Source organism: Nycticebus coucang, chromosome 19 (assembly GCF_027406575.1).
Source record: "Nycticebus coucang isolate mNycCou1 chromosome 19, mNycCou1.pri, whole genome shotgun sequence".
NCBI lineage: Eukaryota > Metazoa > Chordata > Mammalia > Primates > Lorisidae > Nycticebus > Nycticebus coucang.
In genome coordinates this window covers 5,582,143-5,654,231 of record NC_069798.1, presented here as the reverse complement: position 1 = coordinate 5,654,231, position 72,089 = coordinate 5,582,143, and the positions used below count along the sequence as shown (strand labels likewise).

At 43.1% G+C, this 72,089-nt stretch overlaps 1 protein-coding gene and 1 long non-coding RNA gene across 2 annotated transcripts; both read left to right on the top strand.

Annotated features, from left to right (window-relative positions):
* The first annotated feature begins 18,083 nt into the window (after positions 1 to 18,083).
* On the top strand, positions 18,084 to 20,139 carry LRRC30 (leucine rich repeat containing 30). Its single transcript, XM_053571744.1, has one exon. It carries the CDS (start codon positions 18,575 to 18,577, stop codon positions 19,478 to 19,480), a length of 906 nt encoding a protein of 301 aa, XP_053427719.1. The 5' UTR covers positions 18,084 to 18,574; the 3' UTR covers positions 19,481 to 20,139.
* Positions 20,140 to 20,507: 368 nt separating this feature from the next.
* Positions 20,508 to 54,775, top strand: LOC128572081 (uncharacterized). Its single transcript, XR_008376040.1, has 3 exons — positions 20,508 to 21,007; positions 48,468 to 48,565; positions 54,645 to 54,775. It is a non-coding gene; the product is annotated as an uncharacterized LOC128572081 (long non-coding RNA).
* Positions 54,776 to 72,089: the final 17,314 nt, after the last annotated feature.

Here is a 72,089-nt window from a genome sequence, read left to right as displayed (position 1 = left end):
CAATGTCTTATAGACTTTCAGTAAACATAAGAGTTTTATTGTGTTATTGGGGCTAATCTAGCTAGTTGATAAAACTGCTGAAGGTATTAAATCTGCGAAATGTCATTCTTGAGATTATGCTAAGCCTTGCAATTAGTCCATAAAACCCACCACACTGCAAAAAGTCTCAGCCCCCCAATTTTCCACCTACCTCCCCCTCTCCCACTCCTCCTCCTGGCTGCTGCTTCGGAAAGGGTATAGATCTTATCCCTTGTGTGTCTTATACACAGCAGTAACGCCAGACTGAGTACGCGAGGACTAGAGTGGAAACGCCAGGTGTTTAGTGTAATAAATGCGCACAAGCTGGAAAGGGGAGAGGGAGAGGAAGCAAAGCAGCGGCAGTCCCTTGCTGCTGGCTGGCTAAGTTTCCTCATGTGCATAGTACTTCCTGGTTTCCGTTACTCCTGCCTTGATTTCATTTAATTAGAGAAAAAAGAAGTGATAAGTCACCTGTGTATTTCTCTATGGGAAGGGAGAGTAGCCAATGGAATGACAGCTGCTTTCACTTACTGAGCACATCCCACATGCCAGTCATGATGCTAAAGGCACATGGGACTCGCACAGAGATTCCCCAATTTGCAGAGAGAAAACCGAGGCTGAAGGAGTCCATGGCCAACCCTTCCAGCAACGCTGCGTCTCTGTCATCCTGATTCTCTGAATCAGGAATCAATATAAAGGAAAATAATCCTCAAAGGCAAGGGTAGAAAATACAACCGCTTATTTGCTTATCAAAAGAATCATGGCCAGTAAGTAAGTAAGTAAATAAAAACAGGGTAAAAGAAGCAGAAATGTGATGTCCAAGATACTTCTCTTTAAAAAGAAAACTTTTTCCTTTTATACGTGAAGTGCGCTCTCTCACTGGTCAGCCTGAATGCTCCCATTTCCACCGCTCCTACAGCCTTTTTACTAAAAGTCAATACAATTCCTCTGCAGACAAACAGGGTCAGAGGAAGGAGGACTCACACTGCCTGGGAGCCACCGTTAGCAAAAGAGGCTTCTGGAGTCTCCTTGTTGATGTGAGGATGTGTGGAAGTCATCTAGGACCTGAGTGATAAAACAGGGCCAGTTGTCTCAGGAAACAAAATCCCCACAGGGTCTGAAGGGCAGCCCTCCCCTGTGGCCAGTCTTGGGCCCTGTGTCTGCTGCCAAACTTGCTGGCTTTCCTGAGATTTTACCAGTTAGCTTTTCTGCCTCACAATTCAGTTCCCCAACTAAGCAAATCCACTCTTCCAAATCGCAGAGGAAAAGGGGTGGCCCAGATTTTGAAGCTAACAGGAAACCTCTTCCTCCTGGGCTCTATTGAGTTGCTTCAAAATCTTTTCTCTGAAGCTATATCCCAGTTACAACCTAAGAATAGGGGGAAGGAGGAAAGGGAGGGGAGAGAGGGGAGAGGTGAGTAGAGGGAAGGGGATTGGTGGGATTACACCAGCGGTGCATCTTACAAGGGTGAAACTTGGTAAACGGTCTGTGAAGCTAGTGAATGATGCCCCGTGATTATATCAATGCACACAGCTATGATTTAATAAAAAAAAAAAAAAAAAAAATCTTTTCTCTGGGTTTTCTTATCTGTTCTCTTCCACCTTTGTTTTTTCTTTTAAAAATCCTACATTTCGGGTGGCGCCTGTGGCTTAAGGAGTAGGGCGCTGGTCCCATATGCCAGAGGTGGTGGGTTCAAACCCAGCCCCGGCCAAAAACCACAAAAAAAAAAAAAAAAAAATCCTACATTTCAAGGCAAAAATGCTATATTGCTTACAGAGAATGGTCAAATAAAACAGAGAAAACAAATTTATAAAAGCCCCTTTTTTTTGAGACAGAGTCTCACTGTGTCACCCCCTTGGTAGAGTGCTGTGGTGTCATAGCTCATGGCAACCTCAAGCTCTTGAGCTCAAGTGATCCTCTTGCCTCAGTTTTTCATTTTTAGTAGAGTTGGGGTCTCGAATCTTGCTCAGGCTGATCTCAAACTCGTGAGCTAAAGAGATCCACCCACCTTGGCCTCCCAGAGTGCTAGGATTACAGGCATGAGCCACTGCCACCAGCCTATAAAAGTCCCTTTTCACTTGAGTGTTTGTCTTGAATTACAGCTGTAAAGGAGTGGTGTGCAGGGTGCGGCCTGGTGACACAGCACTGAGGGGCTATTGCCTTTGGAAACAGGTTCTGCCTCGCAGTCCCCTGCCCGCCCCTCAGAGGCTGTCTTCTGAGCCTCCCCCACCCAGGGGAAAGACAGAACTTCTGAGAGCTTGAAGGTCAGTGTGCTCAGGAGCAAAATGCGCAAGATGAGGAGTCGGGAGACCTGGCCTAGCTGTACCTCCAATGGCCAGGTTGACCTTGAGCAATTCACTGAATTCCTCCAATCCCAGGTTCCCTTGGCTATAAACTGGAGAGTTGAAATGACCTTGTCTTCAGGGTTCTGCCAGCACAAAAATCCTCCTCTCATGGAGTCGCTGATCCAACCCTGGTGAGTATAAGCAAACTGGGGTTTTCTTGCCCAAGACTCATAGACTTTATTTTCTCCAGCGGCTTCCTCCACTACACTTCCCCTTTCCTACTGCTTAAATACTCCTGGGGTAAATTCCTCAGCTCTTGTATTAATCTTAAGTATTAAAAAAAAATGCCCACCCCGATTTAAAACTTCAATTTCCTATCCTCTTGTTTCCCCACCACTGTGTGAGTCTGAAAACTCTTTTCTCACTGACCGAATTATTTCAACTTATTTAATTGTTCATCTTTATCACTTTTGTTTCACATTCCACTGCTTAAAATTTTTTTTTAATTTCAGTTTGAAATAATTTTAGACTCTAAAGAAGAGCTACGGAATGTAGAGTCCATATACCCTTAATCCAAATGATAACATTTCACCTCGTTTACTATATCATTCTGTTATATAGAGAGAAGGTATATACCAAATATATATTTATGTGCTGGAAAGACAGACATAATTATCACTTTTCCCTTAAATATTTCAATGTGCTTTTCTTTTTGAAAAGACGACATACTTTTATATAACCATAATACAATTTTCAAAGTGTACAATTAACAGTGATGCAATACTATTGCTAATCTACAGACATGATTCAAATTTCAGAATTATTTCACTGATGTCCTTGTAGTAAAATAAGAAAATATATTTTTTTGCAGTCAAAGATTCAATCAAGGATCACACATTGTACTTAACTGTAATTTCTCTCTTTAGGCTCCTTTTATCTGGAACAATTCCTTAGCCATCCTTAAACTTTAATAATCTTGACATTTTTGTAGAGCACAGACCATCTACAATGTACAACAGTGCTCAATTGGGGTTTGCTATTCCATTAATTTTTAATCTAAATTTTCTTCATGTTCCTTAGTAAATAAAGTTAAGGGTGACACAAGATGGTACTCTTTATATACATTTGAATCAGGAGAATACAATTTATTATTTATTATACTGAAACTTGCCAAAACATCTTTCCAAATGGATTTGAAAACACTCAAGTTTTATCAGATCAGTCTTTCCTATGGGGGGAAAAAAAGAGATAAGGAAGGAAGAAAACAAAGGAAAATGTTTGATCCGTTTATAACTCAATACATTGCATTACTGAGTACATTCCTAACAAAAAAGAACTTCTGACTAGGCATGGATGGATACTTAATTCACTGCTTATAATTTTACATGTCTATATGTATAAGTTATCTATCGCTGCATAAAAAGTACTCCGTATTTAGTGGCTCTAAACAACAATGGTTTTACTTTCGTTTTATTTTTGAGACAGAGTCTCCTTTTGTTGCCTTCAGTAGAGTGATGTGGCATCACAGCTCACAGCAACCTCCAACTGTTGGGCTTAGGCAATTCTTTTGCCTCTGCCTCCCAAGTAGCTGGGACTACAGGTGCCTGCCAGAATGCCCAGTTATTATTTTGTTGCAGTTGTCACTGCTGTTTTAGCTGGCTGAGGCTGGCTTTGAACCTGCCACCCTGGGTATATGGGGTCAGCGCCCTACTGACTGAGCCACAGGCACTGCCCAATGGTTTTTACTTTGATTCTATGGATTAGTGAGATGGGCTGGGCTCAGCTGAGTGGTTCTTCTGTTCTCACCTGCAATCATTTATGCAGCTGTAGCACCTGGTGGCTCAACTGGGCTGGATGGGCTCACTCACATATCTGGCAGTTGGTGCTGGTTGTCAGCTGGGCATCTCTTTCGCAGTTTTTTTTTTTTTTTTTTTTTTTTTTTTTTGAGCCAGGGCTGGGTTTGAACCCACCACCTCCATTATATTGGACTGGCGCCCTACTCCTTTGAGCCACAGGCGCCACCCTGGGCATCTCTTTTCTGTGGACTCTCATCCTTAAGGGACAGAGCCCAGGCTTCTTCACATAGCAGAAATAGGGTAAAAGTAAAATCTGTCTGGCCTCCTAAGCCCTAGAAAAATCACTCCACTGGAGAAAACTGAATCTATTTGAAAGAATCACAAGAATCACAAGATCCATTGGCCAAACACAAGATTCTTTTGGCCAACCTAAGCCCCAGGTCTGGCCCAGCATAGTGAACATAGATTCCCCCTCTTGGTGGGAGGTTCAGCAAAGACATTGCTGGATGAATGTGTAGTGTGGGAATAGTTCTTGCTGCCAGTTTGCAAACAGTGTGCCACAACGTCTGACAACTAGAAGAGTTTTCCACAAATTAGGTTCTCATACTGAGAGCTATGAGATTCATTTGTGTCTCAACATGACCTCTGGCTTTGCACTTCATGTCATGACACTAATGGAAATGTACAGTGAGTGGTAAGAGTTACCCTGGAATATATCTTCTTTTTTTTTGAGAGAGAGATTGAAAGTCTCTGTGTCCTGGGTAGAGTGCTCAAACTCTTGGGCTCAAGCCGTCCTCTTTCTTCAGTCACCTGAGTAACTGGGACTACAGGTACTGACCACAACACCTGAGCCAGGGCTGGGTTTGAACCCACCACCTCCATTATATGGGACTGGCGCCCTACTCCTTTGAGCCACAGGCGCCACCCTGGGCATCTCTTTTCTGTGGACTCTCATCCTTAAGGGACAGAGCCCGGGCTTCTTCACATAGCAGAAATAGGGTAAAAGTAAAATCTGTCTGTAAAAAGTACGGACAGGGTCTCAACTCTTGCTCAGGCTGGTCTTGAACTCCTGAGCTCAAGTAATCCACCCACCTCAGCCTCCCAGAGAGCTAGGATTACAGGCATGGGCTGCGGCTGCTGGGCTTCTGGAAGCTATGCTAACACCAGAATGGGTAGGAATGACTTAATGAACCATGGAAGTTACAGAAAATCTTGTAAATACATTTCACTGACCCCAAACAAGATGTATTTCTTATCCAAACTCCCCTTATCTAGATTTCAGAAATGCCTGGCCCGTCTGATGGCACCTAAACCAAGGGAAAAGGTGACAAAGAAGAAATCCAGATGAATAACTAGATTGTAGCCTTATTTGTAAACATTTTTTTTTCTTTTCTTTCTTTCTTTCTTTTTTTTTTGAGCCGGAGTCTTCGCCCTGGATAGAATGCTGTGGTGTTAGCACACTGCTGAGCTGCACCAGGTGCTCACAGCAATCTCCAACTCTTGGGCTCAGGTGATCCTCCTGCCTCAGTTTTTCTATTTTTAATAGAGACAGGGCCTCACTTTTGCTCAGGCTCATCTCAAACTTGTGATCTTAAGCAATCCACCCACCCCAGACTCCCAGAGTGCTAGGATTACAGGCATGAGCCACTGGGCCCGGCCTATAAACATTTTATTTTCAAAAATTCACCAATGCAAACACATCACCAAAATCTCACCTAGTGCCTTGGAATGAAAATTACACCTCTGCCTGAAATGAAAATTCTTCAGAATGCCTCTGGTTGAGAAACGAAGTTTGAGCTCTTCGTGATGCAAGTCCCTGCCTGCAGAAACAACTTCTGAGAGGAAATTTAACTCTGTGCCTGGGTATTTTATATGCTTATGAACTGATAGAAACATTTTGGGGGGCATGAGGTAACTTTCCAGACTTCTGGGAGGGCATATTTGCTTCTTGAAGGGCAAATGCATTTAACCTAGGGATGTGAAATAAACCAACGCCAGTACAAACTGCTCCAATTTACTGAACTGCAAAACAAATTGAAACACATTTTTATGGAGCCACAAACCATGGCAAAGGTTGATTTTCTTTCCTTCTCAAAAAAACATGTTTTGCTTCCTTCCCATAATGTTTTCATTAATTTTGCTTTTGTCTTTTAAAAAGCTTTGTAGATGTAGAATGCTTGGTTTTCAGTCAAACTGAGCTATGCAAAAAATAAGTGTCTTGGGGTGGCGCCTGTGGCTTAAAGGAGTAGGGCGCCAGCCCCATGTTCCAGAGGTGGTGGGTTCAAACCCAGCCCTGGCCAAAAACTGCAAAAAAAAAAAAAAAAGAAAAGAAAAAAAGTGTCTTGTTTTCTTACAATTAACTTAAATCTATTTCAAGCTCTTAGCTGCCTGATAATTAAAAACTTACACAAAAACATCCTTGAAAGTAGAGTTAAATTCAGTAATTTTGCAGTAATTTTTGGTTTAAATTCAAACTGAAAAATTTCTCCCTCCCACCCCTTGGCTGTCTCTGAACTCTCTACTATTGGACTTATACTTCACCGGGTAACCAGGCAGGAAGTTGGGCAAACCACCCCTGTACTTTCAGCCCCCAAACTAGGTGGTTGAGATCTCCTCAATTCCCAGCCTTCCATGCAAGTCCCACCCTCAGGAACATAGTTGGCAGGCAGTAGTACCCAGGGCCCTTTCTCTGAGACTTTCAAAGATGAGAACTCCAAGCAGCAAAATACGGCCCTGAGATAGGAACCAGTCTGATGTGCTACAAAAATGTGTTAAGGTGGAAATAGAGTTTACATAATTAGACCTAATACCTAACTGCAAAGATTTTAAAGCATTTTCCTCACTTAATCGTGACTTCTTTCTATTCCCTTTTAATTATTTTTTAGGGAGATATTTAAAAAGCATTACACTATTAAATCATTAAATCTTGCACATGCCTCAATACATAGTCATTGTACCCCAGGGACCTCTAAAAGTATGGAACCAGTTTGCCTCCCAACCTCCAGGCTCCCAGGGCTTCTTGCTGTCCCCTATACACAATTCTCTCTCCAGTATTGTGTCCCCTATACACAATTCTCTCTCTCTCTGCTCCTGCCAGCCACTCTCCTCTCCAGGCTCAGCCCCCAGCTTCTGCTTGGGCTTCTGATCCTAGCTCATGCCACCTCCTGTCCTGTCCCATCCCCAGCAGAGCTTCTTCCTCCTTATTTCTGTTCTGGACATCTGTTCTTGGACATCATTCTGTTAGAGCATGTACAACTTAGTACTAAAATAATGCGCTTAGATTTAATGTTCATTCAGAACATGGACTTGGTCTTCATTTTACTACATTTCCCCAGTTACTTTCTCATTTTTGCTTTCCTACGACCTCACACCTGGCCTGCAACACAGCAAGGACTTCGTAAATGCTCGTTGAATGAATTAACAGATTGATAGGGCATGAAAACAACCAGGCTGGCTTCTGATTACTTTGAGCCAGCTGGAAGTTTCCAGTTAAGCCAGATCTCCCCTCGTTCGCCACCCCCACCCCTTTTTGAGATAGAATCTCTCCCTATGGCCCTGGGTAGAGTGCTGTGGTGTCAGGCCAGCTCTCAGCAACCTCAAACTCCTGGGCTCAAGTGATCCACCTGCCTTAGCCTCCCGAGAAGCTGGGGCTACAGGTGCATGACCCCATGCCCGAGTAATTTTCTATTTTTAGTAGATATCAAGTCTTTGTTTTTACTTAGGCTGGTCTTGAACTCCTGAGCTCAAGCAAGCCTCCCACCTTGGCCTCCCTAAGTACTAGGATTATAGGCCTGAGCCTCAGTGCAGTGGAGCCAGATCCTTTTATAATGTTTCCCATTCTTCATCTGCTTATTCCAGTCAATTTTATAGCCTTGTTTCTTTATGAACATTACTATAATCATCAGCAGTGCTGACTTGAATTTTCTTTTATGATTATTTTCTATAAAAAAATGTCATCTACATGCTGAACATTCAAACATATCCGTTTCTCTTTTTCCCTGTTTTCTGTCAGTCCTTGCCTATGTGTGTATGCAGATGTTTTTAAGCATAGAGAAATCTTAACTTCCTTTCTTACAGCTAAGGTGTAATAGTCAATAACCTCCAGACAATGATGTCCATGATAATGATGGAGTTCCAACTCTGGGCCAGTGTAGTATATAGTCCATTTATAACCCCAGAACAAACTGAGTCTCATCAAGGCTGAAAACTTGCCTGAAGTTGCAAAACTAGTAGGATAGTAACATTGCTGTTAATACTTACAAATTACTTTACTATGTACCAGGACCCATGCTAAGCACACTACCTGCTTCACCTCACTTACTACAAAGCAATTATTATGCCCATCTCCCAGAGGAGAAAACTGAAGTTTAGAGAGGAGAAATAACTGGTATATGGTCACACAGCTTGGCCACACTAAGAATTGGCAAAGCCTAACTTTTTTTAAAATGACACATGATTGTACACGCTCATGGGGAATGGTGTGGTGTTTGATACATGTATATGTTGGGTAAGGGTCAAATCCGGATCATTAGCATATCCATCACCTCAAACATGTATCAAGTCATTGGGATGAGGACATTTAAAATCCTTCTAACTACTTTGAAATACACAATACATTGGTAACCATGGTTACCCGATTGTGCAATCAACACCAGCCAGCACTTACTCCTCCCATCTAACTGTAACTTTGAACCCATTCAACAACATCTCCCCATCCAGCCTTCCCTGTTACCCTCTCATTCCACTTTTTCTGGCTTGTAGCCTGATGTAAGTACAGCTACTTCTGCTCTCTCTTGGTTCCCATTTGCATAAAATGTCTTTTTCCATCCCTTCACTTCACATGTGTGTCCTTACCGGTGAGGTGCATTTCTCTAGGGAGCATTTAATTTGGTCTTTTTTTTTTTTTTTTGAGGTAGAGTCTCACTTTGTCACCCTTGGTAGAGTGCTGTGGCGTCACAGCTCACAGCAACCTCAAACTCTTGGGCTTAAGCATCATCCTGCCTCAGCCTCCCAAGGAGCTGGGACTACAGGTGTCCACCACCAGACCAAGACAGCAATTTTTAATTTTTTTTCTAACAGATCATGCATCTCCATCTCTTTAGGGTCTATGACTGGGTACCTTGTTTTGTCTGTTAGATGACGTTATAATTTCCTGATTGTTCTTGATGCTGTTGATCTGCATAGATGTCTGTGCATTTACTAGTTAAGTATTTATTCCCGTCTTCCCAGTCTTGCTTTGTTTGTGTCCATCCTACTTTAGGGACCAGTCCAGAAATCCAAGCAGAGTGACTATTAACAGATCCTATGACGCTGCAGCTCTTTCAGCACTAGAGGGAGCCCTACACCCAGGTTTACCATGTGTTTCATGAGGGCTCCAAGGTTAGTTTGTGCCCCTGGTAGAAAAGGGCTGAGGAAGACCTATGGATGGTACCTGGGCTGTGCAGGAAAGCAGGACCGAGATCCAAGTTCAGAAGCTTTTCCTGCTGGCTCAGATATGTGCACATTTCTTGGTGGATCCCTGCAAAGGAGGAGCGATTCCCCAACTGCAGCAAGAGGGACTGGAGTCAAGACAGGACCCCCTCAAATTTGCTGCTGTTTGATGGTGGATAAGCCCCAGTGATGCACATATGTGCACTTCCCGACAGTTTTTTGCATAGACAGGGGAGTTCCCCGACTACAGAAAGAGGGACTGGAGGCCACACGGAGCCTCCTCAGAATCCAATGGGGAGTGGAAGCCAGGGAACTTGCCCCAGGGGTCCAGATGTGTGCAGGCAAAAGCCCAGCCCTGAACTAAGGATTTGAATCTGGATTTGGAAGCTGTCGAACTCCACGGCCTCAGCTCCTTTCCACTCTTCCTCACCATCCTTTTTTGAACTAACCTAGTCCAGAGCAAATCTGAAACTAAAACAGTTAATAAGTAATTTGGGGAGTTTTTAAATGAGATTCCAAGTTATAATGTATCAGACACATAAATTAAATACACATTCTGCATATTTTGAACTTCCTGCCCAAGAGCCCTAGATCTGAGATGGGAACTGTAAAGTTTACTTGGCTAAACTTTGTCTCTCTGCTTTTTTTCTCCCAGCCTTTTATCAATGTATTACCCCAAAATATCACAGTAATTTGAAATTTCTTTAAAGGAGACCTGATGTTAAATATACTTTACTAATTTGGTCTGAGGATATTATATAGAATCTCATGTCTCTCAAATTCATGACCTTGTTTTCTGATATAAACTTAATATGCAGAATGATATTTTGGTGGTTTCTTTTTTTTTTTTGAGACAAAATCTCACTATGTCGCCCTCAGTAGAATGCTGTGGTGTCACAGCTCACAGCAACCTCTAACTCTTGGGCTTAAGCGATTCTCTTGCCTCAGCCTCCCAAGTAGCTGAGACTACAGGTGCCTACCACAATGCCTGACTATTTTTTTTTTTTTTTTTTGGTTGTAGTTGTCATTGTTGTTTGGCAGGCCCGGTTGGGTTCAAACCCGCCAGCTCCCATGTATGTGGCTGGCGCCCTAGCTGCTGAGCTACAGGCGCTGAGCCACTCTTGACTTTTAATCAAAGCATCTTTTTATTTCACTTTTTTTTCAGTGCTGTTAAGCATGAAGTGTGGATCAGGACCAAGTGAATAGGACTATAAGAGTCTTTACTTGTTACTCAGCTCCATTGGAGACAAATAGGAAGATACAGGGAAAACTGATTCCTGGAGGACTAGGGTTAGCCCAACGGGTGGATTTCCTGACAGGAACATGTACAGAATAACAAAATGAATCCCTTTCTACAAGCAACCTTTTTACTTATTTATTAGCAGGCTGGGGCTGGGTTCGAACCCACCAGCCCTGGTGCATGTGGCTGGCGCTCTACCCACTGAGCTACAGGCGCTGCCCATAGAAGCGACTGTTTTAAATGCTAAATTTGAATTTGCTGAAATGATTTAATGAGATGCAGCAAAAGGCAGACTCAATGATTTCTTAGAGTTGTAACAGTCCTATGATTTCTGTGTCTAGTTCAATGACAGGCTAGAGCTATTGATGTTCAGACTTGAAGAGATGAAATGGCCTTTCTTATAGGTTCTCTTGACTTGAATGAATAATACCAGCGGTGCAATTCTGAGTAAATAGAAGCTTGATACCGATGGACCAGCAAGGCGAGTTTTATTTATGTTTCTGCTCATATGGGTCACATGCGGTACATATGTGTGTATGTGTGAGACCGAGGCAGTAACCATCTCAAAATAGAGTGGCCTCGATTCACAAATAAGAGGATATAGTAGGGAAAGAACCAGGACTCACTCAGTAGCCTAAGCTTGGGGGAAAGAAACAAAGACAAATAGAATCTAGCTCCAGCCCTAAGAAACGCATTTATAGTCTGATGGAGGAGACGGAACGGAAAGACGTGACTCACATATGGCAGAGTTTCTCAACCCCTGCAGTACTGAGATTCTGGGCTGGATAATTCTTTGTCATGGAGGCTTTCCTGAGCATATAGGATGTCAGCAGCACCCCTGCCCTCTACCTACCGGACACCAGTCGCACCACCCTCACAGCTGTTGATCAAACATATCTCCAGATGTCGCCAAATGTCTTATGAGGGGCCCAGTTAGCCCAGTTGAGATATGGGGTGGTAATTGCTAGGACAAAGCTAAGTACAGGATGCTCTGGGAAGTGAGGGAAGACACCAGATGGCTCTGGAGGAAGGCAGGTAGTCAGGGAAGGCTTCCTGCAAGAGGTGGCACTGTGTCTTGTGTGAGGCATGAGCAGTGCAAGCCATGTGGACAGGGGGTCAGCACGAAGAAAGGACAGCATGGTGAGACCCCACAGTATAGGGGAGTCAGCTGCTACCTCAATGTTGCTGGGACATCATATGTGTAACCTCAGCCTGCATGGACGGTCTGTGGGTTGACGGGGAACAGACTTCTAGAACATTCTGGTCACAATGGAGGGAGGGATTGCAGTGTGCAGCTGGCCAGGCAGCAGGACCTGTGTGTGAGGTGCCGGGCTACTTTCTCTACTTTGGTCATTCCTTACGACGGGCCTGGATGGAGGAAGCACACTCACCCCTGTTTACAGAGGAGGATGCTGCGGGCTGAGCAGCGCTGTCTGATCAGAAGCTGGGGAGGTGCCCAGGCCTCCTTGTAAGGTGACACTGACTTGGCTTGTCTGACAGAGCCACTGTGAAGGAGGTTAAATCAGGGGGTCTGTGCTCAGCCTATGCACAAGATGTGGGTAAAGTCCCCCTGAGGGAAGTTGTAAGCAGACAAATGTCAAAACGTAGTAACGGGGAAGCAACTAAAAGCAAACAGGATGTTCACGTGCCTTCTGCATTGTTTTTTTTTTTTTCTCATATCAAACTTACAGCAGGGCCTAAAAGTTCATTCATTTTAATGAACACTTATTAATCACCTACTGTGTCCTCACAATTGCTCCAGGGCTTTGGGGGAGACAAGAGCTTGCAATCTAATTGAGCCAGCAGCACATGTGAGCTGAAGGAACGGTGAGATAGTAAAGCAGCCCGAGGATAAACGATTTCAGAAGGGAATCTTGACTTACAGAGAAAAGCAGTTCAAGTCTTCCTGAGAACCTGATCTGAATTTCTTGTCTTCTAGAGAAGCGTGTTTGCCCCTGGGAAGCCATGATTGGGGCGTAGTGTGGATAAAAGGAAGGTATCGGAGAGGAAAGGAAGGAGGATCGCCCTGGGCTGGCAAAGGTGCTCAGCCCTCGAGCCCCCAGCGGTGGCCGTGGTTGGCATCTTTCTTGGGTCTGCCAGGTCTCCTCACTATATGTGACGTCACGCTTCATAAGCTCGAGTCACTGAATTCCCAGCAGCTTATATGATAGGGAATGCTGTTATCTCTGTTTTACATATGACGAAGCAAAGCATGGACAAGCTCAGCAGCTTGCCCAAGATCACAGGAGCTTTAGGTAATAAATCCACAACTGAAATCCCAGGCAGTCAGGGAACCAGAGCTGCGCTGCCTCTTGCTGCAGTGGCCGTGTGTGGACGGCTGTGGCACGCTCCGGTTGAAATAATAGTAGGCCACCTTACTGGAAGTATGCTGTGCAGAGATAAGCTGGTATCTACACAGTCGAAAGAAAACTGGGGTCAGAATCAGAACACTGGATTTGATGCTGGTACTAACCAGTTTTGTAATTTTTTTTTTTTTTTTTTTGGAGATAGAGCCTCAAGCTGTCACCCTGGGTAGAGTGCTATGACATCACAGCTCACAGCAACCTCCAACTCCTGGGCTCAAGTGATTCTCCTGCCTCCGACTCCCAAGTAGCTGGGATTACAGGAGCCTGCCACAACACCTGGCTATTTTTTGTTTGCAGCCATGATTGTTGTTTGGCGGGCCCAGGCTGGATTCGAACCCGCCAGCTCAGGTGTATGTGACTGGCACCTTAGCTGCTTGAGCCACAGGCGCCAAGCCCAGTTTTGTAATTTGAACCATCATTTAACTTCAATGAAGCTGATGTTCTCATATTTACAACCTCACAAGCCTTATGAGCAACAGATACAACAAAGTGTCTGAAAAGCTCCTGACACTAACTAAATACTCCCTAAATTTAGGATAGTTCGAAGATGAAGGAGGCATGCCTGATAGTTACAGGTTTGATTAGCCTTGAAGAAAGAGTAAAGTTCATCAACCAGGACAAATAAAAGCCAGAGGCATGAAGAATATTCAGGGACCCACTCCAGGAGCGTGTGTGTCAGGGGGGTTGTGTCACCGCTCCCTATATGGTTTGGATGTTTGGCTCCATTCGAATCTCAGGTTGAAACATGACCCCAGCGTTGAGCGTGGGGCCTGGAGGGAGGTGTTTGGGGCAGAGCCCTCATGAAGGGCCTGTGTTGTTTGAAGGAGCCTGGCACCCCCCTTTCTCTCACCTGCTCCCCCTTGGTTAGAAGCTCCCTGGAACCCTCACCGGAAGCAGATGCTGGTGCCATGCTTCTGGGACAGTCTGCACAACCCTGAGCCAAATAAACCTCTTTTCTCTATATTTTACTCAACCTCAAATATTCCTTTCTAGCAACACAAAAGAGATGGACACACTACCATTTCCAGAACAACTATCATTTGTTGACTTGCTACCATGTGCCGTCACTGTGCTGTGGAATAGACCACTGACAGCCCTAAGTTTGGAAATTTTGTTATGTACTTTGGGTTTTCCCTTTGCCATGCATTTTATACTCTGTGCTCAACTGTGTGACAGGCTGTGACGGAAGCAGACATGTGGCTGCTCGGAAGCCGTCCCTGCATGTGCTCTCCCTCCTCGCACCCTCCCCATGGTCCCGTCACTTCTGCTCACCTAGAACTGTGCTCCTCAGCGTTTGCCTCAAGATCTGCTTTTGAGGAAACCTCAGCTAAAGCAGATTATTTTGAAAAAAAAATTTTTTTTTTTAATAGATCCTTATAGGAAAAAAGGATCTAGCTTTAAATATGCAAAATGTTAGCTGGATTGCCTCTCTTCATATTTTTTTCTATTAAAAAATTTTTAATCAGTAAGATATTTATTTTAATCATCTGCTTGAATATGCACATGTATTTCTTTCTTCTAAAATTAACAGACATGAATGTGTAGTCATGTGTTGAAAGTAATGAGAATAAAACAAATTATTTTTAATAGATATTCCATTAGTGTGAATTCAGGAGTAGCTTCAGAATTTTTCATAAACTGCTATTTTATAGTCTCATTGTTTCAGTATTTTATTACTTAGGATCAAGGGAATAATGTTATTTTTACATGTTAAAACAACTAATTGGGATATGTAGAAATGCAGTAAACACATCGTGCATATTAAATACATTTTAGTTAGTCAATAGGTTCCTTAGGTTTTACAGATCATCACATTACTTACAACGCCCTGGAATTTCAAGTACTTGTCCAGCAATGCTTCAATCTAAGACTTATTCAAGTTGAAATCCATTCAGAGAGCCCGTTAAAATCTCCTGGCAAAAGTCAAGTGTGTGGTCTACATAGTCCAGAGAATTCTAAAGCCAAAGCACCCCCTCTTACTCTTTATTCCCAAGGACAAATGTTAAAGTTACCAAAGTCAAGGCTGTCTTGGATTTTTCATGTTTTCCTCAGAAAAGACATTAAAGGTGAGTGACGCTGTCTTCCCCCCAGTGGGGTCATCTGTGGTGAGAATCAGACTGGGAGAGCGGGAAGGGGCGCCGGGCCTTTCTCCCTCCAAACAATCCATTCTGAAGACGAGGAAACTGAGACCCAGAGACGAGGCAAGTTCTCTCTGTGGACTACCTGCTGACTGATGGCCATGATCCACTAAGCGGGCAGTACTGGTATTTCAAAAAATGTAAAGAAACCAAGTCAGCCAGTCACACAGAGCACGGATTTGGTACCATGCATATGAAAACCCTGCTGGAGAGGACCTCAATTGGTTTTTGCTTCTGGAATGGTCTTTCAGCTTTCACTCTTCCTGGGGTTTCTGGGGTGGAGTGCACAGGGCTAAGGCCTGACCGTGGGGGTCTTTCCATGCATGCAGCTGCGCAGTCATCCCCTGTGCTCCCTCCAGCCACCACCTTGCACTTGGAGACAGGTAGTCCTGTCCTGTCTCTCTGCAGGGTGTCTTTTTTTTTTTTTGTAGAGACAGAGTCTCACTTTATGGCCCTTGGTAGAGTGCTGTGACCTCACACAGCTCACAGCAACCTCCAACTCCTGGGGCTTAAGCGATTCTCTTGCCTCAGCCTCCCGAGTAGCTGGGACTACAGGCGCCCGCCACAATGCCCAGCTATTTGTTGGTTGCAGTTTGGCCGGGGCCTGGTTTGAACCGGCCACCCTCGGTATATGGGGCCGGCGCCTTACCGACTGAGCCACAGGCGCCGCCCTGTAGGGTGTCTTTTTATGGTCCCAGCCTCAGCTGTGCAGCTGGAATAACTGGGATCGAATCCTGTTCCGCCATTGACTAGTTATTTGACCTTGGGCAAGTGAGTTGATTTTGGAAATAACTTGACCTTTCCTCACATGTAAAATGGAGATAATTTTGATGCCCATCCTGCATATAAAGCACATAGTTACGTGACTTTCACATAGTGAACATTTGATGAATGTTGGTTGCGATAAGTGCTCAAGAAGTCTTTACTGTAGAAAAATGTATTAAAGGGGAAGAGAGATAATTGTCACAAAAAGGAAAGCTGTCGCTTTCTTTCTCCAGCCATCCCAGCTTCTGCTACTCGTCACATTTCAGGTACTCTACCGTAATTTCTCATGCTCAGGGAAAAACAGTAAGCAGAACTAGCTTTTTTTTTTTTTTTTAAGACAAGGTCTTGCTCTGTTGCCCTGACTAGAGCGCAGCGGCCCCTCCCTGCAGCCTCCAGCTCCTGGGCTCAAGTGGTCCTCCTGCCTCAGCCTCCCAAGTAGCTGGACGCCACGTATATGCCACCAACCCCAGGTAATTTTTGTATTTCTTTAAATGTAAAGATGGGGTTGTGCTATGTTTTCCAGGCTGGTCTTAAACTCTCAGACTCAAGTGATGCTTCTTCCTTAGGCTCCCAAAGTGCTGGGATTACAGGCGTGAGCCACTGCACCTGGCCTGACTTTATTTATTTAAGATCAGAACCACATTGTCATTTGAAATTTACATAGATAAGGCATGGGTTGCTCTAAAAACTTTTTTTTTTTAATTAAGTCATGAACACATAGATCATATATACATTAATGCCTTTATGGGATACAATGTGTTGAATTTATATACAATTTGGAATGCTTACATCTAACCAGTTAATATAGCCTTCAAAATTAGGGTACAAATTTACCCACATTACTTTTCTTTTCCTCCTCCAATTAATAGCTAGAAAACTTAAGTGCTCCATGCAAAGAATGTTCAAAGTCTGACCTCAGGCCAGGCATGGGGGTGGGGATACTTGGTGGAAAGAGATCTCTTTCTAATGCCACGTGGAAGGAGAAGTGGCCCCTCATTGTCTTATCCTCCTGCTGTTCCTCCTGCCTAGACCCTGGCCTCTCAGTGGGCCCAGCAGGGCTCTGGGGTTGGTGACACCAGCCCCATGTGGTCAGGGCCACAGGAGCAGCTCTCTAGGATGTGCAGCTGTCATGCTGGGGTTGTGCCGCAGCAAGGCCACTGCCAGCAAAAGCCACACGCTCCTGGGCCAAACCAGCCCTCACCATGGACCATGAGACCTTTTTTCAGAACCTGGGGCATCACCCTGACACTCCTCCTCCCCTTCATCTCCCTATCTGAAATACTTTTCCTCAGAGCAAACGTGTTTGCCTCCCACTATATTGGTTGGCAGGCCTGCAACAACAGAAATGTATTTTTCTCTCAACTCTAGAGGCCTGACGTCTGAGATCAAGGTGTTGGCTTCACAGGGAGGCTGTCTCCTCCCTGTGTCTTCACCCAGTCCTCTCTCCACACTGTCACATGGGGGGTGAGGACTTCAACATGCATAGGAAACCTGGTGTGGCGGGGGGGGGGGCACAAAGCTCAGCCCATGACACCAACAGTTAACTCCTCATACTTAGGGTGCAAGTTAAGTTTTGTAATTCAAGAAACAGAGGTTGCAGGGAGAAAGGAAAGATGTGTGGCCAGGGAGGGACAGTGGGTGCCCCGTGCTTACCTTCCTGGGGTGGCCGCTCAAGTGGCTGTTCAAACATTCAAAGTGCACCCTGCAAAACACTGACGCTCACTGTGAGACAGCTGTGCCCAGAGCGTCCCTGGCTGAAATGCAGTGACAGGTCCAGACCCCTTCTCCTACTTTATCCTCGCTGTGTTACCCCTGACAAGCACAGTATAGAAACCACCGTCCCGGAGGATTCCAGGAGTCCAGGCTACTTTTTAAATTTTTTTCACAGATAATCAGTTCATCAAAGTTTATAACAGGCATGTTTGATATCATATGATGACTTTTAGCTTTGGAAACATCTAACCCGGTTTACTCTCAAGCTGTCCGAATGGGGCCCAGCGATCGTGCAGACACTGGTGTTTGTGCAGCCGGCTTTATTTTTCCACTTTACTTCTTTTTACAGATGGGCTTGTTAATCACCCTGCTCAACTGTGATACCCAAGAAAAGCTGAGTGGGTAAAGTTATATGCAGCCTCCCTGTGACCTGTTTGTACATACCAGGTCAATAAAACTCAGGCAGAATGACAGCAACAGCTGCCTTGTGGCATTCAGAGGGAACCAGCAGTTAGTTCTGTTCAGCAGCTTCAGCGACAAGTATATAATTACAGTCCCCGGCTGCTCAGAGAGAAGCCACCTAAGCCCATCCTCCGGGACAAGCACAGCTTCTGGAGCCACCCAGGAACCCGTCCTGGACACCGGCAGGGCCTGGCTGACACTCTCACACCAGCACTCTCCACCTGGGGTCTCCTGGCCACAGGTCAGCTCCGTCTACGTGTGCTCCCTGCCTACAACAGGCTGGGCTGTTTGTTAGCAGCTGGGCAGGACACACTCACACCCTCGGAGGTGGCCGAGGAGAGGGAGTGGAAGGGAAGGCTCCATGGGGGCCAGGCAGTCACGGGCCAGCTCCAAGGACAAGGGTGCCAAGAGGATGCTGCTGCTGGGGAGGAGACAGAAGTTTTCTCCATGGGACGACTCCCTGCTCTCGGGAAAGGACCCACGGTCTCTGCTGAAGCGGGGCATGCGCTACGTCAGCTTCAGCCTGGTCACCAAAGGAATGACAGACATCCCCGACTTTCTGTGGGGCTTGTCCGAGGTCCAGAAACTCAATCTGTCTCACAATCAGCTCCGAGTCCTTCCTCCCGAGGTGGGGAAACTGACACGGATCGTGGTCCTAAACTTGTGCGGGAACCACCTGAAGAGCCTGCCCAGAGAAGTGAGCCTCCTCCAGGGCCTCAAGGTCCTGTTTGTCAACATGAACCGCCTGACCGAGCTGCCGGCCGAGCTGAGCTTGTGCAGAAACCTGGAGGTCCTGAGCGTGTCCCACAACTGCCTGTCCCAACTTCCCGCCAGCTTCGCCGACCTCTCCAGGCTGAGGAAGCTGAACCTGAGCAGCAACCACTTTGCTCACATCCCCGTCTGCGTGTTCTCCCTGAAGGGGCTGGATTTCTTGCATGTGGGCTCCAACCGCCTGGAAAACATCGCCGAGAGCATCCAGTGCCTGCCCGGCCTGCAGATCTTCATCGCGGAGGGCAACAACATCCACTCCTTCCCCAGGTCGCTGTGCCTGGTCACGAGCCTGGAGCTGCTGAACCTCAACAACAACGACATCCAGACGCTCCCGGACGAGCTCTACCTGCTCTGCAGGCTGGGGAGGATCGCCTGGAACCCCATGGACAAAGGGCTGCACATTTCCCACAACCCTCTGTCCAAGCCCCTGCCCGAGCTGGTGGAGGGGGGCCTGGACATGCTCTTCAGCTACCTGAAGGACAAAAAGCACCACTGACCCGGGGACCGGAGGCACAGACAGGACCAGCTCTGTCCCTGGGGTTCTTCTCCTCTAAACTTCCTGCTCTTGCCATTGGCTCTGTCAGTGCTGTGTTAATATTTGCTGAATTGCTGTTGCACATTCATCCTGGACAGGTGTTTGCTTTTCACTTTGTATGTTCCCGGTAACCTCCGGCATAATTTGTTCATCTCGTTCTGTACATCAGTTGAAAAGGCATTTGCTTTTCTCCAAAGAGAACCAATTGTGTGAACTCCTGAGAATCAGTGAGACCCAGCTCTTGGAACAGTGGACAGCAGGTCTGAATTCAATATAATTCAAAAGTCTGATATTTTCTGTGTATGTACTATGGGCCACATAGGGTATGAGGCATTGAAATCACTGTTTCAGATGGTTTCCTCCCTCGAATTGGTAACCTGTGGCCACGTGGCAGCCGCAAGATGTGTTCCTCAATCAAGCGTTACTTGGGACCAAAGGGCAAGCTGGGCTGTGCTCTGTTGCCAGTGACCAAGACAGGCAGGACTTTTCCTGAGGTCTGGGGGAGGGATCCTAGGAATCTTTTCTTTTAAATGTCTGTAGAGTAACACGCCGCTCACATTTGTGTCTGGTGGTGAGTAACAGAGGGAACATGATGGCTCTCGGGTAATAAACATGAACTAATTTTGATGTGTAGTTTCAACCTTCCTTCCCAGGCCTCTTCCTCCCATCCTCATGGTCCTGAACTTCTTTGCTGGACACTAGCTGAATCTGAAACTATTCCTTACTATATCTGACCCCGCCTAGCTAGTAACTGGGACCATTTAGTTAAAAAAAAGTCTGAAAAGGCAGGAAGGAGGGGGTCAGATGTAGACAAGCCACACACAAAAAAGTAATTAATTCTTTTAAAATTCAGAGGAGGGCATTAAAAAATTAGTTTAGTTACATTTAATAGCTCCTTAAAAGGCTCTATAAATTTTTTTTTTTTTTTTTTTAATTTTAGGAGTATAAAGCTATGAGTTAAACACAAACAACAGGGTAAGCCATGACAGGGTTATTGCACCGAAGGTCTCTGGACCTCACTGCCTATGCAGCAGCCAAGAGCACCTGTACATTAATATTTATTTAAAGAATTAGAATGAAAAGATGATGGTGAAGACAATTCAGTACCTTCAGGTCAGGGGAGAGCCAATAGTTCTATTTTTTTTTTGGCACATTTGTCTACAGAATTATCATAAACAGTATCAAGACTTTAGGTTTGGAGTTGCTACCAAGACTTATATAACTTCTTTTTAATACCATCAGTGTAATTCCATTAAACTGATATTTATTGGCACCTTCCCCAGTCTGGGCACTGAGCGGAAACCCCAGAGGAACAGCACCCTGCTCCTCCCACCAGGGAGCTCACAGTTCAGTAGCGGAGACAGACCCACACGTTTCCCACAGCGTGTGGGGAGTTTTGATTCCTGCCCAGGGAATCAAAGAGGCAAGATTAACACACTGCCTGGTGTAGACCGGACTGAGCCCCAAAGTCTTGATAACCAAAGAAAGGTAAGCAAAGAACCCAGCTGGGATGGATCCATCCAACCCTTCATTCACTGCAGCACTCAAACCCTAGTTCTCCCCTGCTCCTTCCTTTACCCCTCTTGGAAAGACTCTGAGGCAGTGGGGATCTCACGCTCAGGTTCTGTGCTTAGGCAATTTTACTGCAGAAACTTAACTTTTTCTAAGAACTGCTCAAAGGGGGTTCATATAACTCATTCGTAGGAGCAAGTTGTTTTTCCCAACGCACCCCAGTGTTAATTTTCCCATCCGTAAAAGAAAGAAGCCAATTCCTGCTGTTGTCATCAGATACCACAGTTCCACGAGCACATTTGTGCACCAGCCCCTCGGTCCACGATTGCTTTCACACCAGTGTCACTTGCTGGCAGCTAAAGCAATCTCCTCCCAACCCCCGTCCGGGAGCAACTGGAGACCTGGCCATCCCTGCCAGGCACACACGGGCACACTCCAGAATCCACCCCCAACGTTAGTTAGCTTGTTGGAGCCAAGACTATTTAAAGACTGGTGGGATTCTTACTCGACCTCCTTAATCAGTGGGAAATGGTGAGCGAGCCTTCCTCTGCAGAACTGGGCAGTCACTTACTGCAGCTTTGGCCGACGCACACGCAGCTGTCAGACAAACACCGGCAAGTGTCTGCTGGTGTCGGCTGCCCACGACATGCTCGGGCTCATGTTGAATGTCCATGACCTTGCTGTGCACGGAGCGTGGTGAGGACAGCAACACTGCACTTGTCCTGCTGAGCAATCATTTTATTTCCTCTCCTGGACTTTTCAGTCACTTGATCCTGCAGTAACTCTTCTCCAGGGAAAGAGTGTAACCGTATTTTGAAGGTGACTCAAGAGCTCATTATACTTTTTATAAGAAAAAAAAAGTATCAATTTGGTGGTCAGCTTTCATTGGTGCCTTTCAAAAGTACCCAGCCCGGTTTTCTTTGTTAACAGTCAGCATTGAGGAAATCATAAAAGTGTAGCAGTTGCCCGATGTGGCTTTAGCTAGTGATTCTTTGTAAATGCTCCTATTGATAAAGGGAAGTGCTGAGCAAAAAGTGCTTAGTTATGTGCTTAATGTGCTTAGTTATTCAAAATACTAACATGTAGGGAATGTGGTGTAACCTTCAATGCCTTTCTGTCAATTTCTATAGTTTACTGACTGACTGTGAAATGCTTCTTCCTGATCTTTTGTATTTTGAATACTGCAAATTTAAGTAACTCCCAGGTATTTCTAAAGCTTCTGAAATCAAAGCGCTGAAGATGACTGGATTGGGTGAGGAGTATATTTAGGTGAAGAATAACAGCTAATTGGGTGCTTCATATGGGGAGCCGGCTGCTTGCGTTCTTGATGATGTGGTTTTCATGTCACTTGGCTCTCAGGATAGAGAGTCTCAGTGTGTGCTCAGAAGCACCTTTTGAAGCAGTTGCAGCTTCCAAGCCCACAATTAAGAAGAAATCCGATGCTCGTAGGAAAGGAAGAAGACTTTGAAAAGACACATCTGTTCAAGGAATAATACTGCTAAATGCAAAATACTGTGGGCATATTAGAAAGAAAAATGTAGTCATCACTTAGCTTGTTGACTTAATAAATGGTTAATGGAAGAAATGTACTCCATTCTTGGGCTTTAGCTAATAGACTGCCTTTCTGTAGTAACCAAAAATAGAGTGACTTCGGGACCTGCACCTGCATTTCACAATGAAGTCACACTTCTGCTGGGAAGAGATAAAAGAGGGATGCTGTCATTATTTATAGGGATGCATGAGACTAAACCTTTTTCTTTTGGCAATGAATATTGTGTTTTGAAACTATTTTATATGCCTCAGAGCATATACTGAATATGCATTTTGATGATAAACATGCATTAAAAACAGAAGAAGATTAAAGGGCTATGGACACAGTCACTGGAAAAGACATTCATCTGTCAACAGCCTGAGATGATGGGGGACACAGAGGCTCAGAGGCTGGACTAGGGATGCTTTCTTCAGAACTATACATACACTAGGGGGAGTCCCCAAAGTGAGTTCATGGATCTAAAGTGAGAGAAAGAAAGAAGGAAGGAAGGAAGGATAGAGAGAGAGAGGGAGGGAAGGAGGGAGGGAGGGAGGGAGAGGGGAAGGAATTCCAAGCCGCTTCATTCATCCAACACAAAAATGAAAAATAATGAATTATGTCAGTGTCTACTATCTGGGTATCCCAGTGTGTCCTATCTTCTTATTCCACAAAAGAATTATTTATTTTCAGTATTCTGCAAGATAGAGTCGAGAAACACAAAAATACCCAACTTAGATTTAGTATGTACTAGTACCCTTGACATAATTTCTTAGTTATAATTCATCCAGGAACACCAAAATACACCCCCTTCATGTATTTTAGGAAAATGAATTAAAATTCAGAAGAACATGAAAACTATCATAAACAATAATGGGAACAATCTTGACCTTGTTGAGAAAAGAACTTTCTACCGGTGTTTCCTTTAAGTTACCTGGCAAATTACATGTTGAATCCAAAACATTACTGATTTTTTTTTTTAAAGGACAGGATAGTAATAAAAAGGGAAGGCAGAGCATTTCATGATGAATTTGTAGGAGCCTGGGCATTATTAGGCTGGCATAACTAAGAGCTGTTAGCATGAAGCTGCAATGCAGAATTTTTGTTTGCTCCATAGGAATCTACTTATAAGGAGAGAGCTTATTTCCTATTACTTCTAGACTCTTTATTTTAGCATAGGATGGAAAGTTAAAAGTGAACTTTAGTATGAAATTATTTCCTTGGAACTTTTGAGAGAAACATACATTATGAAAAGTACAAGACTATGTAGGCTTTGAGGCTGTGCACTGGGGCTGCTGAAGGAACATCGAGGGATCACCCATATTCCTTGGCCTTAAATGACTTGGGATCCTCAGAGGTCATGCTGGGACATGGTATGTTGGGAAAGTCTCTGTTCTCTCTCAAATCCTCAAGGTCTCCTCAAGGTCATGTCCACCAACCCATGCGTGAGCATGAGGAGAGGCTCTGAGGAGCATGTTGAGCCTGCACATCTGTGTCCTGAGACCTGGCAGGTGCTGGGGGTGTGATGATATGAGAGGACAGAGTTCTTCCCCACCCCACCCCACCAAGGACAGAGAAGTGAGGCTCAGGTAAACACAAGCAATCAATCCTGAGAGGGCAACCACCTTGAGAGATGTGTAGACTGGTGCAAAGGTGTGGAAGTGGGATGATAGGACAGAAGATGGCTAAAATGGTGCAGGGTGTTTATAATCCAGCACCACAGTTAGACCCAATGATTCTTTGTTTTCAATATGCCTTGATGGAGAATTTGCAAGTTCCAACATCCCAGAGCAGTGTGTCCTATAACACCATTGAGGAATTTGTTTCTTGTCTCTACTGGAGTCTTAGATATTGGGCAGGCACAGGGAGAGAGAGAGAGGATACACAGTGATGCCATGTGTCCTGGTCTTTAAGGGGACTCCTGAGCTTGTCCTTGACCTCATTATGGTCCAGGGTCCTCCCTGAGGGTTCTGAAAAGACCCTGGGTTGTCCTTAATGCTGGCTGTCATTGGAATCCCCACTGGAACTTCAAAGAAAGAACTCCTTGGGCCTTGCACTTTTGTAGCTGGTCTGGGTAAGACCCAGGCTTCTCACTGGGTCCAAAGCTCCGTGAGTAGTGCTGTTGTTCACTCTGTGTGAAGAAATCCTGACGCCAGCTCTTCCCTAAGCAGACACGAGCCTGTGGAGCCAGTGGGGCCTGACCCTAGCCATTGAAAGGAGCCAGTGAAAGAGGGCAGGGCTCTTGACCTGGTTGGCAGACTGGAGCCCTGCCAAGCCTGGTGATTACCCATCTGGCACTTGTTAAAAATGTACAGCCCAGGTCCCCTGGGTGTACTTTTAGATTCCACATGCCCAGGGTAGGGCCGGCCACGTGTGGGTCCATCAAGCACTCTGGGCGTTTTCCTATCATAAGGCAGACTGGAGAAAACCTAGTCTAGAAGAATGTGTGCCTGCTGGAAAATGTGATGCTCTGGTCCCTAGATTCAGCTGCTCTCTAGGTTTTCCTGATGCTGCCACTGGAGACCCAGTTCCCTAATGACTGTTATCTTCATGTTCAGCATCGGGGAGATAATAAGTATTGAGTGAATGTGTGGGAGAAGGAATGAGTAAGCACAGATCACCTCTCTGGCCTCAGTCTTTCACGTAGTGAGACAGCTGAACTCACTTTAAGCTCCTTTCAGATTTGAAATTCTATGACTGCCTTTTTTTTTCACTCTGCCTTTCTCTTATTTAATGCCCTAGTCAATAGACAGCTGGGCTTATAATTATGGTGATTACTCGAGAAAAGCAAAAAACATTGTGGAGGTGGGCTGAGGTCAGTATGAGTGCTTTAATATCTGCTTGTAGCCCCATAGAAAAAGTAATTTTAATTTTGGTTGACATTTAAAAATATGCAAAGAGCTGGGTCTGTATTGAGGATGACTCCTGGAATTAATAGACACACAAACTACTTTGATTTCATCTCTGTTTATTGGATTAGAGGTACAGAGGGAAAAGTCTGTTTGGCTTTGTTGTTACAACTTCTCTGATTTATGTTTCTGAAAGAGATGAAATTACTAAAGATCTGTTTTCTCTAACAACAAACAAACGAAGAAACCACCTCATTGGATTTAATTCAGTAATCTAGTTTGGGCACTTAGAGCTGAAACTTTCCTCTTAAAAAAAAAAAAAAAAAAAAAAAAAGAAACAGTGTGTGTTCTTGAGTTCAGGAAATCTTTCAATAAAATTCACACCGCCGGGCAGTGCCTGTGGCTCAGTGAGTAGGGCGCTGGCCTCATATATTGAGGATGGCGGGTTCGAACCCAGCCCCAGCCAAACTGCAACAAAAAAATAGCCGGGCATTGTGGCAGACACCTGTAGTCCCAGCTACTCGAGAGGCTGAGGCAAGAGAATCACCTAAGCCCAAGAACTGGAGGTTGCTGTGAGCTGCGATGCCACGGCACTCTACCGAGGCACTCTCACTCTACAAAGTGAGACTCTGACTATAAAAAAAAAAAAAAAATCACACCTCCTCTGTACCCCCCCTTCTATGTGCATATATGAATTGAATTTGATTTTTTCTATAAATTTTCAAAAGAAATTCTGCAAATGAACACACAATGAAACTGGAAAATCATTCTTCCTTTGGTATCTTTGATGTCACACAATAGTGCTCATTTCTCTACTCCCCTATTTTATTCAAGGGCACAAATGGATGCTATCTACATTGTAAAAGTCAGATCAATGACTTTAATTTGTTTTTGATTAGCCTTAATTATAAGAGAGTAAGTTACAATTGTGTTTGATAAGAATTTTTGAATAAGCTTATTGCCATACATACTTTGAGAATTCAAAATACAGTCCTGGTATTACACCTCCCAGCCAAGATATATGAGAAGATTAAGGATTTTCATTCTAGAAATCACAGGAATAGCATAAACAAAGAATCATCCAAAAAGAATACAAGTCATCTTTATGTGTTAATCTTTTATACTCTCTTGCTATCATGATGAAATCTCTACCATAGATAATAAAAAATGTGTTTGATTTCCCAGACACGTATATATCATGCTTTCTATAGACATTTTTACTTGTTCATTTGACTATGTGATACGTTTGATTATAAAAAATTGAATTTTCTCAGTCTGTAAAAACTCAGGCTCTTATTAATTAATCCACCACAACAAATGTAATTTTAGCCCGCTTTCTTCTACAGCTAGAGAAGGAAAATAACCTCATTTCTGATAGATTAGAATAAGCATGTTTATCGTTTTATGCCACCTGAAGCTGGCTCTTTCACAGTTGTCACCTATTGTGCAAAAGTTGAGGATGAATTTGACAAAATTGTACAGCATGTGTGCAATAAAGGGTTGATTCAGTAGGTTTGAAAACTCAGCAGGTGTTCAGACCCTGGACATCCAAAGAAGGGTCTGGACCTTAAATGGTTCCCGGGAGATAACTTCTCAGGCCTTGGAATGACCTGTCTTATCATAAGAGTACCTTTATTTTCCTGGGCTTCTGAGCCACATCAGACAGTCCAGCTGAATGGTGTCATTTATGCTTTGGGCCTTGGGCAACACAGCGTCAGTCTGATCTCTAGAGAGCTGGAGATTGAAGTAACGCAGGTTGGCCACATGGAAACTCCATGCCTACATGAGTGACTCCAGGGGCGAGGCCTAGATTGGAGATGGGATTTGGGAAATCAACAGCAAATTACAAAGGAAGAAGTTAGGAAAAAGTAGATCCACTGTGAAGGGTTTCAATCAAAACTGAGGATTCTGGCTGGGCACGGTGGCTCACATCTATAATCCTAGCTCTCTGGGAGGCTGAGGCAAGAGGATGGCTTGAGTTCAGGAGTTTGAGACCGGCCTGAGAAAGAGCAAGACCCTGTCTCTACTAAAAGTAGAAAAGCTAGCCAAATGTTGTGGTGGGCACTAGTAGTCCCAGCTACTCAGGAGGCTGAGGCTAGAGGATTGCTTCAGCCCAAGAGTTTGAGGTTACGACACCTCACAAACAGAGTAAGACTCTGTGACTCAAAAAAACCCAAAAACCAAAATACTGGTGATTCTTTTTATTTAAGTTGTGGTTCTCAAAGTGCTGTGTTCAGTCATTTGGAAAATTCTCATACGTGGTAATGATTATTTTTCCCAGGTCCTGGCTAAGCGAGGTATAACTATTTCATATATCACATCTGTATTTGTGAAAACTCTTGAAATGACTGATTGATGGGAAGCCAGGGTTTCTCTAATCTCACTGAAATTCCAGTTAGAAGGGTCAAGTCTTCTAAGTGGACACTTACGCCCCATCTGCCTTTGGCTGATAATTCACCCGCCCCTCACAGACACACTGTCTTAATTGGCAGTAATTTTAATCAGTCAACAAGCACAGATCCATGTTGCTATCACACGAGATTCACCCGAATACAGTTGGACAAGTCTCCATTCATCTCCTTGCTCTGATTTTTCTTCTCCATGTGTTTTAATTTATTTTGCTCTTCTACATTGTTAAGTTTTCAAACCACATGTCTAAACCAGAGCAAAGGGTAACAAAACCATCATTCCCGTTAGATTTCCTCTTGGAATTTTAGGAAAATTATCCTCAAATTTATTATTCTAATAAATACATTTTAGAATGTGAAATTTGATCAGCATAATCTGTGTTGGCCTTGAACTTTTTCCTACCTATGCTACTGACAGGCGCTTCAACCTGGGGCGTCTGGATGAGAAGCGGCCCTGAAGGCTGTCCTTTGTGTTGTGTATTCTACCGCTTTTCTTGACTGAATTACTAACACCTCTTCCATTTAAGCAGAAGCCGACAGCTTCTTTTGGACTCCAAACATCACCTTTTATTTTGGACTCATCTTCCATCCTGTTAACAGGCACAGGACTGCCATGAAGTCTCACATAAGGAGGAATGACAGGGCTGTAGGTTCTTCCTCTAGGTCAGGGGCAGAGGAATTTTCCCATAAATGAGTGATCTGTTTTTTCACAAGTCCCAAGGCAGGATAAATTCCTTTCTCGGATTAATGGAAGCATGTGATCCACTGTCTCAAATTTTTTTTTTTTTTTTTTTTTTGCACAGAGTATATTTGAAGGCAAATAACACAAGACAGTGAAGGATTTTGAAAACCAAAGAAAAATTTTTGTTGGCATGCATGTGTGCTTACTTATTCGTAGGCCGATCAAGCAATCTGACTGCTGTTTGCATCTCACTAATGCGCACAAGGGCTTTTGGACAGATCCTGCACTCCTGCTTCAAACCGCAGAGACAGCCACAGAATGTTGTCTTCTCCCTGGGAAATTATTTTCTCCATATGTGTTCTGATGATGACAGGCCTTTTTCCATCTTACAGCTCCTGTTCCACGGGGGAATAGAAATAAAGGAATAATTTCTGATGGTGGTATTTGCTGTTCTACTCACGTATCACTGCAGCTTCACAACTATCTACAAACTGGTTACAACTTACTTTTAAAACTACACTTTGGGAAAACAAGAGACGAAGGACAAGAGAAGGAAGAATGTCTCAAAATAATACATTTGAGAATAGATAGGAAATATTTGGCAACAGAGATAATTCACTAACTCTCCTGGGTACACAGCATCGGATAAAGCTACACAGATGGGCCCTGGATAAGATACTTTACAAGCTAACATTCTACATTTCTGCTAAATAGCAAGTAGCATTGTAAGCAAGGATGTTTTCTGTTCTATCTCACCTAATTCAAAACTGTCTTATTCCAGAAAAGGATGATGAGGATTTCTGTGTATAGTTATTAATAAAATTGCACAGCCATTAGGAAAGCAATGTAAACACAATTCAAAATTCGCAATGTTTATCTGCTTAGAAATTATAATTCTTTTCCAAAAAAATTATTATTATTATTATTATTTATTATTTTTTTTTTTTTGTAGAGACAGAGTCTCACTTTATGGCCCTCAGTAGAGTGCGGTGGCCTCACACAGCTCACAGCAACCTCCAACTCCTAGGCCTAAGCGATTCTCTTGCCCCAGCCTCCCGAGCAGCTGGGACTACAGGCGCCCGCCACAACGCCCGGCTATTTTTTGGTTGCAGTTTGGCCGGGGCCGGGTTTGAACCCGCCACCCTCGGTATATGGGGCTGGCGCCCTACTGACTGAGCCACAGGCACCGCCTCAAAAAATTATTTTAATAGACGTGTATAGCAGTGGGGTCTGGGCCTTTGACATACCCATTATCTGGGGAGTGTACATTGTACCCCATAGGTGATTTTTCATCCTTCACCTCCATCCCCTTATGTGCAATGTTCATTACACCACTCTATGTGGTTTTGTGTAGCCGTAGTTTAGCTCCACTTTTAAGTGAGTATGGTCAGTATTTGTTTTTCCCCTCCTGAGATACTCTACTTAGGGTAATGGACTCCAGTTCCATCCAAGTTGCTGCAAAACATTATTTCATTCTTTCTTATTGCTGAGTGGGATTCTATGGTTTATATTACCACATTTTCTTAATCCACATGTCATGTCAGTTGAAGGGCATTGTGGTGGATTCCTTATCTTTGTGGTTGTGAATTGTGTTGTGACAGAGATATATGCCTGGACATCTTTTGTAATTTCTTTTTCTCTGGGTAGATATCTAGTTGCGGGATTGAATGGTAGGTCTTCTTTTAGTTCTTTGAGAAATTTCCATACTGGTCTCCATAGAGATTCCACCAACAGTGTACAAGTGTTCTCTTCTCACTATCTCTATGCCGATATCTACTGTTTTTTTGACTTTTTGATAAAGTCCATTCTAATTGGTATAAGGTGTATCTCATTGTGGTTTTAATTTGCATTTCCCTGATGATTAGTGATGTTGAATATTTCTTCATGTGTTGATTGGACATTTGCACTATGCATATCTTCTTTTTTGAAAAATAAAGTGCTTCTTTTTGTCATTTACTCACTTTTTAATGGGGCTGTTTTTTTCTTGTTAAGTTGCTGGAGTTCTCTGTAGATTCTGCATATTAGTCTTGTCAGACACACAGAGTCTCAATTCTTGATGATTTTGTAAACCTAGAGGATTGACATTATTTTTAATATTTTGCAAAAATGAGACTTTGTTAATAATATTATTAAGTTATTTCAAGTCTGTAAAACTCAAATTTTCACATAATGTAAGATACTGCATAATGTAGAGAATGGTCAATTCATTGGCTATCAAAGGTAGTAAAAATTGCACATTGTACCCAATTCCATAGGTTAAAGGATGGCCAAATCTGTATATTTTTTCTCTTCTTAATATTACCAGGCTAAAATCCATCCACCAGTTGTGGACTCTAGAACTAGAACAAACAAACCCTAAAATTTGTCTAATCTAAACTTTTATTCATACATATCTTTTAAAAGTATCCTTGCTCAAACACTTTTAGTAATAAGGGGCTCACTCACCAACAATCCAGAGCATTGGTTTCTTCACCTTTCTCCCTTAAATATGACCCTTATTCCTCATTCTCTGAATAAATAACACTTCAAAATTCACAAGGGTTATCTACTTAGAAATTGTAATTAATTGTAAAATCCCAGAAACCTGAGATTCATTCCAGCCATCTTCCTCACTCAGTCCCTTCACCTGTTCTCCCACCCAATCCCAAGATCCCACTTCCAAAATCCTTCTGTCTGTCCCTTCTACCTTCCTCTATTCGAGGCACCATCATGCCTCAGTCTGGTCTCACTACTTCCTTCTCTGGGCCTTTGTGTATCTCTTCTCCACCCAGCTCTAAGAGAGATTTTAAAAATGAAAATTGGATCATGTTACACCATTGCTTAAAGTCTTTCAATAAATGCTTGCAATTCAATTCAAAATCCTTATTATACTTACCAGCCCTTGCACGCTCTGGCTCTGATCACTTCATCAGAGTCATTTCCCACCCCTCTGTTCTCTGATGAATGTCCACTCACACTGGCCTTCTTTGGTTCCCAAAGCTGTTGACCATTGTCCTACTTTACAACCTTCAAACATGTGGATCGTTCTCCCTGGAATAGGCTTAACCTGGCAAAAGCCAACTCACCCTTCAGGCTTTAGCTTAAATGCACTTTCTCAGAAAAGCTTTCCTTTTCCTTTATAGTACTTACCATTGTTGAAACCACATGTATAAGAGTATCTTTCTGTATGTGTGTATAATTAAATGTAATTAAATCCTACGTGTGTGTGTGTGTGTGTGTGTATAGACCACTATGAAAGTTTTTGTATTATTAAATCATAGCTGTGTACAATCATGGGGTACAATGTGCTGGGTACAATTTATATACAATTTGAAATGTTTTCATCACACTGGTTAGCATAGCCTTCACGGTATTTTCTTAGTTATTGTGTTAAGACATTTATATTCCACACCTAGTAAACTTCACACATACCCTTGTAAGATGCACTGTAGGTGTGGTCCCACCAATTACTCTCCCTCCACCCATCCTCCTCCCTCCCCTCCCCTCTCTCTCCCCTTTGCCCTTCTTCTTGGGCTATAGCTTTCATAAGAAAGCTATAAATTGGTTTCATAATAAGACTGAGTACATTGGATACTTTTTCTTCCATTCTTGAGATACTTTGCTAAGAAGAATATGTTCCAGCTCCATCCATGTAAACATGTAAGAGGTAAAGTCTCCATCTTTCTTTAAGGCTGCATAATATTCCATGGTGTACATACACCACAATTACTATGAAAGTTTTGAGACAGACTGTGTTATGGTTCATTAATTCATTTCCAAGAAACATGGTCAACAGTGTCCTTTCTGATTCACTGTATGAGTTTCAACTTACTTGCGTTATCGGTGTTGCTGGGAGAGCTTTGTTTGTCTCTGTACATGTAGATTTTACATTTTTTGATTTTTGTGTATCTTAAAACTTTTGCAATGACGCATGTATGTAAGTACACAAATCACTAAATTACATATAGATGTGTAATTTGTGAAATGTCTATCTGACCACAGGCAGTGTATCTGCCTCATCTCGCTGCTCCACTACCCAGCATACAGCCTCCTTCCTGATCCATGTTAAGTACTTAATATATCATATGGAATGCATTCATATCTAACTATTAGAAATCATTAATTTGTAACTTGTTTTTTAGTTAAAATCAGTTTTATCTCTCAGATACTGGGTATGCACAGCTGATTAAGGAGTGTCTTTTAGTGTGAAACAAAGTTACATTAGACTATAAAATACTGTACTTGAGAACCCAAGAATAAACATTTGAGGCACTCATCACTTATTTAGGTTAACTTTAACATTAACAGTGCATGCATAATTAAACTCACAGTCATGAGTTAAATAAATAAATGATTAGCTTGGGGACAGAATAGCCACCACTGGCAGTATCATCTCATTTATTTTTTGCTAGAAGACATTATCTAGTGGCTGCAGTTTAGCTACATATGTCTCTTAGTTGGGGTATGTGGAATAAATAATAATAATGATTATTATTATATAAATTAATCTTAGGGGTGTGTGAAATAAATAATAATAATGATTCAATAATGATAATAACACAAGTATAAATACATTTCTTGAACACTTACCATAAGTCAGGTCCATTTTATTTTATTTATTTATTTATTTTCTCTCTTTTTTTTTTTATTGTTGGGGATTCATTGAGGGTACAATAAGCCAGGTTACACTGATTGCAATTGTTAGGTAAAGTCCCTCTTGCAATCATGTCTTGCCCCCATAAAGTGTGACACACACCAAGGCCCCACCCCCCTCCCTCCGTCCCTCTTTCTGCTTCCCCCCCAGGTCCATTTTAATCTTACCAGATCTCTGTTGCAGAGTTACTTACTGCAAGTAAAATTGAGAATCGCTAACTGAAAAATCAGAAATACAAAATGCTCCAAAATCCAAAACTCCTCGAGTACTGACCTGGCATCACATACAGACAATTCTATACCTGACCTCACGTGCCAGGTCACAATGAAAACTTTGTTTATGTACAAAATTACCAATAACATTTGATAAAATTTCCTTCAGGCTGTTTGTATAAAGTATATATGAAACATACTTGAATTTTGCGTTTAGTCTTGGGTCCCATCCCCAAGGTATCTCCTTATAAATATGTGAATATTCTAAAATTCAAGGAAACCTGAAATCTGAAACACTCTCATCTCAAGCATGTGGGATGAAGAGTATTTAACCTGCCTTGAGTAAGTACATAGTGATTCTGATCTCCTAAGTAATCTTCACAACAGCCCTGTTAATGGTCATCATTTCTACCCGTGAAGACGGTGGGACCAAGAGGGTGCCCAGGGCCACCTGTCAGCAGGCAGCACAGGGCGCACCTGTCATTTTGTCAGGTGAACACCACTGCAGGGAAGATGCTTGCGAGAGAACAAGTCAGCTCACAGCTGGAGAAAAGGAGAGACAGGAGGGTGGGTGGAGGGACAGGACAGGCTGGAGATCCCTGTGCAGTCCGCCCTCACCCCACAGCGCCCCCGGGCGCCTTTGGAGTGCTGTCTCCAGCCTGGTGCCGGGGAGGCCTCTTCCTTTCTCACCTGCACCATTCCAGCTGCTGTGGTGAGGATGGTCCCTTCCTGGAACCAGTGAGATCCTCTAAGAAAGCATTAATCTTTGGTGCCCTGATGGCCTGAAGTTAAATGCTCAAAGCACAGACTGCACTTCAGCTGCACAGAGCGTAGCCATGTGGTCCTGCATCTCCCTATGTGGATGTGTTTATTGTTTATTGGGTGGTTACCTCCCAACCTCACGGCACTGGCATCAGGCTGACTCTGACGTGGCCTCTCATCCCGGACTGTGGACGTCAGGGCTCCTGCTCCTGGCGGTGAACACAGGTGCCTTCGCAGACTTCCTGGGTGTTTGCTGGGGGAAGAAACCTTCCCTCTGGCGCAGCTGGCAGAAGATAGCCACTGTTTCCCAGCTGGTTGCCCTGTCCTGTTTCCCTCTCTCCCTCAGGCATCTCCTGGCTGACTTTCTGGGCTGAGGCTACCAGCCACCTCCCGTGCTGATACTGCCTGTCACCTGCTCCAGGGCCACCGTCCCCACCGGACAGTGTGGTTAACCGTGTCCCACAGCTGCAGCCGGGCTCCAGAGCGTCTTCATCCTTCAGAGGGCTAGACAGCCAGCCCATCCCCATTAATACCTCTCATTTCTGATTCAAACAGGTCTTCAGACACTGTAGTAGTATTTTACTGATTATTATTTTTTTTCCAATAGCCAAATACAAGCGTTTTACACTCTGGTTTCAGTCACAGCAATTCTGTTAAAATATCTGACCATGAAAGTCGAAACAGTTTAAGGACCGTTGTACACAGACATCCACTCAGCCCTTCAATAACGCGTTCGATACCTCTAAAAGTGAAAGCAAATCAAGGATGAAATGAAACAGCAAACAGCGTGGAGGCAAATTTCACCTCTATGGTGGCAGCTCTGTCATTCCAAGCTTCAGCCAAACGCAGGACACCGAACGCGATGGGTGATGCTCGCGCAGCCAGCAGGGTCGTTTCTGCTGCAGACATAGAGCATGCTTTTTGCATTATGATTTTTTTTTTCTTGAGACAGAGTCTCAGTTTGTCACCCTCGGTAGAGCGCTGTGGCGTCACAGCTCACAGTAACCTCAAACTCTTGGGCTGAAGTGATTCTCTTGCCTCAGCCTCCCAAGTAGCTGGGACTACAGGCGCCCGCCACAACGCGCCCGGCTATCTTTTTGTTTTTGTTGCAATTGTCATTGTTTTGCAGGCCCGGGCCGGGTTGGAACCCGCCAGCCCCGGTGCATGCGGCCGGTGTCCTATCCACTGAGCTCTGCACTATGAATTTTAAGACCAAAGGAAAACATAATTTTTTTTTTAAAACGTAGGCCAAAGTTTATCTCATTCCATGGGGACTTGCACGACTCAGGAAATCACTGCAGGAGGTGCAAGTGGCAGCCCTCCGTGCCCGGGGGCCGCCCCACCCGGCTGAGGCGAGGACTGGGGGGCAGGAGGGCGGCTGAGCCGCGGGCACCAGCGAGGGTCCTGCCGTGAACCCAAACTCGCCGAGATTCTCTCTGCTCCTTACGGATCTCTGGATCTCTGACAGCCTCAGTCGCCAGCAGGGCCTCTTGAGCCCAAGGCCCTTTTTTCTGAGACTGGTAGCCAGCGTTTTTCCTGAGGTCTCCGCGCGCGCCAGGGCGCATTTCAACAGCCCAGCGTTTCCTATTTACATTTCTGGCTCTGGTTTCCCTTCTGATTGCCCTGAAGTTATTTCGCTCCGCTGTGGGTGACCTTTCCTGGAGAAGTCCGGGCCCTCGGGTTCCAGGTCTCTCCGTGGGATCCCCGCCTGGTCTCCAAGCTGGACTCTGTGGTGATGCGTCGCCCTGGGCGGCGCGTGTGCTATGCTGGCCCCGCACTTCTCCGTAAAGGGTTGCGGAGTATTAGTGCCACTTGCCTCTTAACCTTCCTGCTGCGCCCCTAATCTAAAGGGTGATGAGATAGAGCCACCTATCCACCCTCCACTATATTCATTAATGCATTAAGACAGGACGGATCCCTTTACTGGACGGGGACATTACGCAGCGGGGTTTCCATAGTCTCTGGGGCTGACATCACCGCATCCTCCAGGCACAGTTGCAGGGATGTGCGTGTGAAGATAGCTTTGACAAGCTGGTGACAGAGCTCCGTCACATCATTCACGCCACACGGTGACATGTGAGATGCCTGGGACAGCTCCATTGCTGCCTAAAATAGCTCCTACACGTGGTCAGCTTGTCAGTGGCCATGGATTCCACATTCCAGGAGGGACTGTGTATTTAAAAGCTGGAATTAATATTGTCAGGTAAGGTAAACCCTCTCTTATTATGCCTTTTGAAGCAAATCAGGGGCAGCCAACAACCTTCTGCAGATCAAACCCAGTGCTCTGTCTTTGTAAATAAAGTTTTATTGGCACACAGCCACACTCACTGATTCACACGTCGTGGCTGTTTACACTGCAGTGGATTTGAGTTGTTGCAACAGAGACCTTAGCGACCTGAAGCACTTGAAATATTTACCATCTGGCTCTTTTCAGGAAATGTTTGTCAACGCCTGGACTGTATCATTGATTCTGAGCTTTGTTCTTTTTTGAGCACAGGGAATCCCTCCATGTTAGTGGATGAGTTCGAGGGTGTGACTTTGGCTTCTGTGTAGTTTGGAGGGTAGGGTGGTTGCAAAAAAGATTGATCTGTCCAAGAGAGACAGACATTCCAGTTCTCACAGCAGTGGCTTTGAGGAAAGACAATTAATCAACCTCTGATTTTTTTTCCTTGCCTTGCCTAAGGTTCATTATCACACGGATGCTTTAAATTCTATCTGGAATTGAATTTTTCCCCTACTGTTTGCTCCCATTTGTGCTGCTGTCTGGAGGTTTCTTCCTTTTTCCTCCCTTGCTTTCTTTTGTATTTAATTTTTTTCTCATTTCATTTTTCTCCTTGACCGGTTGGAAAGTTGTACAGTGTGTTTTTATGGTGCATACTTGTCCATATCTAAAATCAACCCGTGTCTCTTCAATCTTCCCAAACGAGATCTTTAAACTATTTCACTTCTGATTACCTCTCTCTACTTACTACACGTTTATGTAACATTTTGTATTTTAGTACATATACAAATTTTAATTTTAGTTCTCTATTTTTTGATAAGTCACACATTTTCATATTGCTTCATGCATCCGTGTTAGTTTAGTTTTATTCATATAGTCAGCCCACTTTCACCTTAACGTCTTATTTTCCACCTTAGACCTTCCATCTGGAAATCACATTTTTTATTTAACTGATGTACCTCCTTTTGAATTTTATTTGGTTAGAGAATGTTAGTGGGTATTGGGAAGTGCTATTAGTTTTTATTTATGTAAAAATATCTTTGTTTTGTCTTTCTTATTGAATTATATTTTAATCAGGTATATAAATCTGGTCTGACTATGATTTTCTTTCTTTCTTTTTATTGAAACAGAGTCTCACTTTGTCACCCTCAGTAAAGTGCCCTGGTGTCATATCTCACAGCAATCTTAAACTCTTAGTTTCAAGCAATTCTTTTGCCTCAGCCTCCCAAGTAACTGCCACTACAGGCACCCACCACAATACCTGGCTATTTTTAGAGATGAGGTCTCGCTCTGGCTCAGGCTGGTCTCAAACCTGTGAGCTCAGGCAATCCACCCACCTCAGCCTCCCAAGTGCTAGAGGGTGAGCCACACGCGCGGCCTAACTATGATTTTCTTTCAGCACATTGAAATCTCTTTCCATGCTATGTTGTCTTCCATTGTTGTTTTTGAAAAGTCACCTGCTGTTTTTGAAAAGTCACTGACTTCACGGGTAAAAGAATGTCTATGTCATTCTTCACTTTCATTATGATGTTTTTAGTGTTTGATTTTTTTATCACACTAGGTTGAAATTTACTTCTTAAATTTGTGAATTTATTTTTGTTTGTTTTTTTTTTTTTTGGTAAGTTCTGGAAATTTCTCAGCAGTTAAGATGATACAACTCCATTCAGTGTTTGTTAGATGTTTCTCACTCTATCTTAAGTCTTCATTTCCTTTTCTTATTTTTCATCACTTTCTTTGCTCTAGGCTAAATTCTGGAGAACTTTTTCAGGTCTATCCTCCTAGTTCATTAATTTCTGTGCAGTTAAGTCTTGATAGGTTAAACAATATCACTGAATTTTTTATTTCAATTGTTATATTTTTAATATCTAGAAATTCTTCTTGGTTCTTATTCCAAACTGTTGGATCTCTTTTTCTCATCTTTTCTTCATTACTGTTTTCAATCCTTGACCTTTGCATTTCATTTCACATTTTAAAAATATTCCTCTTATGTCTGTTGTCTGATAATTCCAATATCTATTATGTTATTCCAGTTCTGCTAATTTTTGTTTTGGTCGCCTCTTGCTTATAGGATTTATTTCCTTGTAAATTTTGTGATTTTTGACTATGGAGCTTTACCTGAAGGAATCCTTTGAAATCTAGGTGAACAGGGGAATTCCTCCAGAAAGGATCTGTATTTTCTCTGCTGGTTCTTGGGTGCCTCACTTCCATGAACATGCTTTAAGCTAAATTATAGGGTTAAAGCTTCAGGCTATATCTAGGGTACAAATTTGAAATGTGCCCCTGTTGGAGTCCAAGTATTTTATTATAAATTCTAGGTGGAGAGTTTTCTTTGTGCAGACCCAATTTCCAAAACAGGATGTTTCTCTAGCTATCTTGGGGGTGAGGAATGTGGTTTTAGTTCCAATTTCCCCTTACCCTGAGGATCTTGCCATTTGGATGGAGCTGAGGGTTTTTTTGCAGAGCAGGGAGTAGCCCTCTCGCCTTGGGCAGACCTAGCCTCATGCCTCAGAAAGCCGTGGAACTCAAGCTCATGTACATCTTAGTTTTGCAAATGTTTGGCTTGGAAAATTCCTGCTCCAGTGATTGCCTTCCCTCCCTTCACTGCTACATCTAAAACAATTTCTTAAAAATATGATACCTAGAATTATTAGTTGTTTTAAGAAGGATCTTCTCCCAGGTTCTGCCATGTTGCTAAAGAAAATAACCTGGAATTGAGACTTTCTTGAAATGTTAACTTACATTTCAGTTTTCAAATGACATCACTCGTGTGTGTAACACTAATACAGTTGAAATATGAATGGGTTTTGGTGACATTTCATAAATTAAAATTTAACAAAATGTTTATTGTGTTTGTTCTGATTATGATAATATTACATGCTCAGTACAGAAACTGAGTGAAATGGAAAAGTATCAAGAATAAAGTTGGTATCAACACTGGTCCTATTATCTAGAAGTAGCCACTATATACAGCAACTTTTGTCTTGTTTTTGGTCTATTTTTAAATTATTGAGAACACATTGTTCCAAATAGATGCATTTCATTGGAAGGTGGTACTTTTTTGAGATGTGAGCCACAGGCTGACATTATTTCTCTCCCCGTCCATTCCTAGTTCATTGCAGATCAGTGAACTACTTGTAAGATACACTTACCCTTCTCAGTGTAATCTATCCTGGTGGATCTAATCAAAAGAATCCACTCAGAAAACCAGAAGGGGTAGTAATTGAAGAAACAGGGCCACTGAGGTGGGGGTGGTGGCCAAGTGTTTAGGTATAAAGGACTTAGGCTATGCAGAAATGACATGGCCAGTGTTTGTTTATTTTCATTTGTAAAGAACAGAAATTTATTTCTCACAGTTATGGAACTAGGAACCCGAGATCAAGATGCCACAGGTATGGTGTCTGGTGAGGGTCCAGTCCCTCTTTCTAAGGTGGCACCGAGTCACTGTGTCCTCCAGAGGGGAGGGACGCTGCATCCTTACATAGCAGAAGGGATGGAAGAGAAAAAGGGCCAGCTATTGCACTGAACCCTCCTTTATAAGGTTTTTAATCCCACTCGTGAGGAGGAACCCTCATGGCTTAGCCACCTCTTTAAGGCCTTAGTTTTTGAGACAGAGTCTCACTTTGTCACCCTTGGTAGAGTGCCTGGGGTCACAGCTCAAGGCAAACTCAAACTCGTAGGCTCAAGTGATTCTCTTGCCTCAGCCTCCCAAGTAGCCGGGACTACAGGCATCTGCCACAATGCCCGGCTATTTTTAGAGACAGGGTCTCACTCTTGCTGAGTCTGGTCTTGAACTCCTGAGCTCAGGAAACACACCTGCCTTGGCCTCTCAGAGTGCTAGGATTATAGGCCTGAGCCACCACGCTGCGCCAAGGCCCTGTCTGAATCTGTTTTTTTTCCCTTTTTGGTGTAAAATTTATTTGTTATTTATTTATTTTAAAGTATTGTGAGGGTATAAATGTTTTTGGTTACTTAGATTTTTTTGTAATGCTTGAGTCATGGTTATCAGTGGGATGTACCCATCGGGGGTAGGTTTTACCCATCCCTCTTCCCCACTTGCCCCTGCTGGATTTCCCCTGAGTTTTACTTTGTTCTGTGCACACGTGTTAGCTCCAATCTAATAGTGAGTTTTTCTTTGCTTTTCCATTCTATAAATACTTTGCTTAGAATAGTGGTCTCTAGGTCCATCCAAATTGCTGCAAAAAGGCATTAATTCACCCTTCATCATGGCTGAGTAGTAGTCTGTGGCATACATATGCCACGTTTTGTCCATCCACTCATGAATTGATGGGTATTTGCAATTGCGAATTGTGTTGCAATAAACATTCGAGTGCTGGGGTCTTTTTGATGAAAAGTCTTTTTTTTTCCCCTTTGGGTAAATACCCAATAGTGGGGTTGCTGGATTGAATGATAGGTCTACTTTGAATTCTTTCAGAAATTTCCACACTGTTTTACGCAGAGGTTGTACTAATTTGCAGTCCCACCAATCACATCTAAGTGTTCTTTTTCTCTGCATCCATGCCAGCATCTATGGCTTTTGGACTTTTTACTAAAATCCATTCTAACTGGGGTACGGTGATATCTCATTGTGGTTTGTATTTCTCTGATGATTAGTGATGTTGAATACTTTTTATATGTTTAATGGCTATTTGTTTTTTGTTTTTTTTTTTTAAAAAAACTTCTGTTCATATATTTTGTTCACTTTCTAATGGGGTTGTTTGATTTTTTTCTTGCTGAATTTTTGAGTTCTTTGTAGATTCTGATTATTAACCCTCTATTGGATGCATAGTTTGAGAAGATGTCCAAACAAAGTGTAGAATTATTTTTTTCTTGATCTGTGAAATATGATGCTGCTGGTGTTTTGATGGGGAGTGTGTTGACTCTGTAAATTACTTTGGGTAGTTTGGACATTTTAACAATGTTGATTTTAACAATCCATGAGCATGCTATGTTTTTCCATTTGTTTGTATTATCTGCAATTTCTTTCCTCAGAGGTTTGTAGTTATCTTTGTAGATATCTTTCACTTTCTTGGTTAAGTATATTCCTAGATATTTTATTTTCTTTGTAGCTGTTGTGAATAGTTTTTTTTTTTTTATTAAATCATAGCTGTGTACATTAATGCAATCATGGGGCACCATACATTGGTTTTATAGACCGTTTGACACATTTTCATCAGACTGGTTAACATAGCCTTCCTGGAATTTTCTTAGTTATTGTGTTAAGACATTTATATTCTACATTTACTAAGTTTCACATGTACCCTTGTAAGATGCACCGTAGGTGTAATCCCACCAATCACCCTCCCTCTGCCCATCCTCTCCCCTCCCTCTCCTCCCTTTTCCCCTTCCCCCTATTCTTAGGTTATAACTGGGTTATAACTTTCATATGAAAGCCACAAATTAGTTTCATAGTAGGGCTGAATACATTGGATACTTTTTCTTCCATTCTTGAGATACTTTACTAAGAAGAATATGTCCCAGCTCCATCCATGTAAACATGAAAGAGGTAAAGTCTCCATCTTTTTTTAAGGCTGCATAATATTCCATGGTGTACATATACCACAATTTATTAATCCATTCATGGATCGATGGGCACTTGGGCTTTTTCCATGACTTAGCAATTATGAATTGGGCTGTAATAAACATTCTGGTACAAATATCTTTGTTATAATGTGATTTTTGGTCTTCTGGGTATATACCTAGTAGAGGAATTATAGGATTGAATGGCAGATCTATTTTTAGATGTATAAGTGTTCTCCAAACTTCTTTCCAAAAGGAATGTATTAATTTGCATTCCCACCAGTGTGTAGAAGTGTTCCCTTTTCTCCACATCCACGGCAACATCTCTGGTCTTGGGATTTTGTGATATGGGCTAATCTTACTGGAGTTAGATGATATCTCAAAGTAGTTCCGATTTGCATTTTTCTGATGATTGAGGATGATGTGCATTTTTTCATATGTCTGTAGGCTGTGCGCCTGTCTTCTTCAGAAGAGTTTCTCTTCAAGTCCTTTGCCCAGCCTGCGATGGGATCACTTGTTCTTTTCTTGCTTATACGTTTGAGTTCTCTGTGGATTCTGGTTATTAAACCCTTGTCGAAGACATAACCTGCAAATATCTTCTCCCATTCTGAGGGCTGTTTGCTTGCTTTACTAATGAGGAGAGGACAGTTGGCTGAGAGGGAACCATGCCAGAATGGCGGTGCCCCAAGGCTCAGAGCAGCAGCCGTTTTTGGCAACAATAGAGCTCACCCCTGGATATTTCAAAGTCACACCCCCTGTCTCTCTGGGCAACCAGAGGAGGCTGGGCATCTTCTCAGGTGGCAACCACCACGGAACAGATCTGGGACGGAAATGCAGGCCCTGTGAGTAAAGGGTTTGCCTGAGGTGGTACCGGCTTCAGTACAGTGCGGGGACTAGAAAACGCATGCACAGAGCCAGGAGATTCCCAGGGCGGGGCTGACCCAGAAGACTGCTTTACTGAGCCTAAGATGCACCCGGCCCCCAGAGGACCATCAGCTTAAACAAAGGAGGGGAAGCAGAGGCTGGATCTGACAGGTAACCGTGCTGCAAATACAAACAGCTGAGACCATACAGCAGCATAGACAGGGCCTGAGGCACAGGTTCTGGGAACTCAAAACAGCTTCCCTTCTGCAGGGGAATTTAGCAGGGACAGAAACAAATTCCCACAAAGTTGTTCTATTCTGTTAGTAACATCAATCAGGGGTGGGGCTGGAACTGAGTGAACACCCCCAGCCTTCATCAAGCACCCAAGGTTGTCAGGCCTCACCTCCCCCTGTTGGATAGAGGCAGAGAGCAGCGGCCTGGCTGAGCAGACATAGATTTCCTTGTGATTCAGGCAGGTGCAACCCCCTGGAGTATCTGCTCATTGGAGGCAACTGGGTCACAGCCCTGCAGGGTTATCAGTGAGTGGGTGTGACAGAGGTACAAGGTGGGGAAGGAGGCATGAACCTTCCCAGACTAATCTGTTTGCTGGGTGGGTCCTCCTGACTTCATGGAGCACCAGAGCAAGTGATATTTGAGTTGTCAGCAGACCCCTGTGATCTAGTTGCCACAGACCTTTTAAACTCTCCCACCTGAGACAGGTGCTGGCTGAGACAATTGATTTGGACCTTTTGAACTGAGCCAATCACCCGAGGACTATCCAAGTGGTGCCCTGGGTATGTGGTTGTAGGAAGGTTTGATTTTCCTTTTCCAATTGTTACCTGGGGGTGGGGGGGTGGGGTGACTTAATTGCTGGTATTTCTCCACAGCTGAGACTTCAACCCAGAGTAACTGTTTCACTAGGGTCGGACAGAGACCAGCTGAAAACAAAACAGAGCCATTTAGCCTCACCGCACCAAACAGGTCCCCAGTTTCTCAGGCTGTAGCACTGTACGGGTCCTCAACAAAGCTCCAGGGGAAAAGTCAAATGGCGTAAAATAATCATGGGGCTGAATCAGTGGAAAAACTCTGGTAACATGAATAGCTGTTGTGAATAGTATTGAGTCTTTGATTTGCCTCTCAGGCTGACTGCTATAGGAATGATACTGAGTTGTATACATTGACTTTGTAACCTTAGACTTTGCTGAATTTATCTATCCATTCCAGGAGTCTCTTGGTGGAACCTTTGGGTTTTCTAGACGTAAGATGGTACCATCAGCAATGTGGCCATCGTTTAAGTGCTGCTGTAGGTAGTTTGAGCTGAGTCTAAAAGAAAAGGGAGCATGATGAAATTAAGACTGGGATTGATGGGATCATTTGCATTTCACAAATAAAAGTGAAAGTACTTGAGTAAGTTTCACCTGAGCTCAGAAGTCTGTTGGCCTGTCTCCGAGATGAGATGATGCACACACCTCACACCCCATGCAAAGGTCTGGACGTGCCCATCTTGACCCTCACAGTTCATCCAAGTTTCTAAAATCACCACCTGAAATATTTTAGTTCATAACTATGCTTCCCACTGCACTAAAGCCTGGAAGACAGCCTCTGAGAGCCAACGTGTGGGTCTCCAGGTGGGTGGAGATATAGGGTGTTGAACAATATGAAAGAGGATCCCAGTGAAATAACTCACAGCCAGAGCTGTCAGTAATGCTGGAGAAAACCTGAACACCTCCCGTAGATAGCGAGCAACAAGATGAAGCATCATTTTATAACCTCTGCAGTGAGAAGTTCCAGGTGTATGTCCATGATGCTTAGGCTCTGCAGAGCCCGGTGAAAGACAATAGCCACTGAGCTTTATTTAGGGTGATTAGGATCTGGCATCACAGGGCCTAAACCCCAAGCTGGCTGTGTGAACTCACATGGTGATTAAACCACCTATTAATGCAGGATTGTGGGAAGGACTGAAAATGATGCCTTTAATGCACCTGCACAGGGAAAGGGCAGCTATTTCACTTGACTATGTAAGTCCACGAGTCCTGGCACCAGCTGTGGTCATCACTGCCTCTGAAATACCTAGCACGCAGTAGTTGCTCTATGAATACTCATTGAATAAAAGGGTAAAGTACTTAGGTATTGACCAAATCAATGCTTGGGAAGACCAAGGCAATGCTGCACTGCTGGCCCACCAAGATGCTTTCAATGAGAACATGTTTGAAGATAACTTCTGATGGGGCCATTCCAACTATTGCAAGGAAGAAAGCCATCCAGTCTCTGCCAGCTTCAGCTTCAGGCCCAGGGCCCATGGGCAGCCCCTTGCATCCACGCTGGTGGTCACTGACCACCAGGTTGCCCAGATGTCCACAGACATCAGATGTGCTGGGCCTCCACCTTCCTTTGCCTCTTTTCCTATCCACCTCCCAACCTGTCCACCCACACCCCTCATTGCCTGGGGCACCCCACCTCTCCATGCCACTTGCAGGAACAGAACCTGAAAGAAAATAGAAAGCCTTTATTCCAAGGCAGAAGGTGAGAAGCACATTCGCAGGTGTGGGAGAAAAGGGCCTTGAAAGTCGAGCCCCACTGTGAAAAACTATCAAATAGTTTCACCTGGAGGCTGATTTAATAAATTATAGCAGTGAGCCAGTAGGGTGATGTCAGGTAAATGAAATATTTAACACGATGTAATAATCCCTCCAGTAATGTTAGAATGTTTGCATTTGTTAATCTAAAGCACTCCCTGATGAGACAGCTGAGCGGCTGAACAGGCTGGAAGGCTGCTCTCTAAATCATGGAACCCCCTCAAGTCAGGGAAGGGGGTCCTTCCATCCTGGTCCTCTCAGACAGTGGGATTTACCCCTCAATTGAGGCATGTTTTCTCCCAATTAACAAACAATGAATTTAAGGACACCTAAAAAATACTATCTGTTATTTCCTCTCTCTTTTCTCCCTCTCTCTTCTCCCCTGCTCCCTCCCTCCCACTTCTCCTCTCTCCGCCTCCTCCACCCATGGCCAGAATTTGTCAGAGCCTCCCGTGGGCTCCCTTCTCAGGTTGAGGAGTCTGGTAAAAGGACCTCTTCTTATCTCCCACCTTGTAATTTGGTATCAGCTGTGAATTGAGGAGACCTACAATAGACATTTCCCAGCCTGGTGGTTGGTTTCCTTATTCACAAAACTGGGATCAGCTTTCAGGTTTCTATTGAATGGAGTAAAAGGGGGAAAAAAGAAAATAGAAAGCCTTTATTCCAAATTCCCAGGCTCACACAAAACAGAGCTGTTATTTCAAGACCAAACTGCTTAAATTATCGACTCACAGCACTGTTATTAATTTGTGTATTAAGTAGTAGGTATCCATGTCTGGATTATTTTCCTTCTATAATTAGACAGTTCTACCCCCAAGGGGGATAAAGATAATTTTCAGTGTGTCCCAGTGGTCTCCTCCTCTGGCTGTGCAAAACACACTCCCCTTGCACGGTGCCATTGCAAACTTGTCCAAGGACTAGGCGGATGGGGACGTGGCCCAACATTGCTGCTATCACCTGCCCATTGCCCTGCCATCCCCTGCTTTGAATGGACTGCATGTGGCTCCCAGTTATGATGAAAAGCTGGAAGAATTTACCCGGGAAACTGATCATATGTGTGTATATATGTGTATATATATATGTATGCTTTCTCTATAGAAATTTGTTCTATTAGATTTTTATTTCTCCAAGATTATGTTTATGTAACATAGTTTCCTAAAATATTATTTACTTTACCCTGATTATAAACTTACATAGAGTTGACCAAACTAGTCTAATGGCTCTTTCTTTACATCTGTAGTTTTTTCATTCCAAAAAAAAAAAAAAAATTGTGTGTGCGTATATGTGGCCTCTTTTCTTCTTTTCTTGGCTAGTTAGTTATAGGTGAAAAAATTTTTATAGAAAACAGTTCTCAGATTTGTTTCAACCACCGTGTTTTCCAAGTCATTCATGCACTTAACCTTAAAATGATAACATCAATGCTGTTTAAATCATTAACAGAATATGGAACAAAGAAGCAACACTTTCAAATTGTTTTTATGAAGTCAGCATAACATTGATATCAAATTTAAACAAAATAAAACACCTAAATTGTGCAGAATAATGTTGCCCACAGATATATGCACAAATCCCAGGTAAAATATTAGTAAACAGAATCCAGTAACATATTAAGAAAATACACTATTTCTAAGGGTACTTCAAAGATAAAAATCATTGGATATGTATTAAAATATCCACTATTCCAAGATAAAAAGAAAAAAAACATGATTATATCTTTGAAGATGGTAAGGATTTTGGTAAAATATTCAACATCAATTTAAGAATTTTTTTAATTAAAAATATTGATGGCTATTTCTTACATACAGTCTCACATTGCTGTGGTCTGAGTGTTAATGTCCTCTCAAAATTCCTATGTAGGAATCTAATCCCCGATGTGGTAGTGTTAAGGGATGGGGCCTTTGGGAAGTGATCAGGTCATGAGGGCTCCACTTTCAGGGATGGGATTAGTGTCCTTCTCAGAGAAGCTGAGTGTGCTCCTGCCCTCTCTGCCTTCCACAAAGCTACTCCTAGACACCACCTCTGCCAGCACCCTGGTCTTGGACTTCTCAGCATCCAATACTCTGAGTGACAAATTTCTGTTGTTTATAAAAAGAGAAAAAAGAGAAGAAAGCAAACTTGAATAGCAGGTCAGAGGGTTTTCACTTGGCACACACAACTCATTGCTCAATCCTTTCAAGCTTGAAGTGAACTTGCAGGTTACAGTCAATGCATTTAGATTATAAAAATGATCAATTAGCCAGATCCAGGTAGCATATACCTCTCTGTGTGGTGGTCCGTGGTCCTTTGGTTTGATAGAAGACAGGATGCCAGCTACACAGTTTGGGACAGTGGCCAAATATCTATCAAAGGCTGGAAAATAATCAGCTCTGTTATTTACAAGGAAAGCAGGGCCTTGTCACAGCCTCCAGGGGTTAAAGGCTACTGATTTTTTCTGGCCGCATCACTGGAATGTTTCTGTTTAGACAAGGAGCTGGCAGGAATGATATTCCCTTACTTAGCAGAAGTGTCTAAAACAGCTGTTTCAAAATACTCTTCTGGAATGGTAGATGATTGCAAATCTCAACCTGCCTCGTGGCTTCTGGGAACTTCAAGGAACACTGGAAATGAGAAAGCTGTTCGGATGAGTCCGTGTGTAGGTAGTTATTCCCTTAGACATCTGACTTCCTGTTTGTGTGTTAGTTTTTGTTTTGTGTTAAGAGCTCCAGAGAGAATACAGGTTACTTGGTAACATGCACTGTAGGAGAGATCTGCTATGTGACACACACACTTCTGGTGCGTCTTTATTCCTGATGCTCAATTCCTCCCTGTTCAACAGCGCCCTCCACTAACCGCTCCTCTGGGAGTGCAGAGCAGGGCTCCTGGCCACACGGGGTGTGCTTCCTGCCCCCTGCGCCCCAATATCTCCTACCGTCCTGCTTGGTCCCATAGCCCGTGGCACTGCCCCATACCCTGTGGTCCCCAGAAAACTTAATCTCTATTCCCTATCCTTTTAATGACTTCCCCTTTACATCTCCTCCAGGATTTGATCTCTCTGAACCACATCTCGAAAATAAATAGAAAAACCATCAAGAAAAAATTCTCCTAGGAAAAAGGAGAAGTTTGGTATATTTCTATGCAGTAACATACTACCAAGTATCTAGCGGAAGAAAATGGTCAGCACGTATTTCTGTCTGTCTGGTTTCAGGGGATGGAGCTCTTGATTTTCTGCAGGACCACGGCTCCCTGCAGGCACGGACCTGCGGCTCTTCGTCCCTGGCAGGGGCTGTGCCCTGATATTCACAGGTGAGGCTGGGAGGCAGGGGAGGAGGCATCCCTGCGTTGCTCCAGTAGGGCGATCAGAAGGAACTTCTACCAGATTCAAAGTTCCAGCTTTACTTGTTCAGGATTACTCACAAATGCCACTCGAGGGCTGCTCCCTAAGCCCATTAGGAATACAGGTCTCTTGAAGGTCCAGTGATAGCCCAGCATCTCCCGAGCCTCCTCTGATGCTGAAGAAGTAGAGTATCAGGGGTCTGTTCTTAGAGGTCACGTTCGATGGCTTTTTTTTCTGCCACAAGATTTTTAGAGCCGAGGTAAAAATATGAGTGGTCACAGTTCTACCTGGTTGGCCATTTGGCTAGACCTGCAGGCCTAGTTCTTACCTCAAAGGAGGGAAAAATAACAGAGCCAGCATTTCTACTCCATGCAAGGCTGCTGGGCACTTTACCTACATTTTTAAAAATAAATTATCACAATTACCCCGATTTATACACAAGGAGTTAGAGGCTAAGAATGATCAATTCCTCCCTGTTCCAGCTGTGAATATATATCAGAGCTGAGATACTTAGCCCGGGATTTCTTGCTCCCAATGCCAAGTTGTTCATCCTAGAAACCATCAGATGTTCAAGATGTCAAGAATCCAAGTCCCCTGAGCCCTGGCCACAATGCACAGCACCTTAGCTACAATTTGGAGTTCAGGTCACTTGCAGGAGCTACCCGAGTGGCTGAGTCAGAAGGGCCCTCTCACACCTGGCAGATGGGAATGACAGAGCTGAGGGGACCGTCCATACTCCCCTATAAGCAAGGCACACAGGGACCTTGGGGAAGCCCCCACCTCGCCCGGGGACGCAGTGGCCAGGCAGCTGTGATGGCCCAACCAAACACACCACCTCATTTTTTTTTAATCAAATTTATCAGAAAGTTTGATAAGAACTGCTGAAATTGGCAATAAAATGCTATGTTGATTTCTAAGTAGCAGCTCATTGTCGCAACTGGTTCTCTCAGCAGTTGAGAGGTGGTGCTGCTACTGTTGAAATAGTGCCTTTAACTCAAATAACAATAGTAGGAGTAGATTTTGCTGCTTCATATAACCTCTCTCCCCACAGACATTTTGAATAACCCAGTTACACTGGGGATAAAGGGAATGTTCAGTGCCAGGCTGGGGATGGCCTTCCACTGGTGAGGGTCTCGGGCATAGTACCTGATCCCAGCACTACAGTGCTGGCAGGAAAATCTCCTCCCTGAGAAGATATTCTGCCCCTGAGTGAGCCGTCCTGGACTCCCGAGAGGGCTTCTCAGCAGAGGTCCCTGGATCTACTTTATTTATTTATTTTTGCAGTTTTTGGCCAGGACCGAGTTTGAACCCCCAACTCTGGTATATGGGGCCAGCGCCCTACTCCTGAGCCATGGGCACCACCCCCTGTATGTACTTCACAACATGGGTGCCCCAACTGTGGACAGGCTGGGATTAAATGTTCTTACCATGCCGTAGACCCTTCAGTGATATCATCCTCATCCCCTTCTGTGGATGTTGTGTGTTCATTGATTAGACACTTAAAAACTTTCCATGTAGCGTGACCTTGGAGTTACCCAGTGATCCAGTGATTTTGCTTTTATAGTGGGAGGGGAGGAAATTACAAAGAGGGTTTCTAATTGAAAAGGTTTAGATCAGCAACTCCTGATTCAGTCCCCTTAGCCTCCTGTCCACTACCAATTTATAAGAAAAGAATAGATTGGGCGGCGCCTGTGGCTCAGTGAGTAGGGCGCCAGCCCCATATGCCAAGGGTGGCGGGTTCAAACCCAGCTCCGGCCAAACTGCAACAAAAAAATAGCCGGGCGTTGTGGCGGGCGCCTGTAGTCCCAGCTACTCGGGAGGCTGAGGCAAGAGAATTGCGTAAGCCCAAGAGTTAGAGGTTGCTGTGAGCTGTGTGACGCCACGGCACTCTACAGAGGGCGGTACCGTGAGACTCTGTCTCTACAAAAAAAAGAAAAGAATAGAATACACCTCCCCAAACAAGGACTGACAATCTCCTGCAAGAGTTTGGGAGGAGTTTCCACAAACAGCACAGCTGATGCAGCTCCGTGGACTATGCCCTAGCTGCCTCTCCCAGCAGGGCCCGGGATTGGAGCAGCCGCCTCTAACCTCCCACCATAGTTGGCCCTGGGTCAGCACTCTGAATCTGTAACAACCAGAGAGGGTCAGGCTTTGCCTCCCTAGGCCAGCGGTGCCTAACATTTTTGACACCAGGAGCTGGTTTCATAGAAGACAATTTTACCATAGACCTGGGCCGGGTCCAGGTGTTGACATGATTCCTCAAGGCAGTGATCTGCGATGGCCTCTGCGCAGACCTCTCTGCCGATGATGATCTGTATTTGCATCTGCTCCCCAGCACTGGCATCACCGCCTTAGCCCCCCTCAGATCATCAGGCGTTAGCTTCTCACCAGGAGCGTGTGACCTGGATTCCCTACAAGTGCCCTTTACAGTGGGGCTCTCGCTTCTGTGAAAATCTAATGCTGCCCCTGATCCGACAGGAGGCGGAGCTCAGGCTGACGTAGGCGCAATAGGGAGTGGCTGTAAACACAGAGGAAGCTTTGCTCACTTGCCCACTGCTCACCTTCTGCTTGCTGTGTGGCCCAGTTCCTAACAGGCGACAGACCAGTACCAGTCTGCAGCCTGGGGGTTGGGAACCACAGCCCTATGTACTGTTTTTTGACATAGTGAAATTCTGTTTTCCTCTGTATATATATTTCTGTTGTTAGATCCTGTTAGATAATTCTGGGGTAGCTAAAGCTGCATTATGGAGAGGGTAGTGCCTCAAATAAAGCTCAGGGAAGCAGACAGAATTCAGAAGAACCCTGGTGGCTAAGCATCCTGAGGACTGTTACTTTTGAGGTCCTCAAACTTTACAAAGGATCAGAAGGTCAGGCAGCGAAGTCAGGAAATACTCCCTTCATAGTCTGGCAAAGACATCCTGGTTGCAAGGCTTGTAGACCCTGGTAACTGAGACAAGAACTGTGCACATCCTCCAACTCTTCTTAGGACGGTCACATGGGAAGAGTGGGGATGGGGATGCACAGCATGCTTGGTCCCTTGAGCTGGACAGAGCTCAGCATTCTTGGACCATGAAAGGTGGGGAGTCTTTGAAAAATTCTTAGAGACCAGATGAAGTGAACCTCAGGCTCAAATTTCACTAGAAGAGAGATTTTTCTGCAAAAAACACTAACACATTTTAGAAGAAAATGATCATCCTTAGTAGGATGAAAAATCGAATTGCTGTTTTGAAGCAGGAACAAAATGTCAAAGGGAGAACAGACTGATAGGAAACCAGCCCAGAATGTGAAAAAAAGGGGGATAAGTAAAATAGGAATGTGTTAAAGGAAATGAGAAATTCAGTGCTGAATTAATCCACATGGATATGGTAGAGAGCAGAAATGGCCCCTCGGAAAATCTGCTCAGTTGTGAGGGAGACAAAGCTGAGATGCTCTCCATGATGGAAAGAAAAGGAAACCGCACAGGAAAGGTGGAGTGTAGATAGAAGAGAGTCCAGTGTGGCTGTGAAAAGGCGTGAACTTCAGAGTCTCAAAGGGACTTGAAGCTCAGCCCCTGCCTAGACAAGTCTTCCATCTGCAGAACCGGGAACCACGGTGGGGATGGCAAGAGAATGTGTGTGAGAGTTCAGCACAGTGGATGACTTACAGGGAACACCCAACGTGGTTAAAAGGAGGGGAGAGACAGAAAGAAGTCAGGGCTGCTCCGTGGGAAGAAGTTAGGGCACCGGCAGAACAGTCATCAAAGACATCATGGTAACTGCAGGTGGAACTTTGCCTGAGCCACGGCTGGAAAAAGCCCTGAGTGTGCAATGAGAAAGAAGTCGCCATGATGAGGCAGGGATGACTTGGGGTGTCATCATAATCTTTCTGAATTGCTAAGATCAGGGAAAACTCCAATAATCATTTAGGCAGCAAAAATAGGTTACCTATAGAAGTTCATAAAAGAGGATGGCCTCAGAGAATTGTTAAATACTAGAATCTGATGAAGGAACATTTGCTTTTGGGGAAAAAAAAAGGTTGCATCCCCAAAATATATGCCACGTTGAGTTATTTCTCATAGGAAGGCAACAGAAAGATATTCTCAGATATGCAAGCTACAAGAAATAGGCATTGATGTACTATTTGGGTAAAAATTCTTGCTTTAGATATCCTCAAGCCAACCAAGAAATTAACTGTTATTAGGGAATCAATAATTTTGATAGAAAAGGACTAATAGAGACTAAATATAGCACAAAGCCTATGACTTAGTTACAAATTTAGTTTGAAAATGTACTGAAAATTTCAAATTTAATATAGAATTATACATCATAGAAAAATAGTAATTAAATAAAAAACTATAATCCCAGATTTTATTAAAAAATTCTGGGCTATAAGAGGTAATGTTACTCTGTGGAATGCCTCATATGGCATAAACAATGGCTACCACATCACCATTTTAATTTGATAGTTAGAGAAATATATGTGTAGTGATGTTCTTATAGCTTGAAAATGAGGTCTTGTTAGATTTAAAATAGAATATGACTTCCAAATCCATGGAAAATATATGAACAGGCTAAACCTAGTGTTAACAAAAACTTGAAATACGAAAAACCATACAAAGCAGTAAATTCTTAAAGGGAAAATATGTAGGATTTTATTTACATAGTATAACTCTGATTTTAATACAAGTGCACATGTGCTTATGGACACTAGAAAAAAGACTGACAGGGAATGGGCCAAAATAGGTGGTTTTTCTAAGAACATAAAAGGCTCATGCTTACAATTCTAGCCCTCTGGGAGGTCAAGGCAGGAAGATCCCTTGAGCTCAGGAGTTCAAGACCATCCTGAGCAAGAGTGAGACCCCTTCTCTACTAAAAATAGAAAAACTAGCCCAGCACGGTGGTGGGTGCCTGTAGCCCCAGTTACTTGGGAGGCTGAGACAAGAGAATTGCTTGAGCCAAAGAATTTGAGGTTGCTGTGAGCTATGATGCCACAGCACTCTAGCCTAGGTGACAGAGTGAGACTCTCTCTATATATAAACATCATTTATATATGCTGCTATTATATGTAGAGGAAACAAAATTAAACAATGGTAAAAGACGGCAGGGCCTGATGTGTAAACAGTTAACCCAGGATGTTGCCCAGGTAAACAGTAGACACAACACTCTGAAGGTTGTGGGTCAGTGGCGGCTCCCCAAAGACCTCGATCACCAGGACCCTCCCCAGGCTCAGCCTCTCAGAGTGCTTCCTCTCTTCATCAGAGAACTGCAGTCTCTGCTCTTCTCAGTTTAAATCGTATATAACGTTGATTCCTCCAGTGATATTTTATCTTAATAGGCATCTGGTTTGCATGAACAATTTTCTGCTGGAGGGCATTCAGAAGTGGAAAGCGCATGTGTGGGCAGGGCGTGCTGGCAGCCTGCTGCCCCAGGGCCAGGAAAATGTTTAAGTCATAATTTCTTTCAATATCGGAAGAAAAGTGAATATAATGAAGAGAACTATCTGCTAATGAACTCACCCTGTTATTTGTCTTTATATTAACACAGTCATACAAAATAAGTTTTTTTTTTTTGGTTGCAGTTTGGCCGGGGCCGGGTTTGAACCCGCCACCCTCGGTATATGGGGCCGGCGCCTTACCAACTGAGCCACAGGCGCCGCCCACAAAATAAGTTTTAATATTTTTTATGAAGGAAGAAGCACAGGAAGGCAAAAATGCCTGGGGGGGGTGTCACAAAAGTCACAACGTGGCCCTTCTGTGAACTCCTTGCCCCCTGAGCTCATGGAATCTCTGACTTACAGTAATCTTAAGTTCACTGCATCCCTGAGCTCTTAGACGCTGAAATCATAGCCCCCCCTGACCTCCTAACATCCTCTTAGATCCTGCCCTGCCTGATACCACCCAGGGAGGTCTCAGTCATGAGGTAGCATTTAAATATCTAATCAGTGACATAAAATGCCATATTTATGAGTAAACTGATGTTACTGATTCATACAAACAACATTGTCGTCTATTTTTATGTAAGAAAATAATTGACCGTTTTTACTGCACTTTTTTTTTTTTTTTTTTTGCAGTTTTTGACTGGGGCTGGATTTGAACCTGCCACCTCCAGCATATGGGGCCAGCGCCCTACTCTGTTGAGCCACAGGCGCCACCCTACTGTGCATTGCTTTGTACAATAAAAAATGTGCAGTTGAATGACCACAGAAAAGCCTGGATTTAGTAGTCAGAGAGTTTGACCCAGGATCTAATATTTATTTAATATTGAACTATTTATTCTTAAACTGGTCTAAGGTTCAGTTTTCTTACATGCAAAATGAGGATACTATTTATTTTTACTTAGTTTTAGAGGTTTCAGTCTTTATGTGGTTAAAATTAAACATATGCAAACTCTGGCACGTGTCTGGCACGCTGGATTCACTCAGTAAATGACTGCACAGTAGATCGTTTAGCATAAATGTCTAGGACCTGACTTGTTTCAAATTAACGATAATCCTACAGTTTATATATCTTAATGTGAAACGGCTGCAAGGACTAGAAAGCAAAAGACAGTCGCCTAAGGGATGTGTTTAATAATGTGAGACTCATAATTAGGTAGGAAATGAATGAATTAGGAAGATAGATATGGCTTACAAAAAGTTTCATTTTCATAAATGTATCCTACAGAGCAATTAAAGCCCCTCCTAACTTTTAATAATCATTTTGCATAGATCACAAACACCTGGGTTTACTTAAATGGAAAAAGCAACCTGGTGTTCAAAAGCCAAAGTACAGGCTGCCATAATTTTGTTCAATCAGTGAATCAACAAGTAATTATTGAACATCTTCCTTACACTTCCTGTCCCCAAGAATTGATACCAAAGGACACACAAAGTCCCCTCTCAGGGACTTGACCTTCCCCTGAAAGGGACAGGAGATCACAAGGAGAGAAATGCTTAACAGTGGTGCTCATTTCATTATTGGCTTTATAACCATCGTTTGTTATTTCAGATAGTATTTACTGATATGGGGAAAAATAAACCAGGGTTAATTATATAATTAGTAAAATGAGATGGAGTGGTGGTGGAGAGAGGTGATTTTGACAATGTGTTCAAGGTCAGATCACACCAGCACTCTTTATACCCCACTATCTCTTTTTCTCCCCTGCAATGGCTGAAGCTGAGCAGAAAGTCTGAGGCACTGTGGGCCCCTCATATAATTATGCTAAGTCAGTGTTACTGTTATCATAAAGATATCTATTATAACTGACATACTCTGACAATCTTTAATTTTTTTCCTTTTTTTATTGTTAAATCATAGTGGGGTACATTAGCGCAATCAAGGGGTACAATGTGCTGGTTTCATATACAATCTGAAATATTCTCATCAAACTGTTCAAGGTAGCCTTCATGGCATTTTCTTAGTTATTGTATGTAGACATTTGTATTCTGCCTTTAGTAAGTTTCGCCTGTACCCATTCTAAGACGCACCATAGATGTGGCCCCACCCATTACCCTCCCTCCACCCTAATATTTCCCCTCCCTTCCCCTTCCTTGGCCCTTTCCTCATAGTCTTGTGCTATAGTTGGGTTATAGCCTTCATGTGAAAGCTATAATTTAGCTTCATAGTAGGGCTGAGTACATTGGATACTTTTTCTTCCATTCCTGAGATACTTTGCTAAGAAGAATATGTTCCAGCTCCATCCATGTAAACATGAAGAGGTAAAGTCTCCATCTTTCTTTAAGGCTGCATAGTATTCCATGGTATACATGTACCACAATTTGCTAGTCCATTCGTAGGTCGATGGGCACTTGGGCTTCTTCCATGACTTAGCAATTATGAATTGGGCTGCAATAAACATTCTGGTACAGATGTCTTTGTTATATTGTGATTTTTTGGTCTTCTGGGTATATAGCTAGTAAAGGAATTATAGGATCAAATGGCGGGTCTAATTTTAGATCTCTAAGTATTCTCCAAACATCCTTCCAGAAGGAACGTATTAGTGTGCATTCCCACCAGCAGTGTAGAAGTGTGCCCTTTTCTCCACATCCACGCCAACATCTCTGGTTTTGGGATTTTGTTATGTGGGCTACTCTTACTGGGGTTAGGTGATATCTCAAAGTAGTTTTGATTTGCATTTCTCTGATGATTAAGGATGAAGAGCTTTTTCTCATGTGTTTGTAGATTGTGTGCCTGTCTTCTTTAGAGAAGTTTCTCTTCAAGTCTCTTGCCCACCCTGAGATGGGGTCACCTGTTCTTTTCTTGCTAATATGTTTGAGTTCTCTGTGGATTCTGGTTATTAGACCTTTATTGGAGGTATAACCTGCAAATATTTTCTCCCATTCTGAGGGCTGTTTGCTGCTTTACTTACTATGTTCTTGGCTGTGCAGAGGCTTTTTAGTTTGATCAGGTCCCAGTAGTGTATTTTTGATACTGCTTCAATTTTCTGGGGAGTCCTCCTCATAAAATATTCACCCAGGCCAATTCTTCCAGAGTTTTCCCTGCACTTTCCTCAAGTATTTTTATAGTTTTATGTCTTAAGTTTAAATCTTTTATCCAGTGAGAGTCTATCTTAGTTAATGGTGAAAGGTGTGGGTCCAGTTTCAATCTTCTACAGGTTGCCAGCCAGTTTACCCAGCACCATTTGTTAAATAGGGACTCTTTCCCCCACTGAATGTTTTTAATTGGCTTGTCAAAGATCAAATAACGGTAAGTAGCTGGATTCATCTCTTGGTTCTCTATTCTGTTCTAGACATCTACTTCTCTATTTTTGTGCCAATACCATGCTGTTTTAATCACTATCTATTTATAGTACAGTCTTAGGTCTGGTAGCATGATTCCACCTGCTGTGTTTTTATTGCTGAGTAATGTTTTGGCTATTTGAGGTTTTTTCTGATTCCATATAAAACGAAGTATTATTTTTTCAAGATCTTTAAAATATGACAATGGAGCTTTAATAGGAATTGCATTAAAATTATATATTGCTTTGGGTAGTATAGACATTTTAACAATGTTGATTCTTCCCAGCCATGAGCATGCTATGTTTTTCCATTTGTTAACATCTTCAGCTGTTTCTTTTCTTAAAGTTTCATAGTTCTCTTTGTAGAGATCTTTCACGTCCTTTGTTGGGTATACTCCCAAATATTTCATCTTCTTTGGAACTACTGTGAAAGGAATAGAGTCCTTGACTGTTTTTTTGGCTTGGTTATTGTTGGTATATATAAAGGCTACAGATTTATGAATATTGATTTTGTAGCCTGAGACATTGCTGTATTCCTTGATCACTTCTAAAAGTTTTGTAGTAGAATCCCTAGTGTTTTCCAGATACACGATCGATCATGTCATCTGCAAAGAGTGAAAGTTTGATCTCTTCTGACCCTATGTGGATACCCTTGATCCCCTTTTCTTACCTAATTGCAATGGCTAAAACTTCCATTACAATGTTAAAGAGCAATGGGGACAATGGGCAACCTTGTCCAGTTCTGATCTAAGTGGAAATGATTTCAATTTAACTCCATTCAATACGATATTGGCTGTGGGTTTGCTGTAGATGGCCTCTTAGTTTAAGAAATGTCCCTTCTATACCAATTTTCTTAAGTGTTCTGATCACGAATATCATGAATATCATGCTGGATATTATCAAAAGCTTTTTCTGCATCAACTGAAAGAATCATATGGTCTTTATTTTTTAGTTTATTTATGTGCTGAATTATATTTATAGATTTACATATATTGAACCAGCCTTGAGACCCTGGGATAAATCCCATTTGGTCGTGGTGTATAATTTTTTTGATGTGTTGTTGGATTCTGTTTGTTAGGATCTTATTGAGCATTTTAGCATCAATATCCATTAGTGATATTGGTGTATAATTTTCTTTTCTTGTTGGGTCTTTCCCTGGTTTGGGGATCAAGGTGATGTTTGCTTCGTAGAATGTGTTGGGTAATATTCCTTCTTGTTCTATATTTTGCAAGAGGTTTAGCAATATAGGTACTATTTTTCTTTAAAGGTTTGGTAGAATTCTGACGTAAAGCCCTCTGGTCCTGGGCTTTTCTTTTTAGGGAGATTTTGTATAGTTGATGCTATTTCAGAACTTGATATAGGCCTGTTCAACATTTCCACTTCATTCTGGCTAAGTCTTGGTAGGTGGTGTACTTCCAGGTATTGGTCAATTTCTTTCAGATTTTCATATTTCTGAGAGTAGAGTTTTTTGTAGTATTTGTTAAGGATTTTTTGAATTTCTGAGGGGTCTGTTGTTATTTCATCATTACCATTTCTGATTGATGAAATTAGAGATTTTACTCTTTTTTTCCTGGTTAGGTTGGCCAAAGGTTTATCTATTTTATTGATCTTTTCAAAAAACCAACTTTTGAATTTAGAGATCTGTTGTATAATTCTTTTGTTTTCAATTTCATTTAATTCTGCTCTGATTTTGGTTATTTCTTTTCTTTTGCTGGGTTTGGGGTTGGAGTGTTCTTCTTCAGTTGCTTGAGATGTCTCAGTAAGTTATTAACTTCCTCTCTTTCCGTTTTCTTGAGGAAGGCTTGCAGGTGCTATAAATTTCCCTCTTAGGACTGTCTTTGCAGTATCCCAGAGGTTCTGGTAATTTGTGTCTTGATCATTGTTTTGTTTCAAAAATTTGGTGATTTCCTTCTTAATCTTGTCTATAACCTATCTATCCTTCAACATAAGGTTGTTTAGCTTCCATATTTTTGTATGGGTATGCGGGTTCCTGTTGTTATTGAGTTCAACTTATATTCCATGATGGTCTGAGAAGATGCAAGGAATAATTTTTTTTTTTTTAATTTGCTGAAGTTAGATTTGTGGCCTAGGATGTGGTCAATTTTGGAGTATGTTCCATGGGCTGATGAGAAGAATGTGTATTCATTTTTGTTGGGTTGAAATGTTCTGTAGATATCTGATAAGTCCAGATGTTGATTGCTTAAGTTTAAATCTAAAATTTCTTTGCTTAGCTTCTTTTCGGAGGATCTATCCAGCACTGCTAAAGGGGTGTTAAAATCTCCAACTACTATGGAACTGGAGGAAATCAAGTTGCTCATGTCTGTTAGAGTTTCTCTTATAAATTGAGGTGTGTTCTGGTTGGGTGCATAAATATTAATAATTGAAATCTCATCATATTGGGTATTACCTTTAACAAATATGAAGTGTCCATCCTTATCCTTCCTTATCTCGGTTGGTTGAAAGCCTATTGTGTCTGCGAATGGGATTGCATCACGTGCTTTTTTCTGCTTTCCATTTTCCTGGAGTATAGATGACAATCCCTTCACCTTGAGTCTATATTTGTCTTTTAATGTAAGATGCGATTCTTGTATGCAGCAGATATCTGGCTTGAGTTTTTGTATCTAGTCAGCCAACCTGTGCCTTTTCAGAGGATAATTTAAACCATTCACATTAATTGAGAATATTGATAATCCTTTCGAGAGTCCGGTGGACAGTTTTAATCCTTTCGCGACTGTGGAAGTTGGAATTTGATCAAAATGTTCTGGGTGGGTTTACTTTTGTGGTGGAGGATTACACTGGTCTTTGTGGAGCATAGGTCTGAGAATATCCTGGAGAGCTGGTTTAGTTAAGAAAATTTCTTTAACATGTGAATGTCATTGAAGTATTTAATTTATCCATCATAAATGAAACTCAGTTTAGCTGGGTACAGGATCCTGGGTTGAAAGTTACTTTGTTTTAGGAGATTAAAAGTCGATAACCATCCTCTTCTAGCTTGAAAGTTTTCAGCAGAGAGATCTACAGTTATTCCAATATTCTTCCCCTTGTAGGTGATGGTTTTCTTTCGTCTGGCTGCTTTCAGAATTTTGTCCTTCATATTAACTTTAGTGAAATTGATTATAATGTGTCTGGGGGATGTCTTATTTGGGTTGAGTCACGCTGGAGTTCTGAAACTGTCTGCTATCTGAATTTCAGAATCTCTTGGCATGTCTGGAAAGTTCTTCATAATCTCATGGGGAAGAGACTCTGTGCCTTGTGAAGCCACTTTGTCGCTTTTGGGGATCCCTATAAGACAAATACTGGTTTTATTCGAATTATCCCAGAGCTCTCTGAGAGAGTGATCTGTTTTTGCCCTCCATTTCTCTTCCTCTTTGAGAGTGTGGGAGTGTTCAAAATCTTTGTCTTCGATGTCAGAAATCCTTTCTTCTGCTTACTCCATTCTGTTATTGAGGGATTCTACTGTGTTTCTCAGATTTTTGAGGGCTGCAACTTCTTGTCTCAATGTGTCAAAATCTTTGGTCATTTGGTCTTTGAATTTGTTGAATTCTTGAGATATCTTTTGGGTTACTGCTTGGAGTTCTAATTCAATCTTATTTGCTATCCAGATTCTGAATTCGATTTCTGACATCTCAGCTATTTGTTTGTGCATGGGGTCTTGTGCTGTGTCTGTCCCATTGATCCTTGGGGGAGTGGATCTACTTTGATTATTCTTATTGCCAGCACTTTTCTGTTGATTTCACCGCATGATTGTTTTTCACCGTTGCCTCTGGCCATCCTCAGAGTTGGGGAGGTGTCTCTCCAAGATTAGACCCCAGTGGGATCACTCTATTGTTGCTGGATCTTTGTAGGGAGTGACCCTGTGTAGTTCCTCTGGGGCTGCCCCAGCCAGGGAGTTCTGGTTGTGGAAGCAGCTCCGTAGTGTGACACACCCTGATCCAGCAACAGGGCAGGAGGTGGTGCGCACGGTTCTGGGAATGCCTGGCATCCAGTGACTTTGGCACAGAGAGCCCAAGGTTCCAGCAGTCTCTGGCCAGGTGAAGGGCTCTGTGCAGAGGCAGGGAGGGCTCCGGAGGGCACACGGCTACCAGAGTTCCTGGCCAGATAAGCGGGCCGGTGTGGAGGAACGGAGGGTATAGGAGGGAGGATGCAGGGTTGCATGGCTCCCGCAGTTCCTGGTCAGGGAATGCGGAGGCCCTGCGGGCATGGGTCACAGGTCAGGGTTCACGGCGCAGCTCTTATGGAGGTCCGGGCGGTGCCAAGCCCAGGAGTTTGAGGTTGCTATGAGCTGTGACGCCACGGCACTCTACCCAGGGCAACAGCCCGAGGCTCCAGTGTGTCAAAACAGGTCTCACTCTGCTCCTGAGGGTTAAGGCTGGAAGGCAGCTCAGTCCCCACATTTAGGCTGCTCAGTCACTAGGTTACTAGCTCCCTCTCGATCTTTGCTTGGTGACCCTGAGGGCGGAGCCTTCTAGGGCAGTTCTCTCACAATGGCTCCCTGCGGCCCACAGGTGAACACTATTAGCTCCGTCCGGCTCAGTGGCTCATCTGGGGCCCTAGACAATGCCCAAAGTTCTCTGCACTCCTGCTTAAGCTCTCCCCAAGGCAGTTCAACTAAATGCCAAGTCCAAAAACACCGAAATAGTTCACACGTAAGGCCTTTCCCGTTTGCAGTCTCACTGCTGCTTGTACTTACAGCTGCCGGTGGGATTAGGTCAATTGAACACATGCAACCACTTGCCAGTTTTCCACTGTTTTTGTCCTCCTCTTGGGGTCCAGAAGTCCCTTGCTGATTCCCTGTATCCTCAAAGGGATGATTATAGGCAGATCCCACCAGCCAGAGATGCCTGGATTCTTATCTCCCCAGAGTCACCGTGCCCAGTTGCAGGGAAGCCTATGTTTTTTTTTGTTTTTTTTGTTTTTTTATATTTGACTTAATATACATTTCTCTTACCCAGAAACCCTTTGATTATTATTATTGAAATTGAAATGTGGTGTCAGCATTGGAGCTAATCTGATTTTATTTGCTTCTATTGCAATGATGTGTTAGCATGCTAGAAACGGGAATTCTAGTCAAGTGATATCTCGGTTGGCAGTGAGTCACCAAATGTCACATTTAGCAATGTGGATGTTTAATTTTAGAAAATTGAAATACAAGAAAATAGATTTGCCACTGAAATTCCACTGACTATCTTCCCATTATTGCTGACTCAGAAGCATCTAGGATCTTATGGTGACATGTTGTGAATACCACTGAATTCACTCATGTGCCCATAACTGTAACAGGAAGTCAAGACGACTTTCAAGATAGAGAGAGAGGGCATGAAAACACATGGGCTGTAATGAGCAATCCTACTGGGGGTAGATGGTGGATAAATCATGTGTCTATCACACAGCTGTGAAATAAGTTCCACATGATATGAAAAAAAGTTTAAAAGAGAAAACTTAACAGAAAAAGGCACTATGAACACTGGAGAGCACACAGTCATGTTTCTCCCGAAGGTCTATGTTTCATGGGCTCTGTAAGCAGGCTTGTGGCCATCCCCAGACCAGGGGAGCCAGCAGGAAAACGAAGGTGTGTGTCCTCCTCAGACACACTTGTGCCTGTGGTCAGCCATGATGATCACGCTGTGCTGAGGTGGACATGGTCTAATGCCCGTCTTCTGTGTTTCCTTCAGCCCCCTGAATCAATCCTCATCACCAATTCCTTCTTGAGTTTTCATCGCCAGCTCACTTGTGCTGGACAAGGTCCTCTTACACACGCAACACTCCAAAAGTTGCTTCAGGACTGAATTTAATTGGGAACCTTTTGCTCTTTGGAGAAGCACTGCTGAGTCTGTGTTTTCTTCCTTCTGTGGTATATTTGCATTTTAATTCTTGCTTTTACTTCTGTATAGAAGGACTATATCTCTTGTTGCGGGGGGGAGTTCATAAGCCATTGGGAGAGGGCGTCCCCCTGCCCCATTCAGGGAGGGTGTTAACCAGGGCTATTTACCACCACCACCACCACCACCACCACCACTCTGCAGGTTCCAAGCTCTCACACGGGCACCATCCTCTCCAATATGCTAAAACACCAAGCACGAACTGTCAACCACTCGCCTAGTCTAAAGGCTCACTATGGCTCTTTCATATAGAATATTCTAGGATCCCCTTCTAGCTCTGGAATCCTACCATTCTGTGATGTGGTGAACGGGTTCCTGTAGTCTTCTTGTATCTCGTCGCAGCCATAATTACTAATTGCCACACGTGGCCTGTGCAGTTGTGCCAAGAGTTGTGCAGGAGAGCTGGGCATGCTTCAGCTGTTCCCAAGAGGCAGGCACTCCTGGGTGTGGAGGACATGCCTCCCTGGGGAACTTTCCCGGACATACGGTAAGTCCACATGCTCTGTACAAGGCCACATACTTTGTGGAAACTAAATGACAAAGGCAGCCGCGCAAATCTGCCTTCTTAACACGCTGACACAGAACTTGTCCAAAATTGTGCACTCTGGGCATCAGCTTTGAAACAGCCGCAACATTCAGGTCTCAGGACGGCCAGCAGGTGGCACTCTCGCTTTAGGATTCAGCTCCCAGGTCAAGCGGTAACAAGGGAAATTTTCGGGCACATTTTAAAATTTATTTACATATTTTTTTCTCTGCCAAGCCAGAAATGTACTCCATTTTCTTTAATCAGGTTCATTTGCTTCCTACTGTGTGACTGCAACTGGGTAATAGTCAACCAGACGTCTCCCCCCGGCTACTTTCTTTCCTAGAGCAGGTTTGAGATTTGCCAGTTTGGGAGTGGAAAGCCAAGGCCTGGCCGCAAAAACGCTGTTTACACGCAGAGCTGGAGTGTCCCTCCCAGTAGCTCCAAGTGGCCTTGTGCAGACTGGGGGCACATTTCCCCCGGGCTGTGTGTCTGAGGCCAGCAGAGCCCAGATGAGGGAGCTCAGAAAGCTGGGTGGAAGTCGGGGCAACAGGGCAAAAGGAGCCTGCAGCTGAGGGGCTCTGGGCAGCCAGCACCTTCGTTACCCCCGCAGGGCACACAGAGGGCATTCATGCTGCCAGACAGCACTGAGAGCCTGGCCCATTCATTCATTCCTCAAATACTTATACAAAGCCTCCCATATTCTCCCAACCCCATTTTGTTCATAGCATCAGCTAGGGCCTAACCAGGGAACGAAAAACCTTCCAGTTATTTGAACAGAGAGAACTTCATATAAATAAATGTAAACTATGCTTAAAGTCGTTAACTAGGGAACTAAAATATACAAAGACAAAAAGAGAACAGCAGGTACCAGAAAGGTGGTAACAGCAGGGAGGGAATGTTATCCCTCACCCCCATCTCCTGTGGCAGGAGATACCAGGACCTGAAAGCTCAGGGAGCTGCAGTGCAGGCTGCTGGTGCTGGTCTCTGAGTGCTCCAGACCAGGGTGGTGCTTCAAGTGCAAGGAGCACTGCAAACTATTCAGCTGCTGCTACAGAGAGGCACTGCCACTCTCTGGACAAAGCAGTGTTGCTGGGGACCCTCAAAGAGGGAGGATGAGCAGGAAGATAAAGTCTTTCCCTACTCTGCCCTCCATACCAGCTCTTTCTGGCACTTTCTGCTAGCCAAGCCTGATGGGGGAGCTGGCGCCACAGCAGGGGTGTGGCAGGGTGCAGAGGGAGCCCAGAGACCATGGCTGAGTCACTGGCACACTCACAGAGCTGCAGTCTCACCTTCCCTGGGCTTTAGCACAGACCCCCATGGAAGGAAAGAGCCAGTGAGACTGAAGTGCTGGTCCTCATCCTGTAGCCCCCAGCCAAATGGGAGAAGGGAGTCATTTGACTTATTTGCTCTAATGTGACATAAAATTTCACTAAAGGTACCCTGTAATGCAACTTATTTCCTCTCTTTTGTTAGAAGACTTATAAAATTCCCTTAATCTATCTTTTCATTCCTGCTCTGTGACATCCTCATGGTGTCTTAAAGATTATTTGATTTATAATTGGTTAAAGAAATGAAGTTTTGTTCAAAGGCGGCTTGGAATATTTTAAGTTAAAATGAGGAAGTCTATTAACCAGAGGTAAGCTACCAGACAAACACCAGATATGTGAGGACTGACAATTGAGTTCACAAACTTGCCACTTACATTGGCAATTACATTGGCAGCACTGTACAAACAACTCGGTAAGGTTTCATAACCTTGGTATATCAGTTTCTCACAGTTGTGTTTATGTCAACATGCAGCAATGTTGTGCTGAGTAGCATTTATTATTGTTGTGTGTTTTTGTGTGCCATCACAAGAATGTCAGAGCTTGAATTAGAGCAACAAATAAACATTTATAAATTTCTTGTTAACTTGGCAAGAGAGGAAATAAAATCAGGCAAGTGTTAGTCTAAGTTTGTGGGAATAATGACATAAAGAAAACAGCAGTGTACAAATGGTTTAAATACTTTCCTGAGGGGAAAGAAAGTGTCACTAATGGAGAGAGGTCAGGGAAGGCAATAATGAGCAGAACTGATAAAAACATTGCAAAAAATCAAAGAAGTGCCTGGAATCCTAGCATTCTGGGAAGCTGAGGCAGATCACCTGGGCTCAGGAATTTGAGAACAATCTGAGCAAGAGGGAAATTCCCATCTCCACTAAAAATAGAAAAACTAAAAAAGTAGCCAGGTGTTGTGGTAGGCACCTGTAGTCTCAGCTACTCAGAAGGCAGGAGGCAGGAGGATCACTTGATTCCAGGAGTTTGAGGTTGCTGTGAGCTATGCTGCCACTGCACTCTAGCCTGGGGCAATAGAGGGAGACTCTGTCTCAAAAAATAAAAAATGATGGGGCAACTGTGAGAAGCATTGCAGACCAAGTAAACATTCATAGAGAAACAGTCAGGAAAATCTTAACTGAAAATCTTTATGGCTCTTGCATCATGACAATGCACCAGCTTGCACAACACAGTATGTGAGTTTTCATCCAGTAAAGAAATAACTGTATTGGAAAACCTTCCCTACTCAATCTGATCTGGCCCTCAAAGACTGTTTTCTTTACCTGAAGATAAAGAAAATATTGAAAGGAAGAGATTTTGCTGACATTTAGGACATCAAGGGCAATATGATGATAGCTTTCATGGCCATTCCAGAAAAAGAATTCCAAAATTGCTTTGAAGGATGGACAGTGCATAGTTTCCCAAGGGAAGTACTTCAAAGGTGATCATAGTCAGCAATGAGGTATGTGGCACTTTTTCTAGGATGAGTTTGTGGACTTAATTGTCAGACCTCATACCCAAGTGATCTGTTAAGTGAATTGGTGACCTGAAGGCTTAGCATTTGCCTTAGGTTTGTTAATGATTTTGTATCTTATTGTTATGAAAAATAACTTCAAAAGGAACAGAGCATAACTAGGTGTGTCTGACCTCCTTTCTCTTCATGGACAGCAACTCAGCTTTAAGAGTTTTTTTTTTGAGGGGGGTTTGTCTTGGCCAAGAGGGGTTTCATTCAATACACAACCCAAATCCAAGATGAGGAAAACACGTAAAAATGTCATTGTGGGTCTTTTGTTAAATGTAAATGCACATGATGAATTAAATAAATGAACTTTTAGACTAGACACAACTAACACACTTTTCAATAGTGTGATGAAAGCATCATGAAGGTAACATCTCCATTGTTAGATCTAATGAATTTGACACATGCTGGCTTTCTCATTTTTTATTAGAAATTTCTCTGAAGAAGACAGGTGCATGGCCTACAGACACATGAAAAAATGCTCATCATCCTTAATCATCAGAGAAATGCAAATCAAAACCACTTTGAGATATCATCTAAACTCCAGTAAGATTAGCCTACATCACAAAAATCCCAAAACCATAGATGTTGGCAAGAATGTGGAGAAAAGGGAACACTTCTGCACTGCTGATGGGAATGCAAACTAATACGTTCTTTTTGGAAAGATGTTTGGAGATCACTTAGGAATCTAAATATAGACCTGACGTTTGATCCTGCAATTTCTCTATTAGGTTTATATCCAGAAGACCAAAAATCACTTTATAACAAAGATATTTGCACCAGAATGTTTGTTGCAGCCCAATTCATAATTGCTAAGTCATGGAAGAAGCCCAAGTGCCCATTGACCCATGGTGGGTTAACAAACTGTGGTATATGTACACTATGAAATACTATTCAGCATTAAAAAAGATGGAAACTTTACCTTTTTTATGTTTACATGGATGGAGCTGGAACATATTCTTCTTAGCAAAGTATCATAAGAATGGAAGAAAAAGTATCCAATGTACTCAGCCCTATTATGAAACCAATTTATAAATACCCACACTTCCATATGAAAGCTATAATCCAACTACAGCCCAAGATGAAGGGGAAAGAGGAGGAAGAGGAGTGGGGAGGGGGGAGGATGGATGGAGGGAGGGTAATATGATGGGCATTGGTGGGACCACACCTACAGTGCATTTTACAAGAGTACATGTTAAATCTACTAAGTGTAGAATATAAATGTCTTAACCCAGTAACTAAGAAAATGCAGTGAAGGCTGTGTTAACCAGTTGAATGAAAGTATTTCAAATTGTATATAAAACCAGCACATTGTACCCCATGATTGCATTAATGTACACAGCTATGATTTAATAAAAAAACAAAAGATGTTTACTTATGCATTTTTTTTTTAATTCAGGAAAAGTAGATGAAAGGGATTGGAGAGGTTTAAGTACAAAGGAGAAAAAACTGGAGGTGAATGGATTATTATTTTGAAGACAGCTTGGTCATTGCCTTTTATCTAAGAAATGTACTGGACAAAAAGCAGCCATGGAAGGGCACCACTGAGACTCTGCTGAGGCGGAAAGATGAGAAAGTGGGTAGTTGATGAAGGAGTGACCCGAAGCTAGACCATTTCAGGTGGAGGTTGTGCTGAGTTTTACCTGTTGGTCTTCTGTTTTTTCTTATGTTTCACAGACCAGAAGCTTAGAAAGTATATTTCCTCTTCTCCTTGCTAGGAATGTTCTGTATACATTTTAAATTACATCGAGATGATATTTGAAGGTGGATGAGTGATAGACATCATTTCATTTTGTCCTCTGGAAGTTGAGGTTGTGCTCTCACTGGACATAAGTTATTCAGGAGTCTCAGTCTCCATATCTTTTGTACATCATACCGCCAGAGGATCTGTGAACCTTGCAGCGAGTGTCTATAGGATCCTGACTCTGTGCAAATCAGCTCTTAACTCCTTAATAGCAAATCAGAATGTTAGGGTGGCCCTTAGATTTTTGCTCCTTCAAACTTCCTAATTTCTAATTCCTTCTCTCTGATCCCTTTTTGCTCGATATACCTATGACGGTTTTTGCTTTCCTGAGAAAACTGCTACTGATTCAGGGGCATGTGCAAAAAAAGCACTTTCCATCATGAAGTCACTTTATCCAATGGGGTTGGATTTATTTTACCATGGTCACTAGCCGAACACATTTCAAGAAGCTCAATGGACCACACTTTCTACATTTTTGGATGTCCAAACTTACATGTAGGCAAATATTGAGAGATTTGGAAACCTCTTATAAAACATCCTTATAGTGTCTTAATACATATCTCAGGTGTCTACGAGGAGGAAATGGCTAGTTGTTTTGCTGATATGAGCCAGGCACTGCAAATGAGGAACAAGGAGATGGTCCCTTCCTTCTGTCCCAATAACATGAACTGAGACCCACTTTTCATGTAGTAGATATGGCTTAAGCCATTTATGAAATGTGAAATTCATTTCAGTTCTCTACTTTTTCTGAATATTCCAGTGTGAATATTCATTCCTGGAATAAAGATTCATCTCTTTAAAAGCTGTTGACTATTCCACTCAAGATGTTAGTGCTCACCTGGAATGATTGAGGCAGCCACATCAATTCCATATTCCCAGGGATTCCTGATCGTGTAAGAAAAGGATTTAGTCCCTGAGACTTCAAGTTGTTTGGAACAGCACTAGTCACAAATACACCTTTCTTCTTCTTTTCTCTTTGCTCTATTTCCCCTCTTTATCTTTTATTTTTTTTTAAAAGAGACAGAGTCTCACCTCATCACCCTCAGTAGAGTGTCGTGGTGTCACAGCTCACAGCAACCTCCAACTCCTGGGCTTAGGCGATTCTCTTGCCTCAGTCTCCTGAGTAGCTGAGACTAAAGGCACTCCCCACAATGCCCAGCTATTTTTTTATTGCAGTTTGGCTGGGGCTGGGTTTGAACCTACCACCTCTGGTGTATGGGGACAGCACCCTACTCCTTTGAGCCACAGGCACTGCCAAGTGTGAATCTGTTTTAAAGATGTGCCACCTCATGAAGTCAAATGAGGGGTGTTACATGTATTCTAGATTTATCATAGAATGATATTTATATTCATATACATATATTTATTTTCATAAGTATAAAATAGTTTTATGAATTACAGAGGGTTAAACAAGTGCTTTGTTGTTATGTCTCATTCATGACTTTTTGAACAAGGTCATTCCATGTAAATATTGGAAGGATCAGTCATGATCATTGGCCAGAACAGTGGTCTGGAAGGAGGCCACTCAGTCCATCCGGTCTTGGCATTTCTGAGAAAGGACCACGCAGAGCCATAGAGACCATGTAGAGAAAACATGCTAGGCTATGGTGCTTTCATTTGGGTCTTTTATTTTGATGGTGGAGCTAAGTGGAATTAATTGATAATACTTAGCATTCATTTTACACTATTTTCTGTTTGAAAGCGTTCATGTAGACTGTCTTATTGGTTGGTCACAATAATTCTGTGAAGTCGGTAGAATATGTTTAACATCCCCCATTTGACCTCATAGGAAGGAGGTCAGTACCTTCAAGAGTTAAGTGCTCCTGTTGGCCACGACCAGAATTGGTGCAGAATTTTCCCTGCAGTTTTGGCATAACCTTAAGAATCACTGGGACAAATTAAAAAGTAAGACAAAAAGAAACATCTCCAAGAAAAGTAAGAATTAGACACATTCAACTATTCTAGAAGTCTAAAGAGTGAAGACAACAATAGCTTTTTCCTTCACTTAAGAGTTGGGATTGCATTTGACTGCAAACTCAAGCCAGCCTTCCAGCCAGTCTTTGACCAAGGATTACAGCCACCAAGAAGCCCTTAGTGCCTCTATGAGCCTCACCTGTCTCCTTCTCCCCACAGCCCTGAAGCACCACATGGCATGCTGTGAATATTGGGGGGCTGACACAGGATGTTCTGGATTGTTCTCTGTCATTCTGAGTATTTTATCTTGTCTCCTTGACTAGATTAAAAGAGTCTAGGGAACAGCACCTGTGGGCGAGGGAGCCACACAGCGACTGTGGTAACTCAGCTCCCATGAGACCAGCCCTGGACATAGTGTGATCACTTGTGATGCCCTGGCAGCTTTCTCTGGGCTTATCCAGGCACAACTCCTTCTTAGGGTGGGGATGGAGGGTCAAATAGTCAACAGTGGAAGGTAGTCACACATACCCCAGCTTTCTACAACCCATCACCACTACTCTCTTCTTCTCCAGAGCCTACCTCTTTAGCCCAATACAAAAACAAATACAAGAGGACATATCCACACATGTATGTTGCTGGAAAGACAGCTGGAGAGATGGCCTAGTGGAAACTGGATATGGCGATGCAAATAATGTCATCAGTCTCTCCGTCACCCCCACAGCTTGTTTTTGCTTATCTTAGAAAGTTGGCTTCTCCCCTCGCCCTCACACCTTAATGCAAACAGATCATATCTACTTGCTATGGTACATTTCTAGAACCAGACTCATGTCATGTCAAGAGCACAACCCCAGCGAACAGAGAGCCTCTCACTCCTCTTTGGTACATACAATTCCTCAGGGAAGTCTCCCACCAGCCCATCTTGGGTGACCTTTCCCTACCTTGACCAGTCTTTGGGTCAAGGCCTTTCTGGGCAGGTTAGGAACTGTGATTGGCATTCCCACCAGAAACAAAAGAGGCTGAGAAAATGCACTTCTCCCAAGGAAGAGTCAACACATTATTCATGCAGCAGAATTCCTCATAATAATAAGTGAAACAAAGAGAGATAATGGATATTTGACCACACACACACACACACACACACACACACACTCACATCTACATAACTCCTCACTGACAAATCCTCCTGGGGTGAACAGTGGAATTCAGTTCAGAAGTGACCCCTTTTTTGGTATAAATGAGCAGGAGGAATCCTATATGGCTATTGTCAGCCCCTGGTATTGTGTCTAGCTCAAGCCAACATTATCTGTCATTCGGTCTCCAGCATATCTGACACACCTTTTCATGCTGAGAGCTAATTACCCTATTTTCAAACCTGGAACTGTCCCTCTTGTGATATTTTTCCACTTGCAGTGATATATTTGTCTAGCCAGCAAGCACTGCCAGAGCTATTGCTGTTCTGGAAAGTAGTTGGGGTGGAGAACAGGGAAATTATTCAGCAATGCAGTAAACAAAAGGAAATTCTCTCTGAATTAAAAGTTACAAAGCAATAGTACACTTTCTTTAAGTAATGCATATAATAAAAAGTGTTTGCTATTCATTTTTCTAATATTTGTGAAATGAATACACTCAATCATGGAAGTTGTATAGGAACTGCTTACTTCAAATAATGCCACGAAAACATTACAAAAGTAATTAAGAGGGAACTCAAGTGAAACAGAGCAGCATTCCATCCCAGCACTTCTTCATAACTAGTAGAAACCAAAACAATCCACAGGCAAGACAGAGGAGATGGATAAATAAAAACCAGGACAATAGGCATACAAAAATAAATAAGGATCACTGTAGAAAATTGAGCTGGATCTCACATTTCAATAGCCCTCTAAATATTATAGTAGATATAATATA

Bases quoted from the DNA above. Each gene is read 5' to 3' on its own strand.
- LRRC30 (XM_053571744.1), top strand. From the start codon at position 18,575: ATGGGGGCCAGGCAGTCACGGGCCAGCTCCAAGGACAAGGGTGCCAAG.